This window comes from Paroedura picta, chromosome 3 (genome assembly GCF_049243985.1).
Source record: "Paroedura picta isolate Pp20150507F chromosome 3, Ppicta_v3.0, whole genome shotgun sequence".
Classification (NCBI taxonomy): domain Eukaryota; kingdom Metazoa; phylum Chordata; class Lepidosauria; order Squamata; family Gekkonidae; genus Paroedura; species Paroedura picta.
The window spans coordinates 79,509,731-79,581,819 of record NC_135371.1 but is presented as its reverse complement, the minus strand read 5'-3'; positions in this window follow the sequence as shown (position 1 = coordinate 79,581,819).

The following is a 72,089-nucleotide window of genomic DNA, read 5'->3' as shown; positions in this document are numbered from 1 at the left end:
AGGTTTCTTCCTCCTTCTTCTTTACATGTTATAACCCTTTCCCCCCACCTACAATAACATATTATTTGTTTCAGTTTAAGGCGGATGAAACGACTGAAGATGGCGCCGTACTAGCTGGGCTTCTGTCTGGCTCTTAAGCCATGCTGAGGGTCAGGAGCAACCGCACCTGGCAGACCTGAGCAGATACGCAAATCTTGCTCGCCGGTCGCCCCAGGAACCGGGAACGGCATCCTGAGGGTCCTACAGATCCGTGGAGACTGAGTTCTCCGGATCGCCGCAGCATGTGCTCAAGGTCATGATGGCGACCTTGTCGTAAATAACTTTCTAAGCCTGAAACGACCAGCTGACCCTACATTCTTCCCAGATCATCTTTTACCAGACTGACAGAAGCTGAAGTCTACAACAGTAAAGACTGTGAGTTTTCTGGCTTTTCCTTTTCTTTCCCCACAAGCTCTTTCCCCCCTCCCCTCCTCAACCAATTTACAAGTGAATTCTTCCGTTGAGTGAGAGGCTCCCAGCTAATTACACCCACTAATCAAACAAAGAGAGAGCTTAAAGAAAAGAGAGACTTTAAAGTTTTGTTGGAGAGAGTTCAGTGGGGGACGCTGACTTGATACGGAGATCGACAAACTGATAATTTTGGATCGCTCGTGCTCCCGCGAGACCTCACGAGACTTTCTGTTTATAGTTTGTGACTGCCTAGAACTATGGAAAAATTAACTAAGGCACAGCTTTTCCATTTGTTATGCGAAGGGAACTCAAAGATACTGAAAGCAGTCAATAAGGTGGAAAAGGAAATCCGAAAGACTAAGAAAGAGCTTTTAGACAGAACCGACGGTTTGGAAAAAACAGCTGATGAAAACACAACTCAGCCAACAATACTTCAAACGAGAATTCAATGTCTGGAAGTTAATCAACAGGAGGGGGAGAGAGCTAGGGACGTAAAAATAAAAAGCACCTTGGAAGAACTTTGGAAAACAGATTTAAGGAAGGAAAGCACCGAAAACCTGGAAGTCTATTTAGAGCAGGAAGTGATTTGGATCAACAAAATAAATAGAGTCTATTCAAAGGCGACAGCATGCAGGAAGCTATCAGGAGATATCTCTGTGCGACCAGAGGAAGAGATATGGATTGATAAAGTATACAGAGCCTACTTAAAAGCGACTGCAAGCAAGAATCAAGCAAGAGACTTCTTTGGCCATGACAGAAGGACAACCAGAAATACTCTATGTAGGAATCATCAGGCGTTACTATGGAAAAAAATACAATTTCATTTTCTGCGACCACCTGAAGGATGTGATGAACAGTGGAGCATTCTCCTGGTTTCCTGTGGGAAAGACAGCAGCAGTAACTTTTAGGTCAGGACCAATATATGAAGGGAACTGACTTTATATTATCTAAGACAATAATAGAATATATTCTTATAATAGATTATACTCTCATATGTATCAACAATTACTCTGCTAAGAAAGATGGTAATAACTTCTAGATCAGGATCAATATGTGATGGGAACTGAATATGTATGCCAATATGTATGCTAAAAGAGGATGGCAAACTATACTTCATATGTATTAACAAGACAGCAGCAGTAACTCTTAGGTCAGGGCCAATATATGAAGGGGACCGACCTTATATCACTTAAGATAATAATAGAACATATTCTTATAACAGATCATACTCTCATATGTATCAACAATCATTTTGCTAAGAAAGATGGTAAAAACTTCTAGATTAGTATTAATATGTGATGGGAACTGAATATGTATGCTAAAAGAGGATGGCAAACCATATCAGCTGGTCGCTTTTTTTCCCCCTTTACTTTTCTGTAAATGCTTCATATAATAACAAATAATAAAATTATTTTTAAAAACATATTATTTGTTTCCATCAATACATTGTTTTTAACATAGTTTTATTATCTTAATATTTGTATGTAGCAATACTTTTGTATTTTTTACTACACATATTGATTAACTTTTATCATTGATTGCAGTTTCTATTGATGCATTATTTATATGGGTCAATCGACCGAATAAACATACTGTACTGTACTGTACACTGGACTTTGGAATTTAAATCTTTAGAAGGTAAATTCTATGAAATCACATCCCTACTGATCCCTTCCCCATCTTCCCAAGGGATTGCTCTCAAATTTCCCAAGCTAGAGTTGGCAACCCTGCCTCCTCCTGATGCAGCCTTGAAATCCATGTGTTGTTTTCTAGACTTCTAGGGCATCCAGTTTACCACTGTGTAAAGCAGGATGCTGGAATAGGATCATCTAGCAGGGCACCTCTTGTGGAATGCTGCTGCAACTGACTATCAGTTTGCTCCAAATTGCTCCAAATATCAGATTGTTCCAAAAACCTACTTTTCCCCAAGGAAGTCAGAAGAAATATAAAGGGCTCTAATGTTGTGCGCGCAGACTTCCCTAGGATAAATGGGAGAGAGTAAGAATAGCTTGCCTGATAATTTTCAAGAAAGGCCTCTAGAATACATGATGGGTAGTGTTTGGCTTGGTGGATCACAAAGTATTTCCATCCAGTAGATAATGCCAAAGCCTGGACCTGGAGAGCACAGGCTATCTGATTTTGTCAGATATCAGAAACTAAGCAGGATTAGCCCTAGTTATTGGGATGGGAGACCACCAAGAAAATCCTGGGATGTTACACCGCTGTCTCTTGCCTTGAAAACTCCGTGGGGTTGCCATAAATAGGCTGTAACTTGCTGGGACTTTCTACCACTAGAAGGTACATTATTTATTTTGGCATTTATAACTTGGTAGCTAACAACACAACCAGAGTACATTTGCACCTTTAAGACCAACAAACATTTTTTCAAGGTGAGAGCTTTCGAGTACAAGCACTCTTCCTCAGACTAACAGAGTTTCAAAAAACTTCATTAAAATGAGAAAAATAAAGCCTCTGATATTGGTAACTTAAAAATCTGTTTTGTCATTGGTCTCCAGAGTCCAGACAAAGCCATGAAGCCCAAAATAGTATAGCCATAGCCGAGCATCTGACCCCTCAGTCTGGGCTAAGGGTCTAGTTTCAAATCATTTCTATTTCATCTCACTTTTTCTCAGCTCAAACCAAGGAGGAAATATTGGGTTTGCTCATTTCCCTTAATTTCTCCCTTTCCAACAACAATGCTCAGTGAACCAAGGCCATGAACTCAAATTAGCAGCAGGCCAACAGCATGCCCATGGGCTGTGCACAGTAGACAGGCAAAAGATTGTTGAATTTATTTTTTAAAAAAACACTCAACAGTTTAAAGAGTTTCAGTCCTAAACTAAGGGCCATTCCGCACAACTGGCAATGTTGCTAAATCTGAGCGCTATTGAAAAGCATTGCAATCAATAGCGGCAGGTCTCGGTAACGCACACAGCTGTTTTTCTCGAAAAAAGGTTCTCCCACTAGCACCGTTCTCGTAACACATAAGTTTCCGGTCTTGCCAAAATCGCAACAAAGGAGCTAATATTTTTCCACGCTTCCTCCTGCCCCTGGCCATCAATCAAACAGAACAGCCAATTAACTGTTTTGTTTGTGCTTCCATTAAAATTGTTTTTTAAAAACCTGAAAACACCTGTAGCAATGCATATTTGTTCATTCAGTGTATCAGAAATATCTTTTTTGTTGGCATAGGAGCTGGCGCTTAATCGTTTACATGCTCTTAAAGTTTAAAAAAAATCCCCCCTCCAGGTGCAATTTCTGGCTGAAATGACAGGCAGTGTCGAACAGGGGGCTGTATTGTGCTTGGAAACTTTACTGACAATTGCTTGTGGAGGGATTTCAGCTGAACAAGAATCACTTATTCATTGCTTTTGCTGGTTTAAGGGGGAAAAAATGGCGATCACGATGCCGGAAGCTCAAGTGCGAGAGCTTAGGGAGGGACATGCTTGCTACTGCTATACTGAGAATGCACATGTCTTTTTCAGATATGTTGCAGGTTGTTCTCAAGAGTCTAGCGGTTTTTCTACAGAGAAGCGCTACAAGGAAGCGATTTTTGCGGAAGTGTTTCAGGAGTGTTGCAGTCATGCATAATGTTAGAAAATAGCGTTACACAATGGTAAGACTTCAGCAACATTAATGCTATGCGGAATGGCCCTAGATATCAAATGCTTAAAGAATTTCATTAAGGTGCCCACAGTGAGATCCTACTCAATAGTCAATGGTATTTAATACTTCTCTTAAATATTGACTTTTATGATTTTAAAAGTTATCAAGTTTTATTGCTGAAGCTTTTCTAACCTTTTTCTTATGTATTAAAGGTAAAGGTATCCCCTGTGCAAGCACGGGGTCATGTCTGACCCTTGGGGTGACACCCTCTAGCGTTTTCATGGCAGACTCTATACGGGGTGGTTTGCTAGTGCCTTCCCCAGTCATTACCGTTTACCCCCCAGAAATCTGGGTACTCATTTTACCGACCTCAGAAGGATGGAAGGCTGAGTCAACCTTGAGCCGGCTGTGGGGATAGAATTCCCAGTCTCATGGGCAGAGCTTCAGACTGCATGTCTGTGCCACAAGAGGCTTAAATAAGCCTTGTCAAATGCTAATGTATGTATTACCTTCCTTTTTTACTGCCATTGTTTAATAGTGCATCTGAAATTTTGCTCTAAATGACTGTAAATAAAGATCGATTGATTGACATCCTACTCATTCTGTACTCTTTCTTGAAAGATCTATGGTGAGAAGTTACTAAAATTTAGCTCATATTCAAGAAGTAAAAAAACAACAACACAAAAAGCAGAAGATCTCTGGACCATGGATTCTACTGTGCCTAATCTGATGGTTAGAACTATTTTACTTTTTAGAAATCCATTCAGTATGCCTTTCTCCATCGCTGCCCTAAAAGTCAGGTTGTTACTGGTTTTATGTAGGGAATTACACACACTTAACAGGAGGCAACTCAAGTGGGCCAGGCTTGGCTGCTGCAGGCAAGACTTTGCACCCCCATCTCACCATGGTGTCAAGGGCAGACAGACTAACAACTTGCTTCTGGATTAATAGAAAGTTTTATTGATAGCAGTTCAGCACACCTTAATGTTCATAGTTGATTCTGTTCAATACAGGTCAAACCAACACTTTTACACTGTCCACTTTCCCACCCCAAACCGTACAATTCCCAGGAAGTAGGGCAACCCCTCCCACAGGTGCCAGTCCGGGTGCCATTCCAAACGATAGTGAGGCCGACTTGGCCTTGGGTGTTAGAGAGTTCCTCTCCTACAGATAAGCGAGCTAACAGAAATATGCGCAGAGACTAAATAAAAGCAAAAGCAAGTAGACAGCTCAGGGTTACACAGAGGTTCCAAAAACAGCACACATCCCCCCAAGATGGAGTTACACAGGTCAAACACAAATCATGGCAGGAGTTTAGGAGTTTAACACAACCACTCCTGAAACATGCTCAGTCTCCAGCAGCTGTCAAGTGACAAACTTACATGGTCAGGGGAAGCTGTCCAGTTTGAGGCACTGAGCCCGAAGTCAAATTGCTGATGCCAGCAGTGCAGTAGCTTAGATGATGTTCCAGCAAAGGCTGTGGTTGGGTTGAGATCTTAAATGCTCCTGTGAAGAGGTGGAAATTTAATCCCTGCCTCTCCAAGAGTAGGCTATGCATTCTTAAAGAATCTGCACCTGATTACAGCAGCGAGCACTCCAAAGGGGTTGGAGCACTCCAATGGGGTTGGGTAGGTCTCCGCTTTTGGGAGGGGTCAGTTGGGGATTGATATCAGGTGCTTCATTAGACTCTGGAATGTGAAGTTCAACGTCTCAGTTCAAAGAAAATGGGTGAGGGAACCTAAAGGGAGAGTCTCCTGGCACTCTACGTCTTCCTAGGGTGGTCCTTGGTGCTTAATGGCTTCTTTGTCTGAGTGTTTGGCCCCTTTGCCTAGTGAAGAAGTGTCAGAGCTCTAGTCCATGGCAAAAGCTGTGGTGGCCACAGGGAAAGCACAGGGTGGAAACAGCCCTCTTGCCACTCCCCCTTCTCCACTGGCTCTCCCTGCTGCAGTTGCACCCCTCAGTTTGGTGTAGTGGTTAGGAGTGCGGACTTCTAATCTGGCATGCCAGGTTCGATTCTGCGCTCCCCCACATGCAGCCAGCTGGGTGACCTTGGGCTCGCCATGGCACTGATAAAACTGTTCTGACAGAGCAGTAATATCAGGGCTCTCTCAGCCTCACCCACCTCACAGGGTGTCTGTTGTGGGGAGAGGAATGGGAAGACGACTTTAAGCCGCTTTGAGCCTCCTTCAGGTAGGGAAAAGCGGCATATAAGAAGCTACTCTTCTTCTTCTTCATTTCCCTTTTGGTGTGTAGAGGAGGTTCAGCGGGTTGATGAGTATCTTGATTATTATGAATCCTTTTTTTGTAATTGGATACGTTCAGCCTTCTCAGTTAGTTGTCTCTCCTACAATTAGGAAGTACCTGTCAACCCTATAAGCCATTCTGCATACAGAAGATGCTCCAAGTCTTTGGTCATTTTATTATTGATTAACCCACTTACTGGGTCAGACCCTCTCTCAGCAACATCTTTGTTTTGGGGGATCAAGTTTCAACTTGTTAGCCCTCATCCATACCAAAAGTGTTTTCAGATACCTGTGCACAATTTCCATAGCCTCCACTGGATCCACTGAAAGGCAAAATAGCATGGGGTGTCATATGCATATTGGTGTCAACTCAGCGCAGGTCTCCAGATGATGCCTCCCAGCAGCTTTACATAGATGCTGAAAAGCATGTGTAAGATGGAACCTTGGGGTCAGAGTCAAAGGCTAGTGGCCAGAGCAGCAGCTCCCCAGCACCACACTCTGAAAAGTACTTCCTCCCACTCCTGGTCCTGAAATACAATCTCTTTCCCTACTGCACAAAATCATTTTGGTATAGGAGAGGCAATACTGTACTTTACATGCTTAAGCACCATAGATTCCTATAGTGTCATTACAAAGAGGTCTTTATTTTTAGTCCCTTTTGTAAAAATACCTAACTCTAAGCTGCCTGCTTACTGCTAGATATTAGATGAGGCTCTGAGTAAACTTTACAGTTTTCACTGCTTCCTAGAACCAAAGGAAAATGTTCCAACCACAATAGTGGTCTTTGATCTATAGTTCCTCGAGGATGAAGTGGGTACTAGTCCAGCAATTTTAAACCCATCCGATTTTTTCTCGAGTCACTTTATATGCAAACCTCATCTGCCATCCTGTTGCACATTCATTCTAATTACAGTGATCCTTTTAGAAGGGTTTGAGTACTTGAAAGAAATACAAAACTCCTTAGTGCCAGGTTTTTGAATGGCCTTGAAGGTCATTCAAAGAAGGTGATAAGGAAAACACTTTGCTCAACACGGCAGCTGTACCATGTAAACTTACTCTAAGTTTAGTACTGTTCCCTGAGGTTTCCTCTCTATGGTGTATTGTACTATGTGTTAGGAAATGAGCAAGGTGTTCATGCCTTCTGCACACCTTCTGGAGGTGGGGTGCTTCTGGAGACCCAGAAGCAGCCCCCCTGCTGGTCCTCTGGGACTCAGGGTACCCAGGAAAAGCCTCTGCCTTGGGAATGTTTACTCATGAGTAGATCATGTGAGGTTGGCAATTTGCAATCTGAAAAGGGTGGAATGCTTTGGGGGTAGACATCACAGGCAGTTGCAGCCGGAAAAATAATGCTGACGTGGGTGAAACTGGGAAGATGTAGACTTCCGCTTTCCACATGGAGACCACCTTGGTATTGCTGCAGTCTTTCCAAGACCATCACAACAAAGCAAATCTGAGACCAGTGGCATGGAAGATGGGGAAAGTGTAGACAGGGCACAGAGCATCATGAGGCTATGAGGACATGTGTGGGAAACACTGTAGAACCTTTCCAGTAGAAGAAGAGTTGGGTTTCATACCCTGCTTTTCACTACTTGAAGTAGTATTATAAGTCTGAGTGATGTATAATAATCTTCCCTTCCTCTCCCCAAAACAGACACACTCACTGTGTGGTAGGTGAGGTTGAGAGAACTCTGAGATAAATGTTTCTAACAAGACTGTGACTTGCCCAAGGTCACCCAGCATGTGTAGGAGCAGGGAATCAAATGCAGCTCACACATTCGAATCTGCTGCTCTTCATCATTACACCAAGCTGTACAAATTGCCATTGCGTGAAAGAGATGTAGCTAGTGCACAGGCAGAGGAAGCTATTGCAGGAGGAGGATGTCTTTTTTGACTTGCTCATTGACTGTTATGGGGTTATTTTCCTTTAAATTTAGATCTTCTGGTCAATGGCTTCTCAGAGCAATCCAAGGAAGTAGACACTCAGGTATTTCCTACATGGAGAGGTGACTGTGTGGTTCATAAAGTTTGCAATTTGAAAAGAGAGGAATGCTTTTGTCTTCTGTGTTCTCTCTCTGTGTGTGTTTATGTATGTGTGCGTAGAAGGGAGTGCAACACAGCTCTCTGTCCCCATCCCAAACAGCCCTTTCCTCCAAGGGAACTGATCTCTGAAGCCTGGAGAAAACTGTCATTCTGGGGGTTCTCCAGGTCCCACCTAGAGACTGGCACTTTTGACCAGTGGCAGGGATGCCAGCCTCCAGCTGGGACCTGGAGATCCCACTTCTGGGGTTTCTCAAAATCTGAAGAATGTTTCAGGGGTTTCTCAATGGTAAAAATGTTGAGAAAAACTGACATAGAGGCAGTAATGGAGAAACCCTCTTTAATTTCTTGGCCAACCAATGTTTTCATGTTTGATTGTAACTTACAACTGTTTGATTTACTCCGATATTGAACTGAACTGAAGAATGTACTGACTGAAAGGTGTTCAGTTCTTTAAGCAAAATTTGCTATCAATTAAATATTTTCATTGAAGGAAGAAACTGTGACAAGTTTATTAATTATTTGATGTTTATTGTTATTAGCAATTACTGCCTCCCAGCATTCTTTTTGTTTCCCACCTGGAGTCTGGCATCCCTGCACCTCCACAGGATCCAAAGCCAGGGCTTTTTTCCACGGGGACTGATCTCTGTTGCCTGGAAATGACCTGCAAATCCCCAACCTCTCCCATCCTGCAACCTCTCTGCCACAGAATTCCCCCTCCCAAGTTAGCCCTTTAATCTCCAGGAGCCTGCCCATGAGTTGTCGTTGTACTGTCCCTCCTTCAAAACAACCATTTTCCTCTTTGGAGCTGATCTCTATAGTCCAATTCCAGGAGATTTCCAAGCCACAGCTGGAGGTTGGTGACCCCTGGGTCAGGAATGTTCCTTGGAGGCAGGGCCTCAAGACTCCAAGGGTGGGCAGGAGCTTTTGCCATGTAGCCAGCTCCCAGGAAGGCCACAGTGCAGGTATGCATACAACACCCATTGTATCCCTGGGTACAACGGGCTTTGCTTCTAGTATAAAATAATTCTCTCTGTTCAACAACTATGAATTTCAGAATATTCCCTACTTAAAATAGCCCAAAGGACATGAACCAAAGATGTTTTAAAATGTTGCTTTGGCTGCAGCTGCTTCCAGAGCATAAGGATTATCATTGTTAAACTGAAGATAAGCTGCAGCCATTGTGTGGCTTGCTCCACCTCCTGAGGCAGTCATTTTGTGGCTGCACTCACAAATGTGTGTTGAAATTCAAAAGGTCCCCACAGGCTCAAAAGATTGGAGATTCTCTTCTCTCTGAATTCTCATCTTCTGTCTGGAGAGATGTTTTTAACAGAGGAACATTCAAGCACAGGGGTCCCTAATTTTGTCCTGACGTGCTACGACTCACAAATAAGTGTTCCTGCTCTGTGATAACTAGGATTAAAACTACACTCTTCTAAGAGAGAAGCAAGAAATACTAAGTTAAAAGCTGCAGCAGAAAGAGGAAGAAGACTGGCTATCAACTCATCCCTACCTTTGGAGGTGAATGTCATCATCTGAGTATATTACTGTTTTAAGCAACTTTGAGGAGAAGTTTCTACTGCAGCAGCATTCCTGTCAGGAAAACAGCAACAATCTCTTGCTTTTTGCCACTGTCTCCTGTTTGTTTTTCTGTGACCGTTTATGCACTGGAGATTTGATGCCAGGCTGCAGGCTGGAGTTTTAGTTGTGGCAGGTTGTCCCAACTATTCCTGCACCCACATGGGGAAGCATTTGGCCTGGTGCATCTCATCCACCCCTGATTTGTGCTCCTTCGGGGGAGCTGGGGCAGTGAAGTTCCCAGTGCATAAATGATCTGTGAGAAACAGGAGGAACAAAGGGGGAAGGCAATGCTGCTGACATCATAGCATCACTTATGGGTGAAAACCTGCAAGTGGCCTCCCAATGTATTCTCTCAATTTCTATGGGTTTTAACATGGAGAGCTGGGGAAGTACCTAGAACATCATGGAGCATGTGTCAGATCATTTCCCGGTCTTCACTCAGAAGTGAAATCACAGCATTGATGACCATCAAGGAAAACCAGGGTGACTATACAAAGGAAGACAATGGCAACCCTCTCTGTTAGTCTAGTCTTAAAACGCCTACAGGGTCACCACAAGTTGGCTGTGACTTCAGAACTTAACACACACACACTTGAGTTTTTAGTGCCAATTATTACCTTCCATCTCCAATCTACATGTTCAGTAGTTAATAGGCATGCATTGAAGCCATATATCTGCAGAATGGTCCGCCGTCAGCTATTCAGGGAAAAGTGATTTGCTTATGATGACACCAGGAGGATTTAATTAGGAAACTTCCGTTCTTTTCTCAAGAGATAGATTCAAAACTGCATGGTAGGATTGAAAACTGTGCTTTGAAGGCTGGAGGTGGGAGTGATAACAATTAATCAGTGCCTTAATTACAAAAAAAGAAATATTTCTAAATTATACCTGCTTGCAAATTATTTACTCCAACCTCCAAATTATCTCTTAATACCAGGTAGATAATTACATGTGGAACAGGCCCAGGGTTTGCAATCTCTGTATTCAGAAAAGATGTTCTTATTGGCTCAGGTTTGTTTAGACCTTTCCAATGACCTTTCTGTTTTCTGTAGTAAGAGGTAGTGGTTAAGACTTACTGGATATAACAACATTTCAGCCCTTTTACCGTGTTTCCCAGAAAATAAGACATACCCATAAAATAAGCCATAGCAGTATTTCTAAGCATTTGTGCAATATTCCATACTCCCAAAATAAGTGTGCCCTCAAGGGGAAGAAGTAAAGCCGTGGCTGCCATTTTACTTTTATTTATTTTTATTTATTTGATTTGTATGACCGCCGCTCTCGGAAACCGGCTCGCGGCGGTTCACAACATTTTAATACAATACAATATATTAACCATTAAAATTCCCCATTAAAACCCCATTAAAACAATGACTAAGTCACAATGATGGCGATTAAAACTATTCCCGTACAGGCCCACTGGATGAGCAGAAGGGAACGGAGGATAATTGGGCATAGGATGGAACACTCTGGGGAACCAGGTCAGTTTAGTACTGGCCTCCCCCCTCCGGGGAGAGGGGTCCGATCTTAGCCCCGGGCCATCACCCGGCCTTAGACAAACGCCTGGCGGAAGAGCTCCGTTTTGCAGGCTCTGCGGAACTCAGAGAGCTCCGACAGGGCCCGCAGCTCTTCAGGGAGCTCATTCCACCAGGTAGGGGCCAGGACCGAAAAGGCCCTGGCCCTTGTCGAGGCCAGGCGTGCCTCCCGGGGTCCTGGGATCATCAGCAGATTCTTACCCGCAGAGCGAAGTGCCCTGCGGGGGGCATAAGGAGATAGGCGGTCCCTCAAGTATGCAGGACCCAAGCCGCGTATAGTCTTAAAGGTTAGTACCAAAACCTTGAACCTGATCCGGAAACAAACTGGCAACCAGTGCAGCTGCTTCAGCAGAGGCTGAACATGGAACCACCAAGATGATTTAGTGAGGACCCGTGCAGCTGCATTCTGTACCAGCTGTAACTTCCGGGTTAGAGACAAGGGTAGGCCCGTGTAGAGCGAGTTACAGAAGTCTAATCTAGAAGTAACCGTTGCATGGATCACAGTGGCCAGGTGTTCCGGGGGCAGGTAGGGCGCTAGTAGCCGAGCTTGGCGTAGATGGAGAAACGCCGTCCGGGCTACCTTAGTGACCTGGGCCTCCATGGAAAGTGAGGCATCCAGAATCACTCCCAAATTCCTGGCTTGGGGCACAGATGACAATTGTACCCCGTCCAGGCAGGGAAGACGCGCTTCCTGTTCCTGCTCCCTTCGGCCTAGCCAAAGGACCTCCGTCTTAGAGGGGTTGAGTCTCAGGCGGCTCTTCCTGATCCATCCAGCCACTGCTTCCAAACAACTGGCGAATTTTTCTGGGGGGAGATCTGGCCGGCCATCCATCAAGAGATAGAGCTGGGTATCATCAGCGTACTGGTGACACCCAAGCCCATAACTCCGTACCAGCTGAGCCAGGGGACGCATATAGATGTTAAATAACGTGGGGGAGAGCACCGCTCCCTGTGGCACCCCACATGGGAGTGCAAAGGAGTCGGATAACTCCTCCCCCACAGCGACCCTCTGTGATCTGTTCTCTAGAAAGGAGGATAGCCATTTAAGAGCCACCCTTCCAATCCCAGTATCAGCGAGGCGGTGAACCAAGAGCTCGTGGTCAACCACATCAAATGCGGCTGACAGGTCTAATAGCACGAGAATGGCCGACCCGCCCCGGTCCAGCTGGCGCCGGAGATCATCTGTCAGGGCGACCAGCACAGTCTCCACCCCATGGCCAGGACGGAAGCCAGACTGGTATGGATCAAGGGCCGAAGTTTCCTCCAAAAATGCTAGGAGCTGGTCCGCGGCGGCCCTCTCAACCACCTTGCCCAGGAATGCAAGATGCGATACCGGGCGGTAGCTGGCGGGGTCCCGCGGATTCAGCGATGGTTTTTTCAGAAGAGGGCGAACCACTGCCTCCTTGAGCCGCTGAGGGAATTCTCCCGATGTAAGGGAGAGGTTTATAATCTCCCTCAGGGGAACACCTATCCGTGGGTCGCTGATCTTAAGCAACCACGACGGACAGGGATCAAGGGGGCAAGTGGTCGCCCTCACCGACCCTAGCAATTTGTCCACTTCGGATAAAGAGAGCCGCCTGAAGCCATCAAACCTGATCCCCCGTAACGGCCACGGAGCTTCTAGTTCACGAACTGTATCAACTGTGGCAGTAAGGTCACGACGGAGCGACAAGATCTTATCCGCAAAATAGCTCGCAAAAGCCTCGCAGCCTAGTTCCAATTGACTACTATTTTGATGCCCTCCTTCGAGGGCAGTAAGGGTCCGAACTATCCTAAATAATTGGGCTGGGCGAGAGCTAGCGGACGCGATTTCCGCAGCAAAGTAGTCACACTTTGCCGCTTTCACCGCCATCTCATACGCCCTCATAAGCGTGCAATGAGATGTTCTTGTAGCTTCGTCGCGGGTCTTCCGCCACACTCGCTCTAGCCGTCTCACCTCCCTCTTCCTCTCCCGAAGCTCCGCGGTAAACCACGGGGCCTGCTTGAGGCGAGGGCGGAGAGGGCGCTCAGGAGCTATCTCGTCAATGGCGGCCAACAGGCGGGACTGCCAGTCCTCCACCAAGGCCTCCAACGAGACACCGGAGGGCATCGGGTCCCGCAGAGCATTCAGGAATCCTTCGGATTCCATAAGTCTCCATGGGCGGACTAAAATGCGTCCGTCACCCAAACAGGGGAGGGGTGGCATCCGTAGGCGAGCCTTCAGGGTATGGTGGTCAGACCACGGAACGATGTTGTTAGCCACCAGATCGATCTCAACACCAGCACCAAAGATCAGATCCAGGGTGTGGCCAGCCTGATGAGTGGGACCAGCAACAAATTGCGAGAACCCCAGTGTCGCCATGGCCGACACCAGGTCCAGGCCAAGTCCTGGAGCCGACGAATCCGCATGGACATTAAAGTCCCCCAAAATTAATAATTTGGGGAACTGCAATGTCCAGGCGGCCGCCGCCTCCAGCAGGCCCAGCAGGGCATCGGGCGGGGCAGTGGGTGAACGGTACACCGCCCAGATGGCCACGTTCTCGACCGATTCCCACGTCAGGCCGACACATTCAACTCCTGGGATCGATGGTGCTGGGAGAGCCCTGAAGGCATAGCTGTCCCGGACTAGGATCGCCACCCCACCCCCCCTACCATGGAGCCGGGGCTGATGGAGGACCGAGAAGCCGGGTGGCGCAAGATCTTTAAGGTCTCTCTCCCCCAGCACCAACCAGCGACAGTCTGTGGTAGGGTTGTGGCTGCTTTGGCACTCACAGAACCCCAAGGCAACCAGCACAGCGGCGTGGAGGGGTGGCGCCAGCACCAGCATTCCAGCCTGCACCTGCATACAGGCACAGAGCTCTGCACCTGCATGCGGGCACCAGCTGCGGTGACACCAGCATCAGCACCCCTCCCCTTCGCACCGTGGCGCTAACTGCCCCCGTCTCTCTCACAAACACCAGTCAAGCCACTGCTCCCCAGCACTGACCAGCAACAGTCTGTGGGTCTCTCTCACCCCACACAAACACCTTTTTGGCACCGATTTTTCTAAATACCAATAAGACACCCCCTGAAAATAAGCCATAGTGTGTCTCGAGGAAAAATAATTTTAAGACAGTGTCTTATTTTTGGGAAAGCATGGTACTTTCAGGGAGGCATTTTTAAGCTGAAGGAGGATACTCACACACAAATCTTTGGCATAACAGGCCACAGCTTTATTAAAAGTCAGCCTCGATGAGCTGGCCAGCAAGGGGAAAGGGAACCTGTAACCAAGTCCTTAAACCCTTAATATACCAACCCTATATTAAACCCTTAATATCCCAGTATCCTACTGACCCCACAGGTCCCCTTGCCCCAGGGTCTAACCCAGGTAAGTGAATGCATGGGGTGCTGCAGAAGGTGTAGACCTCCCATGGCCCACCCCAGGTCACCCAGCTCATTGAGTCCCTTGAACTCCTGGTTGGCTCTGCTTGGGGTGACACCTCCTTAAGAAGGCTCCTTGACTTCGGAAGTCTGTTGCCCCACTTGGACACCCTGTCCCCCAAACAGGCTCCATCCCCTTGCTCTCCCCACCAGCTATGACAAATTATTTCAACAAATTATAACTCGACCATTGATAAGAACCATGGAAATGGCATAACAGGGTGGGTGGGTTGGAAACAGCTTGCTCAGTTGCCATGGGAGAAGAGGCTGGGCTTTATGCATGTAGCACTTTTTAAGGCAACATGACCCCACGCCTCCCCTGTGATGCGGCATATCCATGCCACTCATGTCCTCTCCACCTCTGATGCTCTGCCAAAGGAGCACCCTCTTTCCCACCTGGCCGCTGCCATGTAAATGGTAGCTGCTGGGCAAGTCTCGGCCATGTTTTAGCCTTCCTCAATGAAGAATTTCCTCTTTTTTTGTAGAGAAAGGTTCTAGAGTTTAAACCTGCCTGAGCATTATGCCCCTTCGATTCTTCAGCTCTTTGTTTTTGGGGAGATGGCGCAAGCTCTCGCCCGGCCCAACTATTTAGGATAGTTAGATCTCTTACCGCCCTTGAGGGGCACCAAAATAGTAGAAAATTGGAACTAGGCTGCAAAGCTTTAGCGAGCCATTTTTGCGGACAAAGTCTCGTCACTCCGCCGCGCTCTTCCTGCCACAGTTAATACAGTAAACGAACTAGAGACCCGTTGGCCGCCTTTGGGGTAACGTTCGATGGCTTCAGACGGCTCTCCTTACCCAAAGTGGACAAGTTGCTAGATTCGGTTAGGGTGACCACTTGCCCCCTTGATCCCTGTCCGTCATGGCTCCTCAAGGGAGGTGGCCAGGGGATAGGAGGCCAGCTCAGGGATATCATCAACCTCTTCCTGGATTCCGGGGAGTTCTCTGAGCAGCTGAAGGGGGCAGTGGTTCACCCTCTCCTGAAAAGATCTACGCTGGACCCGCGGGGCCCAGACAGCTACCGCCCGGTATCGCATTTGGCGTTCCTGGGCAAGGTGGTTGAAAGGGCCGCGGCAGACCAGCTCCTGGCATTTTTGGAAGAAACTTCGGCACTCGATCCATATCAGTCTGGCTTCCGACCTGGCCACGGGGTGGAGACGGTGCTGGTCGCCCTGTTGGATGATTTCCGTCGCCAGCTGGATAGGGGCGGGTCGGCAGTGCTGGTTCTTCTGGACCTGTCGGCCACTCTTGACACCGTGGACCACGAACTGTTGGTCCACCGCCTCGCCGAAACGGGGATACGGGGCACAGCTTTACGCTGGATACGCTCCTTTCTTCAGGACCGGACCCAGAGGGTAGCAGTGGGGGATGAGCTCTCGCGCTCCTACAGACTTCCTTGTGGAGTCCCACAGGGCGCGGTCCTCTCCCCCACATTGTTCAACGTCTTCATGCGCCCTCTGGCCCAGCTGGTGCGGAGTTTTGGGCTGGGTTGTCATCAGTACGCTGATGACACCCAGCTCTATCTCCTCATGGACGGCCGCCCGGACTCTCCCCCGGAACCATTTGCCAGATGTTTGGAAGCGGTGTCAGAATGGTTCGAGCAGAGTCGCCTGAAACTCAACCCCTCCAAGATGGAGGTCCTGTGGCGGGGACGTAGGGGGCGGGAGCAGGAAGCACGCTTACCCACCCTGGGAGGGATGCAGCTTACCATCGCGCCCCAGGCCAGGAACTTGGGTGTGATCATTGACGCCTCCCTGACTTTGGAGGCGCAGGTCAAAAGAGTAGCGGGCCAAGCATTCTTCCAGCTCCGCCAGGCCCGACTACTACCGCCCTACCTGTCCCCCGAACACCTAGCCACAGTGATCCATGCAACGGTCACCTCCAGAATAGATTTCTGTAACTCGCTCTACGCGGGCCTTCCCTTGTCCTTGATCCGGAAACTTCAGCTAGTACAAAACGCAGCTGCCAGGGTCCTCACCGGTATACCTTGGAGGGCCCACATTCAGCCAGTGCTGAGGCAGCTGCATTGGTTGCCAATCGCTGCCCGGATCCAGTTCAAGGTTTTGGTTCTAACCTTCAAGGCTTTACGCGAGTTGGGACCCACATACCTGAGGGACCGCCTATCGCCCTATGCCCCCCACAGAGCCTTACGTTCTGCAGGAGAAAATCTGCTGGTCATTCCCGGCCCTAGGGAAGCCCGCCCGGCCTCGACCAGGGCCAGGGCCTTTTCGGTCCTGGCCCCTGCCTGATGGAATGAGCTCCCGGGAGAGCTGCGGGCCCTGCGAGATCTTCCATCATTTTGCAGGGCCTGCAAGACGGAGCTCTTCCGCCAGGTTTATGGTTGAGGCCAAGGCTAACATCTAGGCCCCCCCGGGACCCGGGACCTGGGATTGGGATTGAGGATTGGTACCATCAGTATCCCCTCCCTACCTGCTAGTAGGAGGAGGGGAAGTTGATTAGTTGATTAGCCAATCTTGCCAGGTTAGCTTGCTAACTAATAAGGAACTGTAGCTGTTAACGGATTTTAATGGATTTTATTGGGGTTTAAAATGTTGTAACCCACCACGAGCCGCAAGGGAGTGGCGGGTAATAAATCGAATAATAATAATAATAATAATAATAATAATAATAATAATAATAATAATAATAATAATAATAATAATAGGGCAGGAACTTGACTTCTGGCTATTCATTTGTGAGGAAAACGCATATGGCCTTAGAGGCATACATTCTTTTAGACAGGCAGATTAAGCTGATGACTACAATGGGATACCCTGATGACTGAAACTGTTCATTTTTTTTACTCTGCTCCCTCCCCACACTTCTTCCTATTTTTGAGACCAATTGCCCATTACAAATGAGTAAAGTGACCTCAAAATAGTATAACTCTCCTTCCAGTGTTCTAGTCCATATTCTCAGTTGTCATTGTGGACATTAAAAGTGAATAGAAACTATTGCATTATGTTACAACTGCTTCTAACTTCAGCTTCTTTTAACTCAGTGGTTCATTTAAAACACACACACAAGGAAGACCAGGAAAATATTTTGTCTTGGAACAGTATAACAAATCATTTATGACTTACTCTGAATCTTGTCCACCTAGGCCCACAATCATATAGGGAACCACAAAACTGAAATAAATCTTATCTTTTAGAAGGCTAGACAACCGATACACAACTGCAATGGATACTGTTGTGTCTATGGACTGTGAGCTCAGGAACAGAGACTGAGATCCTAAACTCTTATCTGGGATTCACCAGTTTGCTGCTTGCAGCCAATCAGTGAACAGACTTAAGGTCCAATTATGAGCTTCCATTAATGGCCAATCGTGTGCTTTGGTGGGAGCCATGTAAGATCCCTTCTTCTAGTTATTGGTGTTCAGTGTTTTCTTGCTTCAATAAAGTCTGGTTGTTGGAGCTGAGTGTCTGTGTCTTACTGAACCCATGGATTTAATAGATACATATGGACAAAATAGTGCTGTTGGTGTCAGTTTTTATCATACACTACAGTATTTCCTATTTCCAGGCTCTCAATCATTTTAAAAACAACAACACGGGTATCACCAAATTCCTTCATAATCTCTTTATCAATTCATTCAGTGAGTCAGTCATGCCATTTCAACTGGACATCTCCTGGGTACCAGCTAATGAGTATCCTCTATTGCCTTTCTGCTTACAGCCATGCTGCATTCATTCTTCTTCCCATTCTTTCACCCACTTAAGATGACTACTTAGGAGGCTGTCATTACCATCAAGGAAAGGTTGGAGATTCCTGGAGTCTGCTCTCCAAAGAAACCATCTTCTCTGGGGAAACTGATCTCTTTGGTCTAGAGATCAGTTGTAATTCCAGGGGATCCTCAGGCACCAGCCCAGGGCTGGCAACCATAGCAATTTATCTGGACCTGGCAGTGAACAATGTAGTGGCAAAAGCTTGCAGATGACATACAGTTTTCAGGATGATGAAAACTGAGGCTGAACATAATGAGCTCCAGGAGATGATTGGGAAACAATGTGGCAAAAGAAATTCAATGTAAGCAAGTGTAAGTTTAAGTACATTCTAATGTGGCAAGTTCTTAAAGAGATGGGAATACCAGAGCATCTTATCTGTATCTTGAGAAACCTATATGCAGGTCAAGAAGCAACAGTGAGATCCGGGCATGGAATCACTGATTGGTTCAAAATTGAGAAAGGAGTTCAGCAAGGCTGTATACTGTTGCATTGCCTATTTAACTTGTATGCTGAGCACATCATGAGAAAGGCGGGGTTAGATGAGTCACAAATTGGGATTAAGATTGCAGGGAGAAATATCAACAACCTCAGATATGCAGATTATATCAGTCTAATGGCAGAAAGTGAAGAGGAACTAAAGAGCCTGTTGATGCAGGTGAAGGAGGAGAGTGCAAAAGTTGGCTTGAAACTCAATATCAAGAAAACGAAGATCATGGCATCTGGCCCTCTCAATTCCTGGCATATAGATGGGGAAGAAATTGAGGTAGTGACAGATTTTAATTTCCTGGGCTCCAAGATCACTGCAGATGAGGACTGCAGCAAAGAAATTAAAAGACACTTGCTCCTGGGGAGGAAAGCTATGGCAAATCTAGACAGCATCCTAAAAAGTAGAGACATCACCTTGCCAGCAAAAGTGCGTTTAGTCAAGGCTATGGTATTCCAAGTTGCAATGTATGGCTGTGAAAGTTGGACCATAGAGAACACAGAAATTTACATTTAAAAGGAAGGAGATGTTCTTACCATTTCCCCCTGTGGATGTTAACTTCCCAAGGACACATTTTGCAAAAGCTAAATCATATAGCAAGATCTTGCCTGAAATTTTTTTTTTAAATGAGGCAGAAAACTAAGGTTGTCTTGGAAGCTATTTGGGGAGAAGATGAATATCATTGGTGTTTATGAGCCACCTGAATTTCTGATTTAGCTTCCACAACTTCCTGCAACTCTCCCCTCTGACCACAGATCATGGTGACTCAGAAATAAAACCAGTTCTGTTCCTCATTATCTAGGTGTGAGACTTTGATACTATGTCTGTGAAAGTCTATAGTCCTGTCTTCCACGTGCCAAATGAAGTGGAACATGTGAACAGAACCTCTCAAGATCTATTAAGGTTGCCAAGTCCCCCCAGCCACTGGTAGGGGATGGCAGAGTAGGATTGCCAGATCCAGGTTAGGAAAATTCTGGAGATTTGAGGGTAGACCCTGGGGAGGAAATGGTTTGGGGAGGGGAAGGACCTCGGTGGGGTATATTGCCATTGAGTCCACCCTCCAAAGCACCATGTTTCTCAGGTGGGAACTGATCTCTGTAGAGAAGGAGAAGAAGAGTTGGTTCTTATATGCCACTTTTCTTTACCCGAAGGAGTCTCAAAATGGCTTACAGTCACCTTCTCTTTTCTATCCCCACAACAGACGCCCTGTGAGGTGGGTGAGGCTGTGAGAGCCCTGATATTCCTGCTCGGTCAGAACAGCTTTATCAGTGCTGTGGTGAGCCCAAGGTCACCCAGCTGGCTGCATGTGGGGGAGTGCAGAATCGAACTCAGCTTGCCAGATTAGAAGACTGCACTCCTAACTACTACATCAAAATGTCTAGAGAGGAGCTGTAACTCTGGGGGACTTCCAGCTCCCTCCTGTAGGCTGGCATACCAAGACCTAGCCCAGCTTTTTTTCCTGGTATTACGTGAGAACATGTCCTCAGTGAGCCTGCAAATAAGATGTGACATTTATAGCTGTGCCCCAGCTGTTGTCACCAGCCTTGATAGAACTTGATATAATACTCTTTTAAAGCCATCCAAACTAATGGCTACCCTCCCAAGTTGTGGCAGTGAGTCCCTTATAATGAAACATATGAAGCTGGTCATATTGAATTTGGCCATTGGCTTCCCTGGCCAGTACAATCTACTTCAAAGCAACACCTTTTCAAGGTCTTAGGCAAGAATCTCTCCCAACCATATTACCAGTTATCTATTTAATGGGAGATGCTAGGAATTAAATTTGGGACTTCTGCATGCAAAGCATGTTCTTTACTACTGAGTTCTTGAGTCAAAGTAGGGAGCATAATGCTGGCAATGCGTGCCTCCGATGGTCATTTGATTTCATACTGCAGTCATTCATTTTCGTAATTACAATAAAAATGTATTAGGCTGAAATGAAATTCTGCTGTAACTGCTGCATGCTCCTAATATGGAAAAAGGAAAGAGAGATTTGAAAGCACCAGAAAGAAATCACGGTCCAGTAAAGGGGGAATGATGTTTGCAGGTCCCAGGGATATTAGTGTCCTCTCATCCTGTCCTGGCTGTCTCAAAAGAAATCAGAGGAAGAGGAGCCAATGTCTAAGCTAGGCACTCCCAAATGGGGTCTGTGATCATAGGAAGATGCTGCTTGAGCTCTGCACACTGTACTCCTGGGAGTTATATTTCACATTAGCAACCAATAAAGGAGAAGAGAATAAGAGTTTTTTCTTAAATGCGTTATGGTGGGAGGCAAGCAGTGGCTGCAGACTGTGCTGACGACGGCTGCCATCCTTACTGCACCAGGATCTCTGCATTGCTTCTCTGGGCATTGCAGCCAGCTGAACCTGGATGAAAAACAGTGCATTATGCTTAACATTTATGTGCTCAGGGCACCATCCCTTCCCTAGCACCCCCTTCCCAACAAAGCAAGGGCTCTACAACCAAGCCTAAATGGGAAATGATAACCTATTTTGTGCCTCCCAGCCGTTCTGAATCCTTCCTGCGCCATTTTTATTTTCCACCAGCGTGGCGCCTTACAGCACTGCTGCTGCTTCATTTCAGTGCCATAAATCCTGGTGCCTTTGCAGCCTGACAGCCCATTCTGGATGTGATCGGAAAGCCAACGGGTGTTCTTTTAAAGGCTTAGTACTTGCCTGCGTCAACTCGCCTCCTATCAATCAGGCTAGGGTGTGCCCCGCAAGCCTGCAAATGCAGCAGATCATAGTGACCTTCTTGCCAGGAGAGTTGGAAATTGGAAAAGGCGGAGGGAAGGGTTGACGTGATTGGAGAAAATTAAAGGGGGGTGGGGAAGCTATCACAGTGTTCCCTACTGAAACCCAAGGGATCAAATCAGCCAACGTCCAACACTGCAAGAGTTTATTACACTGGCGAAAGCAACGTTTGTCAGGGCTGACAGTTCCAGAACTGAACCAGGCAGACAATAAATAATTGCATTCTCCCTTCTTAAGAGGTCTTGGGGGACCTCCCCCCCATGTGAACTGTGAGTCTTGACTCCCCAGATTTTTATCCAGGCAGGGGTATCAAAGCTGTGGCATTAGGAGAGGTTCCCCCCCCCCCCCCCGCCATCATACCACCTCTCCAAGGGGAAAATGACAGTAATGTGTTTTCATGAGTTAATTGAATGCTACAGACATTTAAAAATGACTGCTGGCTACTGGGTTTGAATTAAAATAGCTCAAAGGAGGTGGTAGGGGGGTAGGAAGCCCATCAGCTGGATCCTGGTAAATGCCTGTAATTTTATACTGAACCACAGCTGGTCATTATTTGCCACAAATGGGTGCTGTTTCAGGTCTCAGAAGGTGATGAAGTAGAAAAGGCAGGAGATGCAGCAAAGTGAGAGGGTGAGTGGGGATTTTATCCTTTATGCTGCTTGTATACTGTACACCATTTTGACCCCTTCCCTTAGAGAAAGGTGATCTGAAATGTTTTTTTTAACAAACAAGCTGCTGGTCTTTCTTGTGCAATCCTTTGTTTGTCTGGGATGCTTCTCACAGGCGGGTTCTCTGCTGAGACCAAAGTCTCACATGAAAATGTGCTTACACAAATATCTGCAATTTTTCCTGTAATTCAAGGCAATAGCAAAACAGTCATTATTGTTCTGCCCATCATTTTTGCAGCCTTCCATGTGTTCCGTTTTATCCCCCAGTAATGTTTCACTACTCCCTTTTTAGATTTCCCACCAATTTTCCTTCTCAACAATACGAGGAGATTGGATGAGCACCAGACAGGAGTGTGTGATTTTTATGTCCCAGAAAAGGTGGGGGGCTGGGCCGGATGGCCCTTTGCATTCAGCTCTGTGTGATTCTGATTCTGGATTTCTCATTCTTTGCACAAGTACATCCAAAGAATTAGGCACCTTATCCTACCTTCGTGAACAAAGGCACATTCAGCTTGTTCAGTTGTTGCCCAGTGGGACCAAAAGGCTCAGCAGAGGAAGAGACATCAAGGCTTCCCTTCAGGTCCACACAGTGCCCCCAGCAGTGTGCCCCCAGCTGTGTTGAACATCTTTGATGCTGTTTAGCAGACAATGTGAAGAAGGTGCCTGATTCCTAGGGTGTTCCTGCAGAAATCCAGCACCACAATGCAAATCCAGTCTTGTGTCCCATGTCCCTCTCTCATCATTTCTTCTGTGGGCTTTCTCCCCTGATTCTGCATCCCCCCGCCCTTCACTCATGTATGAACAAATTGATGTCTGATCTGTTCAATAGTTTAGCCCTAAAAGGTAACCTTCAGTTAACTGCTCACATAACTTGCCTGTCACATTTGATAACAGTCAGGGCATTGTTTTTGCAAGTGTTCAACAGTAAAAATTACCCATTTTGCTCTCATCAAGCAAATGAGCCCCGAGGCTTTGTATGAAAGCCATTAACTATCAAACCACAGGAGGGAACAGAGTGTGTGTGTGTGTGTGGGGGAGCATCCTGTGGTTTTGGAATCCACCCCTCCCCTCTTGGCCCATTTAGTTTTAATTAACCTTCATTAGCTTGGATGGGGATATCACTTGCCATAATTCATGGTTGCAGGGGATCAATTTTGGCTGCCCATCACTGGAGATGCTGTGCTGCTGCTCTTCCTGTGTGGGCATCCAGGCAGGACTATGTCTGTGCAATAGAAATAAATGATGACTAATATGCTTCTGAGCACCAGCCCTGGGCTTTGCCAATCATGCCCAGCTGCTAACAAAGTTATTGATGGAACAAAACAACAGGTCCATGCCCATGTGCGTGAATGTTTGCAAACACATGCACACACAAACACTGTTAGTCTGGGGCATTGATAATGTAGCTTAGTAAATGATTTCTGTAATGCTCCATAAATCTGGGGTTGGGATGAGAAGAAATACCAGGCATGAGCCAGCCAAAGTTAAGAATTTCCACTGAGTTCAGTGGGGAAATGATTAAGCGCCCATTCAAAGCTTATCCAGGTGAGAACTCAGTGGACCTTATTGGTTCTGCATTTCTCACCTGGAGGCTGCTGAGGCTGCCAGCCACAGGTTCCCCTGCACCTGGGAGAGAGAGTCCCTTCCTGGCCTGCTCTGTTTGGAGTCAATGCAAGTCAATGGAGGCCACTGACTTGCATTGGAAAGCCTCCCGAATCGTTTCGGAGGATTTGGGGCCAATGCAAGTCAATGGAACCATTGACTTGCATTGGAAATCCTTCCCCTGCCTTCCCCGGGGGCTGGGGGGGTGTATGTTGCACCCCTGAAACTTCCCTGAGTCAGCAGGTTTTGAAATCATTTTTTCCCACGCATTTGGGAGCCCCTAGGATGGGACCCCTTAGTCCAATCTTCTTGAAACTTGCAGGGGAGCTCATGGAGGTTCTTCCCTGAGTCCCCTGCAAGTTTCAGGAAGATTGCACCAGGGGGTCCCAAGGAACATTCCCCAGAGAAGTCTATGGGGAAACATGTTCAGACTAAAGAACCTGACACTCCATTGTAACCAATGGAGCGGATAGGGGCACCCTCTTTGGGAGCCCCTAGGATTGGACCCCTTGGTTCAATCTTCTTGAAACTTTCAGAGGACTCAGGGAAGACCATCCCTGAGCTCCCCAAGAAGTTTCAGGGGTGCAACTTATACCCCCCCAGCCCCCGGGGAAGGCAGGGGAAGGATTTCCAATGCAAGTCAATGGTTCCATTGACTTGTATTGGCCCCAAATCGTCCGAAACGATTCGGGAGGCTTTCCAATGCAAGTCAATGGCATCCATTGGCTTGCATTGGCCCCGAATCGATTTGGACGGCTCTGAAACGGTCCGAATCGGGGCCTCCCTGCACAACCCTAGTTGTGGCTACTCGCTCCCCTGAGAAGGGGATATGGAAACCCTCAGTAGAACCAGAGAAGCCAAAGCAGTGTGGTTGCCCCCACACATTTCTCAGGTGTGACTGTACTGACAAGGCTGCCTTTTGCACAATTTCCTGTTGTAATCCCAACAGGGGAGGCTGAAAACCTTCCTTCCACTTTTTTTTCTCTTTCTTTTTGAGACCAGACACTAGGCCCCAAATTCACCAGCCAGGTGTCATTATGCTTCAAATCTCACCTGGCTGCTGAGTTGTAGGAGGCCAGCTCTCTAAAGTCCTGGTCATAGTCTAGAGGGGCATTGCCACCGCCATGATCCCTGGCCTCAAGCACATGGGCCTCAAGTACAGGTATCTGGCCAGATGCCACCTCTGCTCTGGATATGCTGCTGCTATAAGAGCCGTAAATTCAGCAAACCCGCACAGCCAGTTGATAAAATTCCTCTCACATTTGGGGATTTCAGCTTTCTTCCTCTGCCGCCTCTTGCCCGTGTCCCCTCCCAGCTTTCCAGTTCTTACAAACGTGAACATGTCAACAAAGTAACCCTCCAGGGCCCTCTCCTGCAATTTCGTTGGGAGATGGATTCCCGGATGAGCATCAGCATCAGTATATTTTGCAGGTGGTTCACGAGCTGAACCAGCCAGTTCTCCAGATTCTAGGATGTGACTGGCCTCTTTGCGCCACTTGTGTAGCCAAGCTGGCAAGCCAGGCACAAAAGCCCCCTCAAGCCAAGAGCAGACATCCTCGTGAGCCTCCTCCATTTTTTCACTTGAGGATAACTCACCTGAGGTGCTGGAGTGATGACCAGACCTGTGGTCCTTCCTTTTACACCCTGAACTGGGAGCCTCACTGCTGCTTGAGCTCACTCTAGAATCACCCTCTCCTGAAGAGCTGGAGCTGCCCACCTGATGGTGTCTAGCTCTACAGCCGGACAGATGGGGAATGGCCTGGGCATACCCTTGCCAATATGCAGATGTGCCACCCATGGGTCAAGCAGATGTGCCACCCCCTCTGTCCCGCAGAGGGGCTGCTGGATCCACTCGCATTGGAACTCACCAAGGCTGGCACTGAAGCACTGACTGCGGCCTCTGGGCCCCCTTTTGACCACGTAAACCATGTCTGACCCTGGATCCCTTATGACTTGGCCTGAGGATCCCTGAGGGACTACCACTGGTTTGCCCGCAGGGCGCCCTAGCCTATTGCCTGCGTGTCTAAGCCCGCCCCCTCCAGCCCAGTTCTTTGGCCAAAACTGGCTCATCTCCCCCCCCCACTGGAGGTAGGTCATGCTAATGGCCCAAGACCTGCTGGCTGCAGACCTGTGAGGCCTCCTCCCAGGCACTGCTCTCGTGCCAGACCCGCTGGGTCCCTCCCTATATGGGCTGGAGTCAGAGGCCCCCGCCTGCCTGGCTGAAGCCTGCCACTCCACTGGCACAGCTGAGGTCCTGCCACCCACCCACTATTCCTGGGAATCTCCTGCCTGGCGGCCTCTGCCCCCACTCCATCTTCCCCCAGTGCCAACCCCATTTTCCTTTTACCTGGTGTCATCCCCTTTAAGGCTCCTTAAATTAATCAAACAATTTTTTAAAGAAACCTCCCTGTGCCATTCCCTGCTTCATGGCAGTCGGAAAGGCCCTGAATCTACCTCGCAGTGAGCCGTCCACTCACTGCTGCTTCTGGAGGGGAAAAGAGGGTAAGGCGATGCTGCTCATGCCTTAAATAGGCACTTTGCACGGACAACATCATCCTCGCCCGTGTACGCTTCTCTCGCATGTCCGGCCCCTCCCTCCTACAGCATGCCACGTGTCCTTTTCCCCTGCCCTGCCGCTTCTTCAATAGAGGCTTTGGGGGCTTCATTAATACAAAATTCATGAATGTGTTCAGTAACCTAATGAATGTAAAAAAAAAAAAAAGGGTCTTTAAAAAAAAGTGTTTGTAATTCCTCCACAGAGCCCAGTACCAACATCGTTCAGAACTTGCTTGGAACAAAGACAAAGCTTGGTCTGGGTTCTGCTAGGCCATAACCAAGCACAGACAGCAATCAATATAATGGGTAAAAAGTGCAACTAAAGGAAAGACTTGTTCCTTAAGGGAACATATTTAAAAAGCTAAGGGGACATCAGCACTTTCGCAGCTCCCCTCATCCAGTTGAACCTTTTGATGGAATTTATTTTTGTAATGTTTTTGCTTGGCATGCAGCATGTATGAACATGCCAGGATCCCCTTCTTTAAGTTTTAAGAGGAGACAGATATTATGGATGATGCTTTAATCTCTTTCTCTTTCTCTACCTTCAGGTCCTTTACACCAGTGGTCCCCAACCTGCGGGCCGCGGCCCGGTGTCGGGCCGCAAAGGCCATGGCACCGGGCCGCGGCTCCCTCTCCCCGCCCCGCCCCCGCAGTAAAAAACTTCCCAGGCCGCAAGCTTGCGGCCCGGGAAGCTTCTTACTGCGGGAGGCGGGGAGAGGGAATCAGGGCCGGGCCGCGCCTGTGCGGGCCACGCCCGCTCGGCCCGATCCGCGGGCGCGGCCCGTGGGCGCGGCCCGATCCGTGGGCGCGGCTCGCGGGCGCGGCTCGCGGGCGCGGCGCGGGCGCGGCCCGATCCGTGGGCGCGGCCCGCGGGCGCGGCCCGATCCGCGGGCGTGGCCCGCACGGGCGCGGTCCGCGGGGGCGCGGCCCGATGCCCTGCCGGTCCCCAGCCTCGGAAAGGTTGGGGACCACTGCTTTACACTATCCCATACTATCTTTGTTTTACTTTTTAGCCATTAGATGCTTAAAAACAAATTCTAAAATTGTTTGTGATGCAATAGTTCTCAGAGTTCATAAGGATTGAAGAAAGTCAATTGATGCCAAAGTGGTCATTAACAGACATTTGCATAGGTTAATTACAAGGAATAATTGGGTACATTTTCCCCCCAATAGGACACTTTGGCTGCCTGCATGGACATTTCAACAGTAACAGATTTCTCAGCTTCTTCTTGATAGTTTTAATTAAATTCTTTATGTTCTAGAGTGTGTACAATATAAAATACTATGTTATGGTAGGAATAGCAAAAGTTTTGCTCTATCCCATTTATACCCTCCAGTCACACATCAGCAGGAGTCATAATTAATTTTTCTATGTATTAGGCTTGAATGTTTAGATTTCCCTTATAACACCTTATAATAAAAGTCTTTTCTTTCTCCCATTTTATCAGATTACCCTATATACTTGCATATAAGCCTAGTTTCCACACTGAAAAAACCCTCCTCGGCTTATACACGGGTATACATGATAATTGAAATAAAAGCCTGCTCTAGCCAGACAGTCGTTGCATTGCCTTTTGAAATGTTTGTTCCAAACTTTTCATCTTGAAGCAGAGATTCCAGTGCCCATGCAGAATTCTACCTGTCAAATTCAAATTCAAAAAACCTTTAATGTAAATAAGGCTTTCTTCATTCACGTATTGCTCTCTGCTGGCTGAGTTATCCATTCTTTTGAAATTATAAGCCACTTACACACAGGAGGTCTATGTGTCCACTGTAACTTTCCTGGTATCTTGAGTCTAAGCCAATGTGCTGAAGAATATAATCATAATATGTAGAATATAATCATAATTTAATTATTTACCATTTGTGTTCAATCCTAAACAGAGTTACACCCTTCTAACAGAGATACACCCTTGTAAATCAATTGAAGTCAATGTGCTTAAAAGGGTATAACTCCGTTTATGATTGTGATGTTAGCAATTTATATACTGGACTAGCAGTTAAGCCCACTGCAGGAAGAAATGCAGCAGGTGCTAGTGGCAGGAAGGGGGGGAGGTGCGGAGAGGCCTCCGAGTGGGTGGATACCCCTCCAGCACTGATTGTGGTGGCAGGCAGAGGAGGTGACAGCAGGGAACAGAACTCGACAGATGTGGTGGAGGCCTATACGAGGATGCACCGGTGCTGCTGGCTCCAGTGTGCTGGCAGCAGCATGTGCTGCTGGCTGGGCGCAGTGCTGGCAGCAGCTACCTTGGAGGATAGGGTGTTGGTGGGAGCGTGGCAGTGTCAGGTGTGGGGTTGGTGGGGTGGAGGGATGGATGCCTCCGGGGTGTGTGGCATCCATGTGTTGTCCTGGCTGTCCGGGTATGGCAACGTGTAGGCCGAGCTGGCGGCTCTTCTCCCCTGGTGGCTGCGTGTTGCTGGGCTTCTAAACAGGCCATCTGGCAGCCACCGTTCTCTGCCTCCGACCCTGTAAAGTTGGACCAGTGGCTCTTGCCCCCCACCACTGCTTTGTCAGCAGCGGCGCCTCCTTTACTGTGGCAGCACCTCATTTGTGCACACATGGGCTCTTTGCTGCCGGTGCAGGTGGCTGGATGGAGTGGCAGGGTAGCAGACAGGCGTGAGTGGTGGCAGCCTGGCCCATCTGTGGTAAGGCTATCAGAGAAGTAAGTGGGCAGTCAGGGAGAGTGGGAGCTGTAGGAGCCGGCCGCACCCTGATTGGGTCGGATTGGAACTCGGATGCCCCGGACATGCTCCACCCCGGGGGCAGTTTCCAAAATATATAGAGGAACCATGGATAAGGATGGTGAACAAAATATAACATATGTGAAGGGAGTAGAAAACATGGTATGGCTATATAAATAATAATTACAACAGGACACTGGCATAAGAAACTGTAACAATTGTATGACATTTTCCTAATGTAACCTTACAATTTTTAAAATGAAGTTGACCTTTCCTAATCTGCCACTGGGTCCAAGGCAGCTCAAGTTCACTCTTTTGACTGAGCCATTGAAAAACATGTTAAACACATGTTAAATCTTTCTCATTAGACTTAGTAGAGCTGAAAAGCCTGAAATTCTGGTAGGATCATGGCCATTCCTTTCATTTTCAGTACTTTTTTGAACATTTCATAAACCAAAAGAGGATGTAATAATGGATTGTTGTTGTTAGGTACGAAGTCGTGTCCGACCCATCCATCCAGCCACCTCATTCTCTGTCATCCGCTTCTTCTTAAGCCCTCGATTGCTCCCAGCATTAGGCTCTTCTCCTGGGAGTCCTTCCTTCTTATGAGGTGGCCAAAGTATTTGAGTTTCATCTTCAGGATCTGGCCTTCTAAGGAGCAGTCTGGGCTGATCTCCTCTAGGACTGACCGGTTTGTTCACCTTGCAGTCCAAGGGACTCCCAAGAGTCTTCTCCAGCACCAGAGTTCAAAAGCCTCAATTCTTTGACACTCAGCCATACATTGCAACTGGGAATACCATAGCATTCACTAAACACACTTTTGTTGGCAGGGTGATGTCTCTGCTTTTTAGGATGCTGTCTAGATTTGCCATAGCTTTCCTCCCCAGGAGCAAGCATCTTTCTTTGCTGCAGTCCCCATCTGCAGTGATCTTGGAGCCCAGGAAAATAAAAGCTGTTACTACCTCCATTTCTTCCCCATCTATTTGCCAGGAATTGAGAGGGCTGGATGCCATGATCTTGCACTGTTCATTTAAGAAGGCATCCTTATCTCTTCTAGTTATTCTCTGGAATTCAGTGTTCAGTTGGGTTTATCTTTCTCTTACTTCCTTGCCTTTCACTTACCTTCTCTCCTTAGCTATTTGTAAAGCTTCCTCAGACAGCCATTTTGCTAATTCCTTAAATCTATTTGTCACCTCTACTGTATATTCGTCAGCGATATGATTTAGTTCATACCTGAGTGGCCTAGTGTTTTTCCCTACTTTCTTCAATTTAAACCTAAATTTTGCAACAAGAAACTGGTGATCTGAACCACAATCAGCTCCTGGTCTTGTTTTTACTGACTGTATAGAACTTCTCCATCTTTGGCTGCAGAGCACATAGTCAATCTGATTTCTGTGTTGACCGTCTGGTGATGTCCATGTGCAGAGTCGTCTCTTGGTTTGTTGGAAAAGAGTGTTTGCTATGACCACTTGACAAAATTCTACCAGCCTGTGCCCTGCTTCATTTTGTACTCCAAGGCCAAACTTCCCGGTTATCCTGGTTATCTTTTGGCTTCCTACTTTAGCATTCTAATCCCCCATGATGATCCCCCATATCATTTTTGGCGTTGCTTCTAGAAGGTGTTGTAGGGCGTAGAACTAGTCGATTTTATCCTCTTCAACAGCAGTGGTTGGGGCATAGACATGGATTACTGTGATGTTGAATGGTTTGCCTTGGATTCGAACTGAGATAATTCTGCCATTTTGGGGATTGTATCCCAAGACTGCTTTTCCTACTCTCTTATTGATTACGAAGGCTACTCCATTTCTTCTGAGAGATTCTTGCCCACAGTAGTATACCTGATGGTCATCTAAATTAAATTCACCCATTCCTGTCCATTTGAGTTCACTAATTCCTAAAATGTCGATGTTCAGTCTTGTCATCTCTTGTTTGACCACATCCAGCTTGCCTTGATTCATGGATCTGATGTTCCAGGTTCCTATGTAATAAAAATCTTTACAGCATCGGAGTGTCTTTTCACCTCCAGTTACCTCCACAACTGAGCGTCCTTTCGGCTTTGGCCCAGTTGCTTCATTCATTCTGGAGCTACTCGTACTAGCCGTCTGCTCATCCTCAGTAGCATATTAGACACCTTCCTACCTGAGGGGCTCATCTTCCGGCGTCATATTGTTTTGCCTTTTGAACTTGTCCATTGGGTTTTCATGGCAAAGATACTGGAGTGGTTTGCCATTTCCTTCTCCAGTGGATCACCTTTTGTCAGAGCTCTCTGCTATGACCTGTCCTTCTTGTGTGGCCCTGCATGACATAGCTCATAGCTTCACTGAGCTATGCAAGCCCCCTTGCCACAACAAGACAACAATCCTTGAATGGGGATACGTGTTGCCAGATGGTGCTCATACTTCTCTAGAAATGGTTGTAACTGGAAAGTCACCAGAAGTTTTCCAAATATGCTATGTGCCATTCAGAACATCTGCACTTCCCTCTATAAGTGCTGGATTTAAACTCCTCCTGTCCCAAGAACATGCTTCTTCAAGGGAACTGCTACCCATCTAGAGCAGCTAACTTTGCATTGCCCTGAGTTTTCAAAGTTAGAGTGGAATATAAATTCCAAAAGAAATTAAATACATAAATTTCTTGTTCAAACTTGTTATCAAATTACAACTCTGCATTCTTAGATCACTACAGTTTCAGGAGGAATAGGAATACTTCTTCATATAGAAGATTTTCAGAAGTTGAATGATGTTCTGTGTAATGCAGATGTTGTGGTAAGCTAATATAAATTTTTGTCGCCTTTTGTGTTCATTACATTAAAGTACTTCAAATTGAATAAAGCATATATTTTGATGAACATCTCCAATTATGCAGGTTATAATTGGATAATGAATTATAATTATCTTCATGTTCTCACTTACTTTTTGTTGCCAAAGATGGCCTGTGGAGTATGAAATAGTATCTGTAGGCACAAAATATAAAAGGGGAAATTTGCAACAAATTGGTTTACAAAGACTTTTTTAATATATAAAGATCCTAACAGTAAAAGGCTAGGTTTGCTTTCTTGATATACACCTGGTATTTTTGTTTCCAGGTTTTTCAACCTTATGTTTCCCAAAGATTGAGTTGGACCCAGTGATCTCTTAAGAGAAAGTAATGGATGTCATAGATATTTATTTTATAATTTGACTTATTGCCTGTGGGTAACAAAATTTCAACCCCTACAAAACACCCCATAAAACCATAAAAACCCTTATAACAACATTAAGGGGTCAGAATAAAAAAACCCTCATACAACCCTGCTGAACCAAAGACCTGGTGGAAGAGCTCCGTCTTATAGGACCTGCAGAGCTGCAAGAGCTCTATTAGGGCCCTCAGCTCTCCCGGGAGCTCATTCCACTAGGTTGGGGCCAGGACCAAAAAGGCTCTTGTTTGGGTTGAGACCAGGCGAACCTCCCTTGGGCCAGGGATCTCCAGTAAATTCACACCCACGGAGTCATTGGGCTCAACTCTTGTTTTTCCTGTTTTCCCTCCCCCATTCTCCTCATATGGCTCTCAGCACACACCATAGTCTATTCCTAAGAAGTAGAGAGTGCCTTGCATGCTATGGCTCTAGCAAGTATTTCTGGGCACTTTTTGGGCACTAGGTGTAAAAACATAGATATTGCTTTGTTCTGACTGTCCTTTGGAGACAAAAGCCTTTGTGCCATGGGAAAAGCAAATAAAGTGATTCACTGGTGGGGACAAGGGGGTGTTTCTATGTATCCTTACACTTATCAAGCCAGTCATTTGTAGCAGTAGACTTTAATGAGGTATTCTCTTGGATACAATAAACAACTCTGACTCTTCTATGAATAATGTTTCAATTGTCTTGTCTCCAAGAAAGAGAAACCTTGGTTCATGACAGTCAGTAAACCTGTCTGCTTTTAGTGCCAAGAGACACAGCTGAAATGAACAGTAGTCTTTCACAGATGTATGTCAGGATGCCATTGGGAGTCTGGGGCTCCTGGTGACTCTCCCAGGTCTCCTGGGGCTTCAAGGATGTATCCTGTAGTCAAGGCAAGTCCCAGAGGATGTCCTGCCTTCTTCCAAGGTAGCTTCTGAGGTCCTGCAAACTCCAGAAGAGAAGCCAGCAGGAAGATGTGGGAGCCTGAAGGTGCAGGGAAATTACAGCCAGCAAGTCCAACACAGCGGGAAGCCACAAAAACCTGGAACAGTTCTTCAGACTGGAGAAAGGGGCCAAAAAAGCCTTTCTTAGTAGGGAAAAGCCCCTGGCAGTCAGGGGGAATCCTCCCCAGGGGGAGGGAGGACAAAAGGAATGAGGTTGGGGGGAAAGAACCCAGGGGACAGGAAAAATGGGGAAGAGAAGGGAAAGGGAGACACACACCCAGAACAGCCCACAGGACAATAAAAATTTCTTACCTCGCTCGATCCAGAACAAAGAGAACTCCCAGGAAGTTGCCTGTGCTAGAGAGAGAGATCCATGCAGGACAGCCCTGGGGAGAAAGAAACAAACAGAATAAGGAAGAAGGATGAGGTTAAAGAAGCCTCAGGTTGAGATAATAAGGGGATCTCATAGACTATGATCAAATAGCCAAAGAAAACAAAAATCTAGATTGGCTAATACATCGGCAATTAGTTTCAAGACTAAAGGAGGAAATAGCATGACAAGGCAAACAATTAAGATCCCATACTAAATTTGAAATTGAAATTAAAATAACTAGGCCACATCTCCTAATTACTCTTTATTAATCTTGAATAATTTCGTTTTGCATGGTTTGCAGAGACCCAGGAGAATGGGGGCCTCCCTGACCTCCTAGGGCAGACCATTCCATAAGGGATTGCTTTATCAAACAGACAAAAAGGCAGTTGCGTAAGTCCCACCACTGTCAAGGGTAGGAATGGGCATGAACAATGTACAAATGCTTATTAAAGATGGACTCAGAGAAAGAGCAACTGAAGAAATGTATGATCAAGTGGATGCAAAACCTGGGGCATATAATTCAATATGAAGAATGGGAACAAATGCGGTCTAAAACTGAAAAATTAACCATTAAGAGAAGGCTGGTACAAAATGTTTTACAGGTGGTACAGCACTCCAAAAAAACATAAGGAAAATCTCTCAAAAAACAGATGGCAAATGTTGGAGATGCCAAAAAATTATCGGATCTTTTTACCACATGTGGTGGAACTGTAGAATCATACACAAATTCAGGGTTAAAGTTCACTCTGAGATGCAGAATATAATGAAATCCAATTTTCCATTACATGCCAAATTCATGTTACTAGCAGCATGGCTAGTAGTAGCACAAAGCATTTGTTTATGTGTTGATGCCTGAAACAGAGTAAACTAGAAGATCTTGTTTCAATGGTCAAATTAACAAGCTTACTCCAGAGGGAATCCTTGGAAGATTTTTTTGGCAACCATGGAAGTGCTTACTGGCTTGTAAAGGAAAATAACCATATCCATGAGAGGCAGCAGAACAAACAATAAATTGTTAAAAAGAGGCATCAAGGCTAAAACAAAATTTATTTCTCTTTTGCCCTCCTAATCCTTTATTCTTGTACTAAGGAATACATGAACGAACTTTATGAACAAACCAAATTGTGCTTGTTTTCTTTCTCTTCCCCTCCCTTATAGATCACTGGAGCAAGTACCAGTGGCAAGTACTGAACAAGAAGGCCGCCAGATACAATAAGGATGATCCTTAGGATCACAAGTGTAGATCAAGAACTTCCTGATAATCTTTCTCAAAGAGGTAAAGAAGGAAGGAAGACAAAAGGAGACCGAAAGATCTCTGAATACACATAAATAAAAAAGAAATAGACTCAGAATAATGTTTTTTATAATATGCCTAGGCTTGAATTTAGCTGGTTATAAATATAAAATGGTGGGGTATATGAACTGAAATAAATTGAATCAAGGACTACAAGAAATGTACTTTACTCAAATGTATATCTATTATATATATTATTTTAATTTGTATAATTACCAAGAAAACAAAAAAATATATATAGGTAAAGGTAAAGGTATCCCCTGTGCAATTACCGGGTCATGTCTGACCCTTGGGGTGACACCCTCTAGCATTTTCATGGCAGACTCAATACGGGGTGGTTTGCCAGTGCCTTCCCCAGTCATTACCGTTTACCCCCCAGCAAGCTGGGTACTCATTTTACCAACCTCGGAAGGATGGAAGGCTGAGTCAACCTTGAGCGGGCTGTTGGGATTGAACTCCCAGCCTCATGGGCAGAGCTTTCAGACAACATTTCTGATGTCTTACCACTCTGCGCCACAAGAGGCTAGTTTAAGGACCTATGCGGGATGTGGGGCTGTGAGAAGACTGAGAGAACTGGAAATGGGCCGCAGTGACCCAGCAGGCCTCAGATGTCTCAAAGCAGTTTCCAATCGTCTTCCCTTCCTCTCCCCATAGCAGACTCCCCAAAGAGAGCCTCACATGGAAGCTGGCAACCCTAAGAGGAAGTCTCTCTGTGCACTGCAGTCTTGATCTTAGTAAGATTTTATATACTGTTTTTTATTTGCCAGGCCAAGCTTGAAAAAAGTCACTTCAGTTTCCATGTCTCTCCAGCCATTTGCTTGTTCAGTATTTACAGTTTCAGGCTGTAAATATTCTTTATTTAGAACTTTCTGCACTTTCCAGACTCACAGGACTGATGCTGGTCTGTCTTTCTGTTTGTGCCCCAGAATACAAACAATTGCTGGTAAGGGCTGGCCATAGCCCATAGACCAGGAGGGACACACCTGCACAGCCCCCCCCCCCACTGCAGTCTGCAAGCCTCTACCATAGCAGCTAGATCACTGCTCATTTCTAGAGTATTATGATTAGCTCTGCAGGCAAAACGGCTACTTTGGAAGCCAGACTCTGAGGTATTGTATGGTTTTGAAGTTCCACCTCCAAACCTCCAGGAATATTTCTAACCCAGTGGTAGCCAACCTCCAGGTAGGGCCTGGAGAGCTCCTGGAATTGCAGCTCATCTTCAGAGTATAAAAATCAGCTCTCCAGGCAGAAAGGACTACTTTGGACAGAGTTGTGGTGAAGAAACATGTAATGCCTCCCACACAGGTTGTTGTTGAATTGAAAGACTTGAGGCTTACTGCACAGGGTGGCTGTGCAGATGAAACAGGAGACAAAAGAACCTCCATAACAGCATCCAGGTTCATCTGCAGAATAATGCAGTGCAGTAGGCTTCAAATCTGCAGAGTTGGGAAGAAAAAATTAACATGGCTTGGCTGTGTCTAACCCCTGGAGAGAAGTATTTTAAATGAGAAGGGGGTTTTCTGTGGCCTCCCTGTCAGCTAACTGTTTGGCAGAAAGGGAAAACTCCCTCCCCCCTCAAAAGGAATGCCCACACCCATGCCCTCAGACTCCCCTGTATTGCTCTCGGAAACATCTCCCTCCCCTCAGTCAGGGGCTGTCAGAGGCTCCTTCCCAGCATGCCTGAAGGGAGAGGGGGGAGGGGGAGCACTCTCCAGCCTCCTGCCAGCTCTGTCAGTGTTCGGAGGCAAGTTACAGTTGAACATGACAGTTGGTGCAGCCTTGGGATGAAAAGGGCTGGTGCAGCCGGTCCAAACCTCTGTTCTCATCCCCCTTGGCAGCCCTACTGACCTCCTCTTCCTGCAATGGTCAGGGGCTGACTGGTAGTGATGTCTCCAGATTTCCCCTGGCTGGGCCGGATGGGCAGGCCCTGTCAGAACTGTGGCCCAATGATTCGGCCAACCGCCCACTTAGCCCTTAGGTTCTGCAGGTGGGGGGCGTGTCAGGAGGCGCTTCACATCTTCCAATTGGGCCCTCACCTGGGCTAGAACTGTAGCCTGTCCTGGTGAGGGACCAATCGGAAGATGCTTCAGGCCTTACGATTGGACCCTCACCCACCCACTCTCTGCCCCCCCAGCCCCTTAACCAAATATGATACCACTCACCGAGCGGTTACGAATAATTTCTGGATCTTCCTTTTCTTCCTGACCTGGGAACCATATTTGTGAAGGACTGCCTAGTGCTTAATATCCTTCAGGTCATGGGCTCCAGGCTCATGCTTTTATGATTTATGATTTTTGCTAAAAGGAAGATGTGCTTGTTTGGAGTGGCAACGGCATTTTTTGAGTAACTTATGAACTCCATCCAGCTGAGCAACCCAGAAGCTAGGTTGGTAAGTTAGCACAAGGCAAAGAGAAAGATCGGTGTGCTTTCTAGTTCCTTTAAGAGCACGGCCTAATTACCATAACTGGCATGAAAGCCTGATGATCATTCTTAGAGGAGAAGGTCTGCAAGATGTTGTTCGGAATCCTCCCCCCCCCCCCCGCCGTTTCAACCACTGAAGCCACAGAAGCAGCGAAGAACGAATATTTACAATGGGAGCAGAATGATGGGAGAGCTTCAATACTACTGATCTCATCAGTAAGTACGATAAAATTTCCAGAATTACTAAATTTAAACTCAGCCCACAAAATGTTAACGTTTCTGGAATAACATCTATGCAAAAAGGGCTGGACATATTCCTCTGGGCTGATTAAGCAATTAAGCAAATGCTGGCAGGGGCTCATGGGAATTGTAGTCCATGGACATCTGGAGGACCACAGGTTGACTACCCCTGGACCAGAGTATGGCAATAAGGAAAAGGCAGTTTTGCAACTGCTCTAGTCAGTTTCAATTATTTGTCAGTTTCAGGATGGTTTATTTCAGTTTGCCTGAGTTGCTTTGTTTTTCCTTTCATTCAACAAACTGAACCAAGAGAATTTAAATGGAAAGGGCTTATTTAACACTACTGCACATTAAAAAAAAAAAAAAAAAAACTTTGGATGCCACCCACACACCCATTATGTCACAAGTGATATTCCCCCTCGAAATAAGAAAATTGCATTATTTTGGTTGTAGCTGTAGAATAAGTATACCAGGGGGAAAAGAATGGTGTATAAAGGCAGTTGCAGAAACTGAAGTAAAGCTTAAAGGAAAATCTGCTGTAAGCTACACATGCATAATAGGCCTATGTCTGATAGTTGTTTTGCCAGGTGGATAAGTGAGTGATGTTTGAGTTTATTGTTCTCATTTCATTATTGATAATGAAAAGGCCCCCTGAAAGGGCCCCCTCCCCTGGCCCCTGGACAGGCAGCTTAAAGTAGCTTTAGGCCGCAGCTCACAGGCAGATCCAGTGGGGCAGGTGGGGTCTGGGCAGCTCATTAGCAGAGCCGGGACAGAGCTCCATAGCAGTCAGCTAGTCAGCTCCTTAGCAGTCCTTAACGAGCAATCAGCAGGCTGGGAGGCCCTCATCAGCAGGCCCAGAGGCCCTTGTTAGGAGGCCCTCCACCACGATCCTTTGCCCAAGGCCTCTCCCCTTACCTGCTGCTGGCTCCAGGCACTGAGGCATCTGAGAGCAAAACAGCTAGTGTCCAGGGCCGGAGGGCGGGAGCTGCAGGACCAGGTCCAATCAGGGCAAATCTGGCTGCACCCTGATTGGCCCTATTCCCACTTGGACAGCCGGACACGTCCCACCCCCTAGGCTGTTTCATAAATATATAGAGGAACAAAAATGGATAAGGATATTGCCTACCATAAACCTTTCCAAACTTTTGGAGATATTTCCACCCCACATCGCAGACTTGTCAAACTTTTGAATGTTCAGTACATAGTATCCAAATGAAGAACATGTTCTTGGACATGGATGGCTTTTTCTGCACCACATTGTTGGCCTTTATAAATTAATGTGGAGGGCTCAAGAGACCACTGCCTGAGGCTCATTCCTGACTTTCTCATGCTGCTTCCTTCAAGTGACCCTTTGGATTTTCTTTACAGGAAAAACTTGTCATCTTTAGTAAAAACAACATAACAAAAGGTAGTGCAGCACCTTAAATGCAAATGTATTGTGGCATTCCACCAGAGATGAATCAAGTTTTCATTTATTTACAGAACTGATGTCCTGCCTTTCTGCCCTTACAAGGGCTACCAAGGCAGATAACAACTTAAAAGATTCATGATAAAATTACATTATAATACAAATATAATAGAATCATAGAAGCATAGAATAACAGAGTTGGAAGGGACCTCTTGGGTCATCTAGTCCAACCCCCTGCACTATGCAGGACACTCACATCCCTACCACTCATCTACTGTAACCTGCCACCCCCTTGAGCCTTCACAGGATCAGCCTCTCTGTCAGATGGCCTCTGTCAGATCTAGCCTCTGTTAAAAAATTTCCAAAGATGGAGAACCCACCACCTCCCGAGGAAGCCTGTTCCACTAGGAAACCGCTATTTCAGGAACTTCTTCCTGATGTTTAGACAGAATTTCTTTTGAATTAATTTCATCCCATTGGTTCTGGTCCGTCCCTCTGGGGCAAGAGAGAACAACTCTGCTCCATCCTCTATATCAGGGATCCTCAACTGTGGTCCTCCAGATGTTCATGGACTACAATTCCCATGAGCCCCTGCCAGCATTTGCTCATAGGAATTGTAGTCCATGAACATCTGGAGGACCACAGGTTGTGGATCCCTGCTCTATATGGCACCCTTTTAAATACTTGGTTATCAAATCCCTCTCAGTCATCACCTCTCTAGGCTAAACAGACCAAGCTCCCCTAACCTTTCTTCATAAGTCTTGGTGTCCAAACCCTTCACCATCTTTGTTGCCCTCCTCTGGACATACATTTTTGCTAGCAAGTATTTCCCTGAGCAGTATTTCCCTCACAAGAGAAAACTGAGGAGAAATAGGAGTTAAGCAGTTCATCCCTCTCTTCATCATCTGTTATAATTTCATCTTCTTGTCCTTGCAGTGGCCCTACCATGTCCCTATTCTTTTTCTTACTTGAAATATAACTAAAGAACCCTTTTTTGCTATGTTTAGCATTTCTTGCTAGCCTAAGCTTATATTATTTAGCTTTTCTAACACTCTCCCTACAATTATTAGTTATTTGTTAATTATTGGTTATCAAAATGTACATGATTAAAGCGACTTTTAAGAGTTAAAATGGAATTAAATTGCATACAAAACACAGAAACATCAGTTAGAAAGAGCAGTTATTGAAAGAATGCCAAACAAAACCAAAAAGTCTTTACACACTGTTGGAAAGCAAAAGAAGGGGGAAATGAAACTCCCTGGGGAGAGAGTTCCAAAGCTTTGGTACACTGATTTGAGAAATCCCCCCTCCCACTGACAACTGGGAAAACTCAGGCCAAATCTCTGGGTGACCTCATCCAACAGTTTCATGTAGATATTAAAAGGGCATGGGGTCAAGATGAAACATTGCGGTAGCCCGTAGACCAAAGGCCAAGAGGCTGAATAGCAGTCCCCCAGCACCACCTTCAGAAATCCACCCTGCAGATACCACTGGAACCATTGCAGAATCTCTTGAGGAAGAGTAGCAGTTCTCTTACAAAAGAACTTTAAAGGAAGATTTTTCTAAAGAGATTGCTGAATTGCAACTGATAATGAAGCTTAAAACAATGCATCCACCTGGACTATGTTTACCATCTTTAAATAGGACAGGGTCCTATTAAATAAAAGAGTAAGGCCACCTGGGGAGGAGTTAGGGCGGGCCCTGTCCAGGATAAAAACTCAGAGGGCCCAATCAGGAGCCGCAAAGCGGCTCCTGATTGGGCCCTCCAAGTGTCCATCCAAGGCCAAGCAGCCAATGGGGAGGCGTGCAAAGTGCCTTCCTATTGGCCCCTCACCAGGACAGACCAAAATTCCATTCACCCAGCCCAGTCTGGCTGCCAGTCTGCTCCTGACCACCAAAGGGAGAGGAGGTCAGTAGGGCTGCCAAGGGGGATGAGAACAGAGGCTGCGCCAGCCCTTTTCACCCCAACGCTGTCCTAACTGTCAAGTTCAACTGTAAATTGCCTCAGAACCCTGACAGAGCTGGCAGGAGGCTGCAGAGTGCTCCCCCTCCCCCCTTCAGGCCTGCTGCAAAGGAGCCTCTGACAGGCCCTGACTGAGGGGAGGGAGGCCTTTCCAAGAGCAACGCAGGGGAGCCTAAGAGCATTCCTTTTGAGGGGGGGGGGACTTTCCCCTTCTGCCAAACAGTTGCCTGACAGGGAGGCCACAGAAAAGCCCCTTCTCACTTAAAATACTGCTCTGGCCGGGGGTTAGACACAGCCAAGCCATGTGTCTTTCTTCTTTGCAACTCTCTGCAGATTTGAGGCCACTGCACACCGTTATTCTGCAGAAGCTGGCTCTTTTGTCTCCTGTTTCATCTGCACAACAACCCTGTGCAGTAGGGCTCAAGTCTTTCAATTCAACAACAACCTGTATGGGAAGCCTTAAATGTTTCTTCTCTACCACAACCCTGTTCAAAGTAGCCCTTTCTGCCTGGGGAGCTGATCTTTATACTCTGCAGGTGAGCTGTAATTCCAGGAGCTCTCCAGGCCACACCTGTAGGTTGGCTACCCCTGGGTTGGAAATATTCCTGGAGGTTTGGAGGTGGGACTTCAAAATTGTACAATGCCTCAGAGTCCAGCCTTCAAATGAGCCATTTTTGCCTGCAGTTGGTAGGGAGTGGTGCAGGAGTGTCCCTCCTGGCCTATGGGTTATGGCCAGCCCTTATCAGCAACTGTTTGTATTCTGGGGCGCAGACAGGCAGACCAGCATCAGTCCTGTGAGTCTGGAAAGTGCAGGAAGATCTAAATAAATATTTACAGCCTGAAACTAAATAGAGAACAAGTAAATGTCTGGAGACACATCGTAACTAAAATAGTAACTGGCAAATAACCTTGGCCTGGCAAATAAAAAAACAGTATTAAAAACCTTACTAAGGTCAAGACTGCTGTGCACAGACAGTCTTCCTCTTAGGGTTGCCAGCTTCCCTGTGAGGCTCGCTACCCCACCTCCCTCATGGGGAGTCTGCTATGGGGAGAGAAAGGAAAAACGATTGGAAAATGCTTTGAGACACCTGAGGCCTGCTGGGTCACTGCGGCCCATTCCCAGTTCTCTCAGATCTCTCACAACTCTACATACCTCACAGGTTGACTATTGTGGAGAGACAAATGGAAAAGGTGTTTGTAAACCGCTTTGAGACTCCTTTGGGTAGTAAGCAATAGGGTGCAAAAATCCGTTCTTCTAAGGAGCAACCATGAAAGAAGCATGTGGGCACATAACATTTTACCAACAGTGAAAATATGGGAGACAGAAGGAACAGGGTGGACACCTGTGTACTGTGACTACCCTATGTGTATTAAGGCAGAGGGGCTTTTCGCTGAATGTGGCCTAATTCACACAAGAAGGGAAATGACGCAGAACTGGGGGGAATTGGTTGCCATGAAGGGAAAAGGTGAATGAAGGGAAAAGGTGTTTGTAAACTGCTTTATGACTTCTTTTGGTAGTAAACAGCAGGGTACAAAAATCCATCTCTTCTTCTAAGGTACAACAGTGAAAGAAGCATGTGGGCTCATAACATTATATCAACAGTAAAAAAAATAGAGACAGAAGGAGCAGGGCCACAGAACTGGGAGGAATTTGTTGCCATGTAAACTCCCCCTAAGAAGAGTCTCCAGTCTGATTTTCCCTTCACATATCTGAAGAAATGGCTCTGGAAATCTCAACTGTAACCAGTATGCCACAATTCCCAAAGGTCAGTCCTCTCCCACACTCAACAAACATTCCAGACCACAGGTTCTTGACACCCATATCTCCACACCCATGGCCTCATTTGCCACCATGCCACCACAACCTCCCACACAACACACATGACAACCCCATGCCCTTACAGACTGGACAACTCCTCCCCTTTCTCTTCCCACTGCCAAGCTCTAGCGCCCGTTGTATTCTTGGAGACAACGGGCTTTGCCCCTAGTCTCATTACTAATGCTGATTTCTCCAAGCCTACTACCCCTATGGCTCCTAGTAGAATTCTGAGTTCTGACACTGACCCTTGCCTGGTGGAATAAGCTCCCAGAGAACATCAGGGCCCTAATGGAACTAACACAGTTTGGTAAGGCCTGTAAAATGGACCTCTTCCACAAGTTCAGACAAATAAACATACAACTAATAGCGGGCCTCCTTCACTGTAATCCAACAGATCTTGCTCACCCCATGAGAAGAACCATGAGGACATCCTCAACTGTCTGTCTGATGCACTTAATCATTTATTCATTTTAATTGTTTCAATGATTTTAATTATTCTGTATTTGAACAATGTTGTGAACTGCCCTGAGATGGCAGGGCCGATAGGGGAAGTCTAGAAATCTAGACCAAATATCACATCTAATCCAATCATACCTGCTGTTGTCATTCATCTGATACCGTCATTTGCCTGCTATTGGCATTTGGCATCTAGAATCACTCTGCATCTGAAATCATTCTGTTCTTCAAGAGATAAGGATTGATGGGCTCCTGTTCTAGCTGTATCTCAAAGAGTGACTCATGAAAGCTCATATCATGCCACCAATTTTGTTAGTCTTTAAGGTCTTACTGGTCTCTTGCTTTTTTCTACTGGTGTTGGCACTGTTAAAGCAGAAAATGACCTAACTAATCCTCAGGCCTATGAAAAGGAAGGGCCATCTTCCAGCGGGATAGCCATGTTCAATGGGTAGCCAATGCCTGATGAGATGTCTGTATGCAGAAGGCTCACGGCTGGGTCTGATCCATTGAATGTGGTTCCTGGGTACTTGTCTAGCCTTGCCAATCTGTCCCTTCACTTTCCCCAGTGGATACTATGATTTTAGGAATTCTTAATGTAAATTTCAAAGGAATTGACTCTGTCTGGTAAGATACAGTTGTATTCAGTACTTGAAGACAATGGATTGTATGGTGTCTTCTATACAATGGCTGGATGCATGTAGCTAAGTATAGCAAATTGCTAGCTTTGAGTACACTGTAGCATTTACATGTTCAATTTGTAGTTATACTGTAATGTCCAGAAATGTTCCATGCGTTAATGTGCACGGTGATGGTGAGATGGAAGTTCTGGTGGAATTCCTTTAAAAAAAATCCTTATCCATGGTTCCACTATATATTTGTGAATCAGCCCTGTGGGAGGCACATGTCCGGGGTGTCCAAGTTGACTATGGGCCAATCAGGGTGTGGCCAGCACAGCTGGCTGCAGCCTGATTGGACCGGCCCCTACACTCGCCTCCCTCACAGGGGGCCTATTATGGGGAAAGGAAAGGAAGGTGATTTTAAACTGCTTAGAGACACCTGAGGTCTGCTGGGTGACTGTGGACCATTCCCAGGTCTAACAAAGCTCTCAGCCCCATTTCCCTCACAGGGTGCCTATTATGGCGAGAGGAAGGGAAGGCGCTTTTAAACTGCCTAGAGACACCTGAAGCCTGCTGGGTGATTGGGCCATTCCCAGTTCTCTCAGAGCTCTCAGCCCCACTTCCCACACAGGGTGACTGTTATGGGGAAAGAAAGGGAAGGTGATTTTAAACTGCTTAGAGACACCTGAGGCCTGCTGAGTGACTGTGGACCATTCCCAGTTCCCTCAGAGCCCTCAGCCCCACTTCCCTCACAGGGTGACTGTTATGGGGAAGGTAAGGGAAGGTGATTTTAAACTGGTTAGAGACACCTGAGGCCTACTGGGTGACTTTGGGCAATTCCCAGTTCTCTGAGACCTCTCTCAGCCCCACATCCCTCACCGGTTGTCTGTTCTGGGAGAATGAAGGGAAAAGGTGTTTGTAAACTGCTTTATGACTTCTTTTGGTAGTAAACAGCAGGGTACAAAAATCCATCTCTTCTTCTTCTAAGGTACAACAGTGAAAGAAGCATGTGGGCTCATAACATTATATCAACAGTAAAAAAAATAGAGACAGAAGGAGCAGGGCCACAGAACTGGGAGGAATTTGTTGCCATGTAAACTCCCCCTAAGAAGAGTCTCCAGTCTGATTTTCCCTTCACATATCTGAAGAAATGGCTCTGGAAATCTCAACTGTAACCAGTATGCCACAATTCCCAAAGGTCAGTCCTCTCCCACACTCAACAAACATTCCAGACCACAGGTTCTTGACACCCATCTGTCCACACCCACGCTCTCAATTGTCACCACGCCATCACAACCCCCCACACAAGACACATGTTCAACCTCATGCCCTTACAAACTGGACAACCCCTCCCCTTGCTCTTCCCAATGCCAAACTCTCTCTATCTTAATAACTCTTTTCCTTTCTATCTCCCTCTCTCTTGACTATTTTCCTCTCCTCCTCCTGCCTCCTGCTAGCACCCGTTGTATCAGCTACCACGGGCTTTAATTCTAGTGCCTTCAATAAATCCTTAGTACTTACTTATACCCCCATCCTTCCCTGGGAGCTCAGGGCAGCTTAATAAGGATAAAAATACATAAAACATTAAATATTAGGATTTTCAAAATATTCAGAATTTTATAAGCCAGATTCCCACCATCACCTTCCCCAAGCAAAAAGAGTTAGGGATAATGAATTTATTCAGATGACCTTTCATTGTAAGGGTTGTAGATAGAGAGGCCAGCAACTATAAGTTGCTTCTAGGTCTCAACCGTAAAGTAAGCCAGGGGCACTAGAGTTCTGCTCAGGGGTGGATGGGAGTGAAAAATTAAGGATACTGGAAAAAGCACATGACTTTTAATAAATTTTAGTCTAGTGACTGATGTCTTTGGTTTGGCATGTGCAAAATAATTCAAACAGTCATAACAATAAATGTGGAACAAAGAACAGAAGGCAAAAAAAGCCAGTTTCAACTCAATTCAATTTTTCAGAAGAGGAAGAGGAAGTGCTGTTCTATGTCCATTGTACTGAAAAGTCTATGCTGTGTGAACAGGGCAGAGGAAGAGGCTAAACTCAGACTACCTTTTAGTAACTTGGATTCTCCCTTGTATTTTTTAAAGGATCTTTACCATCAATAGGGCAAATCGTCTTTCTGCAATGCAAGATAGGTGAAAAAGATGTCAAGGAAAGTGTACAGAATTTATTTTAAAGTGAGCCATTAGGAATTGTTTTGACATTTCTGACAAATGGAAAGGTTACTGCGGACGGTTTCTTCCCTTTCCAATCCCTTGTTCCTTTCTTGTCAGTCATAGCCAGGCCTGGTTGAATTATTCCCAATGAATAGCTTGCTGTTTAGATACGCATTCCTGAAAATAAATTGAGACATCACCGGTCCAATGCATGGCTTGGAGACAAACCCAAATCACTGCTTTTTCTTGATTTGGGAATGGGAAGCCAGAGAGAGGGTAATGGGCCAGTATCTTCTGGCCTCTTGCTGATTACTGTGAGAAGACTTTTGCAGCCTTTGAATACGAAAGAAATCCCTTGCTTGGGGCATTCAGTACTGAAGTATATTCAAGAACATCCCAATTCATTTTCTTTTTAATTCTTTATACTTTATTCTTTTTTGTTAGATTTTGGGCTAAATTGTTTGGACTAAACAAACAGGGAAAGAAAAAGAAACTGAATGTGTTGATTGCACTCTACTGTGTAGTGCAGAATGAAGGGGAGGTTTGAGGCATGATCTGAGACAATGACTAATGCAGTGGAAGTGCCCGGAGTCATTTTAATGAGTTATTTGAATGTTCTCACACACCAAAGACTTGGGGACTTTGGACTTGGCCAGGAATATCTATGTTAAAGTCACAATTCCTCTTTGATATCCCAAAGACTTCTGAGTGGTTTGAGAGTGGTGATAAGTTACATGCTTTGCATGCTAAAAGTTCCAGATTTGATCTCTGGAATTTCCATTTAAAGGTAGCTGTCATATGACGTGCTTTCTGAGCCTTCTGAGTTGCCTGGGATACTTGAATTTGGGGCCAGGTGCCCATTCTCACTATGCTCAATCTTCCCCCATCCTTTGCATTTCTTTGTAAATTACAGCAGGTCACTCTACAACTACCTCTGCTCTCCCTCATTGCATGGAGCTCTGTCTTATGGCCTTGGTTCCCAGGGGAACAGATTGAGGGCCAGCGGGATACCTCCTGGCATCGGGAAAAGATCAGTCTGGATGTCTCCAGGTTTCTCGCCTAAATAGTTCAAAAGTGCTTATTCTGTGTCTCAGTCAATTTTGCACTCTGCTATGCTTTGGATTTCTATCATGCTTTGCAAATACATTCAATAAAGACTTTTATTCTTTACCTGCTCTCCAGAACCATGTGAGTTAAGTCAAAGGAATGGTCTCACTGATGCTACTGAAACCTGAGTTGCTGACAGCATAATCTGACAAAGACCTTTTCCCACCTGAGATGCACTGCTTATCAGAACAGACGATACTGAGCTAGGTAGCCCAATGATATGACTCGATATAATTCAGTTTCATATATACATATTACTAATTAGTAATATTAATAAATTAGTAATCATGATCAAAAAATCCATCCTCATATTCTCATTGCTTGGTATATCATCATTTCAAATGGCCACATGAATGCATCGTATGAAGTAACAACTACTTTTAAATTCTGAAGAGTCACATATATTAGTTCTAAGAAAAATAAAAACAAAGAACTTCTGTTGGTACTTTTCTTAGGTTGTTTAGAAATAATGTTACGAGGAAGACTGATCTCAAAGCCCATTTTTCCAACTTTAGCCAGAAACTTCCCATCCATTTTCTTTTTTCTGTGGCTTGTATGCCTACTATGCTTGAAGGTAGCCATGTTCAGTGGGATGCTGTAAGATTCTGTACTGAAAGGCATAACTGATATTTTGTTAACCAGTCTTGTATTGTATTCTATATTGTATTCTAAATGCTTGGATTGTAAGGCTCATTAATGTAAGCGGATTCTTCAAACAGAGGACTAAAGCTTATCAGGTGGCACCAAGTATGGCAGTATTATTAATCTACTACATAGATTGCCAGTAAGCATTTGTTTATGTTACCCCCGAGAAATAATATGAGGAATGTTGTTCAGGAGGGGGGAAAACTTATTTTCACCAAAATTCAGGTACATGACGACATATCTCAACACAAAAGATAGGAAAGTCATCAGTTTTAGAAAAACAACCTTTATCAGAAATGTTTTCCTCTTGCTATCTTACATGAGAGCAGTCTGGAGTAAAAATAAATGTTCATAAGAGTCTGACTATCACAGGGTATATAGAACACATACCTGCTGTGGGACTCCATGATCCTGGCCCCCTCCCTCTCTGACATACACGCACAGTCTCTCCTCCCCACTCCCTTCTTGCATCTCCCATCTACTTGTACTTCCTGGTTCCTCCCCCTCAATCCCTCCCCCCCACACACACCTTCTTCCCCCTACCCACCCACCCCTTGCCTCTCCTACCTACCTGTCCTTTCTGGTTCTTCCTGTGGAGGGTGAGACAAGCATGAGAAGCCAGGTGCTGTGGCAGCAGAGTGGCCCTGGCCTGCTTCAGGGCCAGTGCAGCGGTTCCAGTCAGCATTCTAGGCCCCACCTCTGCTGGATTTGCGGCTGGCACCTCAGCTGCAGTCTCCTCTGATGGCGGCCTCCCTACATTTTCTGGTGTGTTTCCAGAAAATGTGTTCATTTATAATTTAATTTATACCCCAACACTCCTGAACTGGCTCATGGTGGCTAACAGCAGATAAAACCCCACAATAAAATCCCTCTAAAAGAACAAAATGTCAACAGTCAGTAATAACAAAACCAGAAAATCAGAAAGATTGGCAGAGAACTAAAGCCCAACCCCAAACCCGACTCTATTCACATAGAATGTAAAAAATGTTAAAACGCTTCAGGGGGTTAAAAGGGGGTAGCCAGATCTACTTGGTCAAGAGGGTGGGGGAGGCCAGATCTTAACAGTCCTAGCTTCAACCATAGACCTGGCAGAAGAGCTCTGCCTTGCAATCTCTGTGGAACTGCGAGAACTCCATCAGGGCCATTAGCTCTTTTGAAAGCTGATTCCACCAGGTTGGGGCCAGGACCAAAAAGGTTCTGGCCCATGCTGAGGACCGAAGAACTTCCCTTGAGCCAGGGATCTTCAATAAGTTGTCACCCTCTGAGTAAAGCACTCTACAGGGGGCATAAGTAGGTAAGTGGTCCCACAGATAAGTGGGACTCTGGCTGCAGATAGCTTTGAAGTTTAAGGTGGATTTGGGCCCTCCAAAATGGACCCATGAGGACCCTAGCAGCTGCATTCTGCCCCAGCTGCAATTTCTAGGTCAAGGACAAGGGTGGGCCCATGTAGAGTGAGGTACAGAAATTCAATCTGGAGATAACCATTGCATGAACCACTGTGGCCAAGTGGTCCAATGACAGGCAGGGTGCTAGTAGCTGCATCTGGAAGAGATGGAAGAGTGATGTGTGCTACCCCTGTGGCCTGGGCCTCCCAGATAAGGAGTAGTCCAGAATCACTCCCAAGTTCCTTGCCAAAAGTATGATGTTAACTTGCACCCTGACCAAGGTGGTCAGGCACACTTCCTGATCTGCCCTTTCCCCACCTAGCCACAGGGCCTCTGTCTTGAAGGGGTTGAGTTTCAGGTGACTCTGCTCCAAGCATCTAGCCACTGCTTCCAAATGATACCTCGCTTTCCTGGAGAAGACACTGGTCTCAACTTCTCTTTGCTTTTATGGGACCCACCCCAGCTTCAGGACAGGTATATTTCCTGTATATAGTATATTTCCATTTCCTCCATATAGCTAATTCCCCATCTTAGTATGTGTGTGTTTGCTTATTCTTAATAAATAAAAAATCCTTTTGGAACCAAATAAGGACTGTTCATTTCAAGGCATTTCTAAAGGAATTAGATTGTGTACATGTGGTTAAAGATCTCGGTTACTCCTCCTAAACTCATTTCCCCCACAAATTGCTACAAACTGAACATTTTGGACTACTTGTGCTCCTGGAGAGACTGCTAGCAGTTGGGTAGCACCAATGAGTATATATGTGCTAGTTCAGGTAGAACAGATCACCCTAATGAAAGATGTATACCACTTGCACTCCAGAAAATACTACAGCTACTATAAGAAAAAAAATACATAAGGGACAGAAACATTAGCTCTTTCAAAACCAGGAAGGTTACTAATTAGTACATGCTTTCCATTTTGATTTCTCTTGCATTTTGTTTGTTAGAAAGCTGCTTTTGAGAATGACAGCATCTATCTGTACACCGCCCGTGGCGCCGCGGGCGCCACGGACTAAATAAATGGTTAAGGGGCCTTGAGGAGGGCTCTGTCCGTGATGAGGAAGGGTCCGAATTGGACCCTTCCTCACGACAGACAATCGGAGGGACCAATTGGCAGGCGCGAAGCGCCTGCCGATTGGTCCCTCCGATTCCCAGCCCCAGCAACTGCGAGCCGCGCTCAGCGCGGCTCGCAGTTGCTCCCGGCCTGACGTGGTGAGAGGCGCGAAGCGTCTCTCACCGCGTCAGGCCGGCCCCAAGGAAGCCCCCGCCGCAAACACAACACAAGACTCCAGCCGCCGAGAAGCTGCAGAAAAAAAAGAAACACCCCCGGAGGAGCCTTTCGCCGCTAGCGCGACGAGAGGCAGCAGAAAAAAAAAACCCTGTAGGAGCTCCAAGCCGCCGCGCCGACGAGAGGCAGCAGAAAAAAAAAACCCTGTAGGAGCCTTTCGCAGATCCAAGCAGCAGAAAAAAAAACCCCTGTAGGAGCTCCAAGCCGCCGCGCCGACGAGAGGCAGCAGGAAAAAAAAAACCCTGTAGGAGCCTTTCGCAGATCCAAGCAGCAGAAAAAAAAACCCTGTAGGAGCCTTTCGCAGATCCAAGCAGCAGAAAAAAAAAACCCTGTAGGAGCCTTTCCCAGCTCCAAGCAGCAGGAAAAAAAACCCCTGTAGGAGCTCCAAGCCGGCACGCCCACGAGAGCTAGCAGGAAAAAAAAAACCTGCAGGAGCCTTTCACAGCTCCAAGCAGCAGAAAAAAAAACCCTGTAGGAGCCTTTCACAGCTCCAAGCAGCAGAAAAAAAAACCCTGCAGGAGCCTTTCACAGCTCCAAGCAGCAGAAAAAAAAACCCTGCAGGAGCCTTTCACAGCTCCAAGCAGCAGAAAAAAAAACCCTGTAGGAGCCTTTCGCAGATCCAAGCAACAGAAAACAAAACCCTGAAGGAGCCTTTCCCAGCTCCAAGCAGCAGGAAAAAAAAACCCTGTAGGAGCTCCAAGCCGGCACGCCCACGAGAGCTAGCAGAAAAAAAAAACCCTGCAGGAGCCTTTCACAGCTTCAAGCAGCAGAAAAAAAAACCCTGTAGGAGCCTTTCGCAGATCCAAGCAGCAGGAAAAAAAACCCTGTAGGAGCCTTTCGCAGATCCAAGCAGCAGAAAACAAAACCCTGAAGGAGCCTTTCCCAGCTCCAAGCAGCAGGAAAAAAACCCCCTGTAGGAGCCTTTCACAGCTCCACGCAGCAGAAAAAAAAACCCTGTAGGAGCTCCAAGCCGGCACGCCCACGAGAGCTAGCAGAAAAAAAAAACCCTGCAGGAGCCTTTCACAGCTCCAAGCAGCAGAAAAAAAAACCCTGTAGGAGCTCCAAGCCGGCACGCCCACGAGAGCTAGCAGAAAAAAAAACCCCTGTAGGAGCCTTTCACAGCTCCAAGCAGCAGGAAAAAAAAACCCTGTAGGAGCTCCAAGCCCACGAGAGCTAGCAGAAAAAAAAAACCCTGCAGGAGCCTTTCACAGCTCCAAGCAGCAGAAAAAAAAACCCTGTAGGAGCCTTTCGCAGATCCAAGCAGCAGAAAACAAAACCCTGTAGGAGCCTTTCCCAGCTCCAAGCAGCAGAAAAAAAAAAACCCTGTAGGAGCCTTTCACAGCTCCACGCAGCAGAAAAAAAAAACACCTCCTGGTGTCCCCTGGGTCCTAGCGCCCATTGCATTCCTGGTTGCAATGGGCTTTCTTGCTAGTTAATACATAAATTAGGACTGATGAGGAGTTCCTCTGAAAAACTTGTTGGTAGCTAACAAACTGGGTTAGTGTTGCTCTCTTCCCTCTCCCTCTTTTCCTGTGGAAGGAGCTTCAACAAATGATTGTTAACTGAGTTGGCTGAAAAAGATTTGAGCGTAAATGGCACAAAAGATGAGCTACAACAGTGCTTTATTAATGTCAGTGCAGAGTCCTTGGCTGAAGGGAGTCAACTGAAGAAAGACAGCAAAGTAAGGACAAATTGCATCTAAGTTACTTCATGTGTTTTGCAATTGAGTAGGAATGATATTCAAGGTTAGCTATCAATGGTTCTGTAGCTCAGCAAGCGGTTAGTCACATACCTCAGGAATAACTCGCAAGGATCACTCAGGTTGTTTTTGACAGATATCTCTGAAATTACCAGTTAGAACCATTCCACATGTTACACATGTAATATATTTTAAAAGGTTTGAAAATAAAAAGAGCTGACCTGGATAAGGCCAACTAGTCCATCATCCTGTTTTCTCCAGTGGCTAGCCAGATGCCTCTGAAGAGCCTACATGCAGAGCACAAAGGCTCTGTGAGAATCCACTCAGTCTTTGATTATACACTTGACAGGTATCTGTGGCAATGCTGAGCAGATCTTTGGAGTTGCAGCACACAAATTTTCCAAATAAACTCATCTTAAGAATGACCTGTATAATACATACATATTTGTACGAAAATACACACACAGACGCATGGCCCAGCAATAGTTAAAATTAATAAAACATCTAAAATCTAATTCAAACATTCCATTTTTCAAATGGCTCCCTATCCATTGGTCAGTTCAAGGCCAGGAAGGGAGTGGGGTCAGTCAGGGGTTTGGGAACAGAATTTCAGCTTCTATTGTCAACCAAAGACCCAGTGAAACAGCTCCACTTTACAGGTCCTGAAACAAATCTGACAGGGCCTGGATCTCAATTGAAAGCATCTTCCACCAGCCTATGGTAAGGGTAGAAAAAGCCCTGGTTTTGGTCAACAATAGGTGCATCTGCCTCAGGCCAGGGACTACTAGTAGGTTTCCATTATATTGGTTGGTTAACCTCTCAATTTCTGTCCTGTTGTCTGCTGTCCCGATGTTGGTGTTATCCTTTGGAAGGAAAACATACATGAATGTTTTCCCTGCAGAGTCACATAGCTTCAGTGAGACCATTTATACTAGCCAAACAGATTAGGGGAAAAGACCACCATTCCTAAAGTGTGATGATTCTAATCTTCCTGTGAAATTTCTATTAAAAGAAATTTGAAGGAAAGCTCACCATTGATTCTCCATTTTCCCACCTGTTTTAGACACATCTAACTATAGGCAGATAAGGGGCAACTAGAGAATTAATAATTGCATCAGTAGGGGACCATGATGTTGATAAACCTGTTCACTTGTTGATGGATCTTCACAAAGTATCTGCCTGATGTTTTTGTCATGATGTGGTAGTTTCTTCAGGGCATTTCCGCACATCAAAAAAATAATGGTATGCCAGTGTAATGGTGTAGCGCTAAAAATAATCACGCCTCCTGCCATTCCTCACCTTCTTCTTATCTCACTTTAGAGAGGCATGCTTTGTGTGACAACTTTGGGAAAAAATTATTTTTGGCTTTGTCTGCATGCTTGTATGCCTATTCATTGCTCCCAACAAAAAACTCCCATCCCCGGGAGAGGGGAGAGGGAGGCAGGTGCAAGAGTGGGACATAGGAAGTGGAGATAGTGCTTCTTCACCTCCACACATTTCTTTGGCTGGTGGCCTGCTGGTTGCTCTCCTGTGGCTCACACTACATAGGTTGGGGAATCTACTTTATGCAATTCCCCAACTACCACTTTAAAATGGCGGATGTAGCGAGCAGTTTGCTGCTTGGATGCTAGATGTTGGCGACATCATACAGAGTGTCCAGAATATAATGACTACCTAAGGTATTTTTCGGGTGCGGAATTTCCCGCAGTTTTGCAATTCTACAGCTGCAGATTGCAAGAAAGCCTTGAGCTCAGTCCATAGTTTATTCTTGTAACATATGATTGAGATTTGCTGGTCAGATGTTACAATAGCCTATGCATGTAGTTTCCTAACCCAGAAGAGAAAATAGGGTTATTGGAGGTAAAAGCATCCATCTTAGAGGGAATCCCCCATTCAAAAGTCAATGTTCAGAGCTGTAGTGTGCACAGGAACAATGGGTCTGATATTGTTTAAAAATAATACCTCTGTACTTGAAATGCATGCTTGGGGGGGATGACTGCAAGAGTTCCAAATGCTGAAATGAGAGATTAACCAAATAGCTGGCTCTTGCCCTAATATCTCTGTAGCAAATTTCTGTCAAATTGGATCTAATGACTCTTTCTCTCTAAGGGCTGAGCTGTACAATAAACCCAACCACATATTGGGTCACAGATGGACAACTAGACTTGCGATCAGATGTATATCAGTGTAACTCACCTTAAAAAGTGCTTGTTTGCTTGGCATTGTGAGGGAGTGACATATTCTCTCTCCCAGCAGTCCCTTGTAGGGCCAGCAAATGAGTGGTTTTTGAGGTTTGTTCCCCTGATGTAGATCTGACCATGAGTCTGGTTGCACACTGGAGATCTGACACATATTAAGAATATTGTGTAGTTACACTCTCAGTTTTCCAGTGATAGAGAAAGCATGTTTGCATTGGTAGAAATCTTTCCCCTCCAGAGGAAGTCTTCTCTTATTCTGAGGAAGATTTAGTGGAAGAGAGTCAATGGGATCCAACTTGGTAGAAGGTACTCATGTTATTGTATCCCAGTCTAGATTGTAGAAAACAAAAAAAAAGCACTTGATAGAGAAATGAACGTTTCAGTGGTTGGAAATGCAAATGAAGGATGACATCTGCTCAGGGAAAAAAACAGTGATAACAGTGATAACATTGCAGCATGGATTATTGTCCATTGACACTGGTTAGATGAAATAAACTAATTTTTTAAAATATATATATACACACACACACACACATATATATATGAAATTATGAAAGTAGCTATATATTCTTGTAACCTGTTCTAAACTATGACTGCTCTAATGTGAAAACAAAAGAAAACAAAAACTGTATCATTGGCAATGCTGGATCTGAATGCTTTAGATAGTATATGAGAATAGTGCATCAACAAGGTACCTCTTGTTTAGATTTGAAGTTTGGGGTTATTTAAAGCTCTCTCTTAAAGTTATGCTCAAAATCCTACAAGCTAGGCTCCAGCAATATGTGGACCGAGAACTTCCAGAAGTACAGGCAGGATTTCGAAGAGGCAGAGGAACTAGAGATCAAATTGCCAACATATGCTGGATCATGGAGAAAGCTAGGGAGTACCAGAAGAACATCTACTTCTGCTTCATCGACTATGCTAAAGCCTTTGATTGTGTGGAGCACAACAAATTGTGGCAAGTTCTTAAAGAGATGGGAATACCAGAGCATCTTATTTGTTTCTTGAGAAATTTATATGCAGGTCAAGAAGCAACAGTGAGAACTGAACATGGAATCACTGACTGGTTCAAAATTGAGAAAGGAGTTCGGCAAGGCTGTATACTGTCACCTTGCCTATTTAACTTGTATGCAGAGCACATCATTAGAAATGCGGGATTAGAGGAATCACAAATTGGGATCAAGATTGCAGGGAGAAATATCAACAACCTCAGATATGCAGATGATACCACTCTAATGGCAGAAAGTGAAGAGGAACTAAAGAGCCTGTTGATGCGGGTGAAGGAGGAGAGTGCAAAAGTTGGCTTGAAAATCAACATCAAGAAAACAAAGATCATGGCCTCTGGCCCTCTCAATTCCTGGCAAATAGATGGGGAAGAAATGGAGATAGTGACAGATTTTATTTTCCTGGGCTCCAAGATCACTGCAGATGGGGACTGCAGCAAAGAAATTAAAAGACGCTTGCTCCTGGGGAGGAAAGCTATGGCAAATCTAGACAGCATCCTAAAAAGCAGAGACATCACCCTGCCAACAAAAGTGCGTTTAGTCAAGGCTATGGTATTCCCAGTTGCAATGTATGGCTGTGAATGTTGGACCCATAAGGAAGGCCGAGCGTCAAAGAATTGAGGCTTTTGAACTCTGGTGCTGGAGAAGAGTCTTGCGAGTCCCTTGGACTGCAAGGCGAACAAACCGGTCAGTCCTAGAGGAGATCAGCCCTGACTGCTCTTTAGAAGGCCAGATCCTGAAGATGAAACTCAAATACTTTGGCCACCTCATGAGAAGGAAGGACTCCCTGGAGAAGAGCCTAATGCTGGGAGCGATTGAGGGCAAAAGAAGAAGGGGGTGACAGAGAATGAGGTGGCTGGATGGAGTAACTGAAGCAGTAGGTGCAAACTTAAATGGATTCCGGGGAATGGTAGAGGACAGGAAGGCCTGGAGGATCATTGTCCATGGGGTCGCGATGGGTCGGACACGACTTCGCACATAACAACAACAAAAGCTCTCAAATGAATCAGACAGTTGGCTCTATTTATCTGTTTGTCTGGTCCCTATGAATTGTGAATGAAATGCTGCTGAATCTTGCACTTCACTTGTAGGCCCAGTGTTCCACACTGCCACTGGGGTCCCCCCCCCATGTCCAAGGAATAGCACATTTATATACCGCCCTCCCCGAAGGCTCAAGGTGGTTTACATTGAACTGGGAACTATACGAGGAACCATACATATTATTTATTTATTTATTTATTTATTTATTTATTTATTTATTTATTTATTTATTCAGTTTCTATACTGCCGCTTGCTGTAGCCTTGGTTAATAACTGTACAGTTAATAACTGTAACATTAATAATACTAACTGATAACAGGGTAACAGAACAACATTAAACAGTAATAATACAACAGGTCCAGGAGCAGAATGCCTTGATGGATTTCTGGGGGTGGGGAGTGGGAGGGGGGCAGGAGCCCTGCAGATGTTGGTTGGTTGTGCTTGGTCTCAACCAAATGCCTGGTGGAAGAGCTTCCTTTTGCAGTCCCTGCAGAACTGTTTTAGCTCTGTCAGGGCCCTGATCTCCTCTAGGAGCTCATTCTACCGGGTGGGGGCCAGGGCAGAGGATGCTCTGGCCCTGGTTGAGGCCAAGCGGGCTTCTTTAGGGCCAGGGATCACTAGCCAGTTTGTGGCGGCAGAGCATAGTGCTCTCTGGGGGACATAGGCAGGGAGGCGGTCCCTCAGGTACACTGGACCCTGACTGCGTATGGCCTTGAAGGTAATTACCAGAATCTTTAGCCTGATACAGAATACAACTGGCAACCATTGAAGCTGGTGGAGAATGGCTGGATGTGAGCCTTGCATGGTGTTGCTGTGACTCTAGCCACTGCGTTCTGGACCAGTTGTAGTTTCCGGGTCAAAGCCAAAGGCAGACCTGCATAGAGTGAGTTACAGAAGTCCAGTCTAGATGTGACCATTGCATGGATCACTGTGGCTAGATGTTCTGGGGCTAGGTAGGGCACTAGTAGCTTGGCTTGGCGGAGATGGTGAAATGCCAGGCACGCTACCTTTGTGACCTGGGCTTCCATTGTGGGGGAAGCATCCAGGATCACGCCAAAGTTCCTGGCAGAGTAAGCTGTATGAAGCTGTAGGTTTTCAAGATGGCGTCCAGATAGAAACACCGGATAGAAAACTCCGCTATTTTTATTTTATTCTGTTTTCCTATAAGCCTAATTTTACTGCTAATTGACGATTCTTGATGGTCAGTGACTGTGTGTTATCTTGAGCTACATTGAATTGAAGGCATTCTTTAAACTTATTCTGCTAATTATATCAATCATGGCAGAGCAGCCCTTATCAAGGAGTGGCTCCTTGGCAGAGGGCCATAAATTGCAGCCTAATTCAAGCTTTTAAATAAAACTACAAAGTCACAAAATTACAAAGCTACAAAGTTACAAAACCATTGTACTGCATGACTGCTTATCTGTTTCTTTAACTAAATGTTCAAGTATCTCTGCTGCCACTTATCATATGAGAATGGGAGTAAAACACCTGTGCGAAGAGGATTTAAATTTGCCAGCTCAAAAACAGACAAGAATAGGGGATTACTTTGTGACCAGCAATGCCTCAGTATCTAGTATCCTCACTAAGAATCGTTTTACTCCTCTGGTAGAATCTGAGGAAAACCTAAACCTAAATTCAAACAATTTACCCCTAGAAATTGACAGTAAAGGAGGTATAGAAAACCTTGCGGGAGAACTCCTGGAACTGACTGCAAAAACAGTAGAGAGTATTTTTCCTCATTGAAAAGGAATAGCCTTCAACTTGAAAAACACCCAGACAGTTTCAAGACTAGCCACCCTGGGGGAGTCCAAATCAAATGACTTACTGCATATATCAGCCAATATTTCTGATTTACATGATTGGGTGTTCAAAGCTGACTCACTGATTGACTACTCTTCAATTCAGCTATCACAATCAGCCCCATGGTATAAAACAATTAAAAAAGACCATTCATCATATTTAGTAAATATAACAACATGTAATCTTAGAATGGCCCTAACATCTTTGGGGTTCAAAATGATGCCATCAGCCATGCTCTCTGGGTAATATCTCCGAATACCCACAGCCCAACGCATGTGTATATGTGGAAATCCACCTGTGGAGGACCTGCCCCACTATGTTTTGGCTTGTCCCCTGTACTCCGAACCCAGGGGCAAATTACTTGCCAAATTATTACCAAACTCACACCCTATTTCTGATTTTAACAATGTCACCTGTTATCAGATGTCAACCCCTATATCTCATATAGGGTGGCACTTTTTGTTCTGGCTGCCAGGAAGATTCAAGCATTTTTACAGGAGCCTCCACCTTGATTCACCATTTTATCCCTTTTATTGTAACATAGTAGTCCATGTTTACATTTTTAGGTACACAATATTGGAGAAATATTGTTTTATTTATTTATATTTGTGCCATATTGTTTTAATTGTGTTTTGTAACGGCCTTTGGCTACATACAATAAATGTTATCGTATCGTATGAAGCTGTACACCATCCAGGGGGGGGGGCAGGCACACTTCCTTGCATGGCCGCTTCCTACCCAGCCACAGGACCTCCGTCTTTGAAGGACTGAGATTTAGATGACTATGTTTGAGCCATCTCATCACTTCTTCCAGACAGCTGGCTAGGAGAAAGATTAGGAGAAAGGACTGCCCCTTGTAGAACTACACAATTAAATTGTGAGCAGTTTAATGTTTTTTTAAATGTTTTTTCTCCTATTGCGACCCTCTGTCCATGACCCCGGAGGAAGGAGATCAGCCATTGAAGGGCTGTCCCTCGTATTCCAGTTTTGATGATGCGGTGAGCTAGAAGCTCATGGTCGACTGTATTGAATGCTGCTGAGAGATCTAGCAGTATCAGCAGTGACGACCCGCCTCAGTCTAACTGGTGATGGAGGTTGTCTGTCAGGGCAATTAGCGCTGTCTCTACCCCGTGGCCAGGCCGGAAGCCTCACTGGGATGGATCTAGAAGCGAAGCTTCTTTCAGGAATGCCATTAGTTGGTTTACGACAGCCCTTTCTACCATCCTCCCCAGAAACGCTAGGTGCGAGACAGGTCAGTAGTTATCAGGTTCTCACGGGTCTAAAGATATTTTTTTCAATAACGGGTGTACCACTGCCTCTTTCAATTCCTCCGGGAATTCTCCCATTGTGCAAGATGAGTTGATTATCTCCCGGAGGGGACCCTTTATTTTTATATCCGCTGTTTTTAGAAGCTACGATGGGCAAGGGTCTTGTGGGCATGTGGTTGGCCTTGCTGCTGCTAGCATCTTGTCCACTTCTGTCAGCATGAGTCATCTGAAGTTACTCAGTGTTTTCTCCATAGATGGCCAAGGGGCCTCTAGATACTTTCTGTATCTAAGGTTGGAGTGGGGTCATGGTGGAGTGTTGAGATTTTGTCTGCATAATGATTTGCAAATGGCTCACAGCTGATATCCAATTGGCTACTGTTTTGTTGCCGTTCTACCAGAGCAGTGAGAGATTGAACTATCCTAAACAATTGTGCCGGGCAAGAGTCTGCAGATGCGATGGTAGCCGAGTAAATATTGTGTTTTACTGACTTCACCACCATCTCATAGGCCTTCACCTGCATTCTATAAGATGTTCCCGAGGCTTCATCATGAGTCTTCCTCCAAACTCGCTCTAGTTCCCGTTTCTTACTGCGTTACTTACTTGCCTTCCCTGCTAGGAGATATGCTATTGCACTAGCCAAAATATGCTGTCGATCCAACCCCCAACTGTGAATCTTCCTTTTTTATCAACTTTTTATTAGCACAGTAGTACTAAAAGTGCTTATAAAGATTTTGGCATCTTTTCTTATTATTTCCTGTTCATTGCCTAACAACCAGCAATAGAATATTAACAGCCGCTTTCTGCAAAGATTCTTGGTGGTTTTGTCGATTAATCTACTAGCAGGAATGCCCTATGTTTTCTACTGGAAAAATAGACTTGTTAGGAAATCTCCTAACCATCTATCCCCTGCCCCCTCGATCTTGCTTGTGTTTGATGAAATGTCACTGCATAGATGATGGTGATGTGAAAGATGCTTCTGCTTAAACAGACAGAATGTGGGAGTGTAGCCTCATTTAAGAAAGCTGTTGTATAAAGCCAGAGTTCTCAAGCAGCCACTCTGGATGCCTGCCATCCCTCTGTCCGGACCCATTTCTGACGGTGCCACAGGATTTTGCTAGCATCAAGGCAGCCACCTTGTGGATGAGAGAAGTGATTCATGCATCCCTCTGGTTTGTCAGATTACTCAGAAAATGATAAATGGTCAGAGCTATCTTTCAAAGTATGCATAGGTCACTGGAATTAAAAGAGGTTAAACTATACTTAGGGTTTCTAACATACAGCATAAGTCCTAAGCAGAGCTGTAAAGCCATAAACCTAAATGGAGTTAGAAAGGTAAAATTCTGTTTAGAGGGGGGTGTAATTAAAATTTACCCTGACCTGGATAGTGCAGGCTTGTCCAATCTCATCAGACCTTGGAAGTCAAGCAGGGTTGGTCTTGGTTAGTAAATGGATGGGATTCCTCCAAGGAAAATACCAGGGTTGTGATGCAGATCCAAGCAATAGCAAACCACTTCTGAATGTCTCTTGCCTTGAAAACCCCACAGGATTGCCCTAGTCAGCTGTGGCTTCAAAGTACTTTACACCACCAAATGCTCGGTGGTACTTTAAAAAAAAGGAGATTTAGTCTATAGAAAACAGAATTAACACAATGAGACAAACCCATTTTTTCAGTTTCATAAAATCAAGTACACATGAGGTGCTATTTCTAAATTAACTGAGAGTCAAAGGACTCTATGAACGGTTCAAGGAGGTCATTCCCCGGTTTCAGACATACAATACATCAGGCACTCCAATTACTGTGTTCAGGTTTGGGCACCAGGTTTGGTCTGCTTAGCCTGGAGAGAAGATGACTGAGAGGGGATCTGATAACCTTCTTCAAGTACTTGAAGGGCTGCCACACAGGGGATGGAACAGAATTGTTTTCTGTTGCTCCAGAGGGACGGACTAGAACCAACGGGTTCAAATTAATTCAAAAGAATTTTTGGCTAAACATCTGGAAGAAGTTCCTGACAGTTAGAGTGGTTCCTTAGTGGAGCAGACTTTCTCAGGAGGTGGTAGGTTCGCCTTCTTTGGAAATTTTAAAGCAGAGGCTGGATAGTCATCTGTCAGAAAGGATTAGCGTGGCTGGGGATTTGCCCCCACACCACCATTGATGAAGTGGTAGGGCGGGTGGGAAGAGGACGTGCTGCATCCTTGTGATAGGAAAGGGGAAGGAGAAGGAGGGACAGCATGCATGTGAGGAGGATGGTGAATGCGTGCCCATGGCTGTGTCACGCCACCCTCTCTCCCCCTCCAGCTGAGCAGTGAACTGTTGCTCCCACCCACCCGCCCTATACAAGTTTGGTTTATAATGTCATGGCTTTTATTTAGATGGCTATGGCATTGGCAGAGAACCTAACAGGTATGTTCGAACAGGGGTGTTGAACGTAATGGTTTGGGCCTCATTAAAGAGGTAGCTTGATGCGAGCTAGGCCAACCCAGCTGGGAAAGCTGGAAGCTCAGATCCAGGTAGCCTGCATGTACAGAGGAGGTTTGCACTTCTCTCTGGCATGCTAGGTTGGAACACCTCCTGAGTGGGTGGCCCAGTGACAAGGGGAAATTGTGCTCCTATGGAAGGAGACAGGTGGCTCCCTGGTGCAGTTGAGGTCAACTGTAGCAGAAATAACTCCATGTGGACAGGGTCTTCTGTTTCGTGCCTAGTTTGTGCCAATAACGTTCTTGTGTCAATAAATCTGTGGCCATGTTGAAATGTCTGTGTCCTTCCTTCCCATCAGACCTGCCTGCAAGTCTGAGCTTGGCTCTTGTTTCCCTTTCCTGCATTCTGCAGGGGGTTGGACTAGATGACCCTGGAGATCCCTAACCAAATTTATGAGTCTACAATTGTTGTATACCAGAGGACTGGTTGGAACTGAAAGCAAAGCAATATTATTTGTAATGTCATATCTGTGATGCTTTTCTCATGCGTGCAAATTATTAACTTGATGCTGCAAAAATCAGGTGATGCACATGCTTGAGAGGGGGGAAAATCTTAATAGTGTTTCTTTAACTAACACAGAAATCATTTACATTTTATTATTAATATTCAATGGTCAAAGTCATATCAGAACTTCTATAACTGGCTTTCCTATTTATATAACTGTAGCTGAAATACAGCGGGCGCTAGAAGACAGTGGCTGGGTGTGGGAGGCGCCCCTCCCACCAGCCTGGGTGCCCCCGGCCTGGGTGCCCCCAGCCTACACAGCCTTGGAGAAGAGGGGGGGTTAACAAATGCCCAGGCCAAGGTCAAACGCCCTGCTGCTCTCCTAAAAGCCCCTTCACTTCACCCACCCCGGCCCGGGGGACCCTTCCCTCACTCCCCATCAATCCCACCAAAGATCTGGCACCCCTTCTCCCTATGCCCAGGCCAGCTCCCGACAGTTCTGCTAAAGGCGCACGGCCTCCGGGCCGCCTGAATTGGCGGGGAATGCACTGGACCTGGCCGGGAAGGAGGAGGGGGCGGCGGGCACCAGGGGCAGCAGAGGGAAGCTGGCGGGAGGTGCAGACATGGTGCCTTATCCTCTCCAGCGCTTCAGCTGGCCCTGCTCCTTTCCCCGCACTGAAGCCTTCCCTCCGCCCCTCTCCCACATGAGGCCCTGGTTTCGGCATGGGGAAAGGAGTAGGGCTCTGCTCCTTTCCTGGTGACAAAGCCTCTCCCCCCTGGCCCCTCACCCCCAAGTCCAAGATGTCTGGGACGGGCCAAGAGGCCAATCGGGAGCCCCAGACTGACACCGATTTGCCCCTTTGAGTTTTTATCCTGGACTCGCCATGTCCCTTTCTCCGCCCACTTAGCCCTTAGGGCTTTATTTTTACCCCTCCCACAGAGCGGTTTACAGATGATAGTATTTAAAGCAGTGACCCTTCCAGCTAGGCATTCAGCAAACTGCTGTTCTACTCATGCTTTGAGCATTGCATGGCTCTGCCTCCACCTCTGGAGAGTGCCTCCTGCAATGGCACCAACCATGCCCAAGGGGAATGGAGCAGAAAAATCATTCAAACAATTAAAATCCATAGAAACAGATCCCCTGATTATACAAAAATAAATAAATAAACCCAACTGCTGCACAACCATTGAAAAGATTTGTTACTACACTGAAAAAATCAAGTGGCAACTTAATGCCTCCCCCCCCCTTTTCCCCCCGTATGGCAACCTTATAGGCAAGAGATGTTTAGAGGTGGCCTGCCATTGCCTACCTCCACATTGTGACACTGGACTTCCTTGGTGGTTTCCCATCTAAATCCAAACCAGGGCTCATCCTATGTACTTTCTGAGATCTGCTAATAAATTAAATACTACCAATATTTGTTTCAGAAGCAGCTGGGGGGGATCATAGCCCACAAAAGCTCATATTGAAATAAATATTGCTGTTATTTCAAGGCAGCACTAGATTTTTGTTTTATTTCAGCACAATTGACCAACTGGGTGTGCCCCCCCCCCTGGAGAACTGGCTTTCATAAGCAACAGAGATTCAACAGATGCAATGGTGTTCCTTAATCACCTTAAGTATTGGATTTATCAAAGCCCATACAGGTGTTACCCAAATTGCTGGGGAATCATGAATAGAGATAGAGGCTGGGTAATACAGGATCTTTACTAATAGTGTTTATGGGGTCCGTTCCCTGGAAGAAACCCTTCTTAAATGAGAAAACAATTAAGCTTACACACAGGGGATTTATTTTGGGAAAATAGTGGGGTACGCTCAGAACACACACATAAGTAAAAACATGATGTATGTATGTTTTTACTTATGTGTGTGTTCTGAGCGTACCTACAGGTGGGACAAGTTCTACAGGGGGACAAGTTCAAAATACTGCACCTTTCTTGGATCCAAGCAGCCAAGACACAAGGTTGGCGACATCAGGGGTGGACAGAATGCCAGGTGTGGAGGGATCAGCACAACACACAATCCTGGGGTGTGTGCAAGGCTTGATATAATGTTTTAAATTTCCAGGCCAGCCCCAGTGACTGCCAACTAGGAGGTCCATGATTGAGGGGCTTTTCGCACACCTTCAAAATCGCACAATGGTTGCCAATTGAAAACGCTACTGATTTGCCATTATACACAATGTCGTTGACAACCTGCCACACACCTGAAACCGATCCGCCAAAAGCGCTTCCTTGTAGCGCTTTCAGGGAAATCCCCAAAAGTGGATTCACCCTCCGGAAAGCGCTACACTCCTGCAACCAATCTGCAACACTAGCGGGAAAGTTCTGTGCGTTACCATTGTTGTGGTTTCTACAAAGTCCCTCCCCCTGGCTCTCTCCTCTGATCTTCCGGCGAAGCGATCGCCATTTTTTTTTTCTCCGAGCGAGCGAAGTTCAACCCACCAGCAAGCCTGTTTAGAGGCTTCCCCGGCTTCAGTCCCTCCCCAGAGCTGTTTATTCACTAAGCACAAACAACAGACAAGCCCGTTTGCTGATGTATTTTCCCTATATTTTTTACACTGTTTTCGGCCAAAAATCGGGCCCGTGAGGGGGGGGGATTTTTTTTTTCCACTTGGGGGGAGCATGGCAACGATGAAACGACAGCTCAAACACACCTGCCAGCTGATGGGTCTCTCCGTTGCAACGAATCAACACATATTCGTTGCAATGGGTGTGTGTTTTTTTAAAAAAAAACCTTTCTTAAAGGGAAAGGGGCTGTTTGGGAGCATGCTAACGGCTGCCCATTGGCTGCTTGATGGCCAGGGGCGGGACGAGCTCGGCAATAGCGCTTCCTGTCTAGCGATTTTTGCTGAGACCGGAGGCTTGTGGGAAACGATAGAAACGCAACTGGATTCCACTACAAAGTCAGGTATGCATAATGACGAATTGCACTATTTTAAATGGCGATTTTTCGTTCAGCAAACAATTTGCTACAAGGATCCCAGTGCGGAAAGCCCCTGATTATTGGTCTCTGGTATTATGAGTACCTGATAGGTGAGTTTGAACTGTGAGGTCACTAGAGTGGGAGGTATGGAGTAATCTCATCAAGTGGAACAATACCTTGGCTAAGTATAATGTGTCGCTAATGGCCCTGTCTTGTTTAATCAAAGCCCTGTCCAAATGGCCCTGTCTTGTTTAATCAAAGGGAGAGAGCAAGAGAGCCAGTTTGGTGTAGTGGTTAGGAGTGCGGACTTCTAATCTGGCGAGCCGGGTTCGATTCTGCGCTCCCCCACATGCATCCAGCTGGGTGACCTTGGGCTCGCCACGGCACTGATAAAATTGTTCTGACCGAGCAGTGATATCAGGGCTCTCTCAGCCTCACCCACCCCACAGGGTGTCTGTTGTGGGGAGAGGAATGTGAAGGCGACTGTAAGCCGCTTTGAGCCTCCTTCGGGTAGGGAAAAGCGGCATATAAGAACCAACTCTTCTTCTTCTTCTTCTTCTTCTTCTTCTAATCAGGAAGGACTGGGGGAGTCCAATGAGAGACATTTGGGGATAAGAGATTGCACTGGACAAAAGAGACAAAAGAAGTTGCAGTTAGTACCTGGAAGGATATTCCTTTCCTGTAGATAGTCTAATGGTTTTTGGCTGGGGAAGGGGGCATTGATTGAGATAATGTGCACATTTAACTCAGTCATTTGGGCAAGGAGGAAGTAGAAGATAAGGTTTTAGTCCAGCTCAAACTAGATGGAAATCTGGTCTGGCTTTTCTAGGCAAGAGAAGAAATCCAGTGAAGCCAAACAGGAAACCTGGCCTGGCTTCCTAGATTTGTTGAGGGGTCCTACTGACTCCATAGTCAGTTTCTGTCGGGCTGGTTTCTGTGTGTACCAACCTGCTCAGATTCCAGTTATGGGCTTCTGTGCACGAATGTGTCTCTGTGTGAGGCACCCTTCTATTATGGGCAGGAGCACAGTTCCCTTCATCCACCTACTTCTGCATATTGGGAGAGGCAGTCCCTCAGATACACAGGGCTCAGACCACATATGTCCTTGAAGTTAAAACCAAAACCTTGAGCCTGATCCAGAATTCAACTGGCAACCAATGCAGCTGCTGAACAATAGGTTGAATATGGGATCTCCCTGGTATCCTAGTGAGAACCCAGGCTGCTGCATTTTGAACCAGTTGCAGTTTCTGAATCAAGACCAGGGGCAGGCCCATGTAGAGTTAGTTGCAGTAATCTAGCCTAGAGGTAACCATTGCATGGATCACTGTGGCAAGGTTTTCTGGGGCTAGATAGGGTGCTAGTAGCTTTGCCTGGCAAAGGTGAAAAAAAGCCTAGCAAGCTACCATCATGAACTGTGCCTCCATTGTCAGGGAGACACTGAAGATCACCCCCAAATTCCTAGTGGAGTGCAAAGTTCAATCAATCAATACCTCTAATGGAATATAAAATATGTAAAACAGTATAAATGTAAAATTCATACAAAATTACATCAAACAAGATATCAAAAAGCAACAAGAACACATGTAAGCGGTTTTAAAGAAACAATTTGGAATTAACCTTGATAAGAGTCTCTAAAAATCTGGTGACTGCCTTTATAGTATCAGGATCATTGTCCATCAGGAGATGCTAGCAAATATAGACAAGTGGGACAGTTTGCAGTGAATACAATACAAGAGAAAAAAAACTATCCCAAGGCTACTATAAATGTAGTAAAATTATACAGAATAAAGGAAATAAAAGGTTCTTTGTTCTTGTTTATTCTTGTATAGGATCCAACCAGATATGTTCCATTTTCAAATTAGTGAAGTCAGTAGTGATACATTTATTTGTATATAGCCATAGGTGTAGGGATGAAAGGACACACACGACACGGGTATCTGGAGGAAAATGCAATCTTCTGCCTGTCTCTCTCTCTCTAGGGCTTCTCTCTAGGGCTTCCACAGGCTTTATTCAGTATATTTTGTTTATACATTAGCCTTCATTCTACACTCTTGTCATAGCCAGACTCTCACCTCTGTGTTTGCTCGGAAAAGTACACCCTGACCAGAGCTATCGCCATATCTTAATGCCTGCAGACACCAGGGTTTCGCTCACATATTCAGGGCTAGCAGTCAGTATCGGGGTGTGCTCTGTTAATCGATTCAGCTCCCATCACATAGGCCTTTACAAAATATAAAATACAAATTTATAACAGTAAAATAGAATAAAAGAACTGTATAAAAATATAAAATTTAAGACCAAAGAAGTGAAGCAGCATACATGAGTACAAAGTGCAAGGGTATTAAGAGCTTGCCTTAACAGTGTTGGCCCTTATTTTCCTTGCAGCCAAAGCAAAAAGAGCGGTTTTATATGATACTTTATCAACCTGGTCAGATAAAAGTTAGATTGTCTTTTCAGCAACAGAGGGCAGGTTAAAGCCCCTTAAAATCTCGTTGAGGAATGTGGCCCTAGGTTGATTGTAAAGTAGGCAGTCAAATATATAATGGGGTAAATCCTCCAGAGCTTGTGCACCACAGATACAAAAACGCTGTTTTTTTTGGCATACGGTTAAAACGACCAGCTAAAACATTTGTGGGCATCGTTTCAAATCGGAGTGATGTGAAAGCTGCTCTGAGTTTGTGGTTAGTAATCTTAATTAGGTAAGAGGATCTACGGTGGTCATATTAAATCGCTTGAACCATGTTGCTGAGTTGATTTTCAAAATTTGCATTCTGTCTAGCTGGGCATCACTTTTGAAAATCCAGTCTCTAAGGTGAGAGTTATTAGCTGATGGATTTAGGAGGTCATCGGGGATGGAGTAACGTGCACGAAGGCTATTAATAAGGCTATGCCAGGCTGGGTCCTTGGATAACATATTAAAGGACTGATGACTAAATTTGTTTGAGTTGGCTAACTTGTGGTTTTTCCACAATTTTAGAATTGCAAGATGTACTTGGGCACTAAGAGAAGGCAGGCCCATTTCTGCCCTCATCAAAACAGCTGGAGTTCCCCTAGGTAGGGGTAGAATTCACCTTAAGAATGTATTTTGAACAGATTCTAGCCTAAGTATGATGTTTTCCTTCCATCCCCAGACCTCTACTCCATACAATAGATGGGGGATTACCTTACACTTGTATAATTTGAGGGATGGATCAATGATAATGAGGATCAAATAATAATCTTCCTCAATGCTTGTCCTAACATAAATACTCAAAATTAATATCTTACAAAATTGAAAGCAATTATACATATTCAAGTAAACCCATGCGCTACCTCACTTTTGAATATGAATGTTATGAATGTCCAGATTGTGAAATTCAACCTAAAAAGGATATAGTCCAAAAGTCATTAAATATTCAATTTTGAATTTCAAAATGTACATAAATGCTCCCTAATTCAATACATTTCTTACCTCTATTGAATAATATATATATATATATATATAAAAGGTAAAGGTATCCCCTGTGCAAGCACCGAGTCATGTCTGACCCTTGGGGTGACGCCCTCCAGCGTTTTCTTGGCAGACTCAATACGGGGTGGTTTGCCAGTGCCTTCCCCAGTCATGACCGTTTACCCCCCAGCAAGCTGGGTACTCATTTTACCGACCTCGAAAGGATGGAAGGCTGAGTCAACCTTGAGCCGGCTGCTGGGATTGAACTCCCAGCCTCATGAGCAAAGTTTTCAGACGGCTGCCTTACCACTCTGCGCCACAAGAGGCTCTTATATATATATATATATATATATATATATATATATATATATATATATATATATATATATATATATATATATATATATATATATATATATATATATATATATATATATATATATATATATATATATATATATATATATATATATATGCTAGAAATACCAACTGCTCCCTACCACACCCTATCACCCTAGTAAATTTATACTTTCATTAAGGTCTTACATCCTATTAAAGTTACAGAGAGTAGTAAGCATTTACAGTTCCTTATAAGGTAAATCTCCAGTAAATAGTTACAGTGAATAATATGCCTATGGAATTTCTCATAAGGTTACAATCCAACAGGTGTAGTTCAGATTACAGTTTATAAAAAACAAGAAAAGTCCAATGTTGAGTTCAAACCTGCAGGGCTCATAGAATCAAATGAATGAATATAGAAACATTCTCTTTGTCTAAGCAATCTATTAAAGTGCATTCTTTGATGAGGCTGCTGTTGCAACTGTTCAATGCCAAAAAATTGAAGTTGATCCGGTGTGTATCCTGCTTCAATAAAGTGGTCTACAAGAGGAGCTTCAGGGACATGATGCTTAAGGCGGGACTTGTGCTCCTGGATTCTGGTCCATAATTGGTGACAGCTAATTCCAATATAAAGCTTATCGCATGCACATTTAATACAGTACAACAACAACAATCCTTTAATAGCATATAAAAATGCAATATAAGAAGGGAAAGTGCAAAAGGATCCACTGCTAGAGAAAACAAAGGCAAAGATCATTCTTCAGAGTAAGACAATACATTCACAATTTCTCATGGCAAGATATAAAAACTTTGCAACTGGTTCAATTATATCAGGGGTCTGGGATATCAAAAGAAACTGAATCTTACGTTCATCCAAATGCAGTTCTCTTTTACACAGCAGTGAGTTAAGAAATTTAGCTCAGATCAAGGAATAAAATGGATAATGGAAGAAAACGTGTGTAATTGATTCTATACAGCATTCTCCACAGGGGCACAACCTAGCTGAATGCGGGATCTGTTGAAATCTCTCATAGGCCCATTATGCACGGCCGCCGAAACGGCAATTTCGGGTCACATGGAAAACGCGGAGGGGGAAGACGCGACGCACACCGGTTATGCACGGGGCGGGGCGCGGCAGCGGCAAAACCCAGAGTAACCGATTATGCACGCGGCGATCCGGGCGCCGCTTCTGGTTGCGCCCCGGTCACCCGGAAGCTGCGCTTTCTTCCGCGTTTCACTGATGCGGCTTTTTCGGCGGCATGCACCGAAGCTGCGGCCGGTTGCAGTCGGCTCCGTGCGTTATCGGTGATTTTAGTCGCCGCCATTCCACCCCGAATGTGCGTTATTTCCCCCGTGCATAATGGATCATATAGAACAGCAGAAGGTAGAGCATTATTTCTAGCTAACTAGAATGCTCTATGCTGTTGTGGGATGATTAGATGGTAGAAGTACGCAGCTAGGGACTGAGAGCTTGGTGAGATCCCCAAGCTCAGTGGTGAGCAAACGTTTCTAGCTTTACTGCTAAGTTCCTGCAGTTCTACGTCTAACAGTCTGCGTTTAATTGAATCAAATGCAGTCTTTTCAGATACCAGATATAAGGAGTCTAAAGAGATTCCTATAGATTTAATTTTTCCTTCAGTGTGCCTTAACCAAGTAGATGACTCATGTTCAGATAGCATAAGGGAAATAAGACTATTGGGGTCAGATCTAAAATGAATGCAAAGCCAGAACTTGATTGTTAACAACCATGCTCTGGTTTCCAATAGTCTTGGCTGGTTTCTAGACATAGGACTGTGTAAGAGACACAGTTCGGGGTCCCAAGGATTTTACGAAGGAAGACAGATTGGAGACTTTCGACTGCTTGGTTAAAAGCATTGATCCATATAGGGATGCCATAGAACAGTTGGGCACCTAGTTTCCCATTGAATACTTTGAGGGCTGCTGGCATGTACTGGTTATCACTGGTGTAGAAGAAATGTGTAATTGCCAGGGCATTACTTTTTGCAGATGTGATTGCATATTTCCTCTGTGTAGCCCAAATTGCATTATGATGAAAAAATATTCCGAAGTATTTGAAACTTTTAACTTGTTCAATGTTGTTACCTCTCACATTCCATTTAAGAGGCTTCCAAGGCTTTCCAAAAACCACAATTTGACTTCTCAAAGTTCAGAGCAAGTTTGTTTACTTCACAGAAGTCCAGGAATTGAATCAGTAAGCGTTTTAAGCCAATTTGTTAATGGGACAGCACTACTGCATCATCTGCATATAAAAGCAGTGAGATGTGAAGGGAACCAATTTTGGGGCTATGGCCAGAATTAGGGGATAAGGATGGAGCAAGGTCATTCATTAAAAGGTTAAATAGGAAGGGAGCCCAAATGCATCCTTGTTTTACCCCTTCGTTGATTGGTATTTTAGGAGTAAGACTCCCAAGGGTTTGACTTGACAACAGGTAGAAGAATAGAGTTTCCTGATAAGATATAGGAGCCTTTTATCTATCTCCATCTTTATACTCTGGTTTCTCTTCAGATCGCATAAATCTTTAATACATTAAATTACATTTTTACTTCGACAATTTATGTAACTGTTAATCTTTACATGAAACCTAGTGTTGGGTGCTGTAAATTCTTTAAGAGGTAATAAATGTTTACAAACAGTGCAAGAACCACACATATAATTCCCCTTTGGAAAGCTGCTTAAAGGAGCCTCAGTAAGAGGTCTCTTTTTTGAAATCAGCTCCCCCAGATTCTTATTCCTTCTCCATGCTAATAATTGTCCTTGATTGCAACCTGGTAGGTCTTTAAGAAGGTACCAGTGTTTAAAAAGTATTTTTCTAATTTCATGGGCATGA